Source organism: Theropithecus gelada, chromosome 5 (genome assembly GCF_003255815.1).
Source record: "Theropithecus gelada isolate Dixy chromosome 5, Tgel_1.0, whole genome shotgun sequence".
Taxonomy (NCBI): Eukaryota; Metazoa; Chordata; class Mammalia; order Primates; family Cercopithecidae; genus Theropithecus; species Theropithecus gelada.
The window spans coordinates 175,295,228-175,367,316 of record NC_037672.1 but is presented as its reverse complement, the minus strand read 5'-3'; positions in this window follow the sequence as shown (position 1 = coordinate 175,367,316).

The following is a 72,089-nucleotide window of genomic DNA, read 5'->3' as shown; positions in this document are numbered from 1 at the left end:
TTATGGAGAAAAAGAAACTCTGTTAATTACACAGAAAGATGGATAGAATGTGTTTATATGTTGCATGACTGCCATTCCCTCTGAGAATATCCAGCAGTTTTGGGAAATTTTCAGCTTTGTTATCAACTGTGTGATCATTATCTACTAGAAATTATATTAGGAAGGATATGATCATTATTATAAGGAAGATTTTTATATTAACAACTAAGTTAAAATTTGAAAAATACATAAACTTCCAAAATTTTTTCAGCTAAAATCCACAGAATAACTGATTACAGCATTCTAATATATTTATAAAAATTTTAAACATCATATATATACACAAAATAATTTTAAAACTCAACAATATCTAAGGGTTAGAATAAATTACTATTAAATATAAAGTATATTTTTTATTATTTTTGTCTTTTTTAATAAAAGTATCATATAATTTTCTTCACTAACCAAATAAGACTTATTTAGAATAAGAATTCCATATGAGTGGGGAAACTGCTATTTTCAAAGGTGACTTTAGCTTTTATCCTAAAATAAGATTCAAGATGCATTCAATTCAAGACTACAAAATAGTCACTGAATGACTGACTGTTTTTCCTACATAGAAATATATTCCAAGCCTTTGACATAGGTTAATCTCTTCTATGTAAATCTTGGTTAGTAGTAGTTATTGCACAGCAGTAGTTATTGAATAGTAAGGAATTGGTAATGTAGTCCTTCCCTTAATCATCTTAGAGGTAAATGGAGATTTGCAAATTTAAAGCAAACAAAAGCACACAACAAAATATTATAATTTCAACAACAGAATAACTATTGAATGTTACTCTAAACTAGAGATCTGAAAAATGAACAAACACCTTGGGAAGAAGTTTGATATTTACCAATCAGTATATTTTACTAGCCACATAACTAGCTTGAATTATAAATATTGGCTCATTTTCAAGATTCATGATATTAAAAAGTCATAACATTATCTGTTTCACTTTCTTAATGCAATTGTTTCAAGTATTTCAGTGTTGCTACAGGAAGAGCAAACAAAGAAGAATCCAATGGAAAAAAAACATACAGTTAGACTGAGAATGATTGTAAAATATAGATTGGAAACATCACCCCTAAAAATATCTCAGTATTAACCAATCAGTTATACATAATAAATCAGAAAAATAGTTACTAAATTGAGTTATCCCATTACTTCTGTCATGCCATCCATCTTTCCATGTTAGATGTGTATCTTGGCAAATTAATGCAGAGACAGAAAACCAAATACCACGTGTTCTTATAAGTGGGAGCCAAATACTCAGTACACATGAATATAAAGATGGGAATAACAGACTCTGATGACTCTAAAGGGAAGGAGAGACAGACAGGGTAAGGGGTGAAAAACTACCTAATTGGTACCGTGTTCACTTCTTGAGCAATAGGATCATTAGAAGCGGAAACCTCAGCATCATGCACTATGCCCATGTAATGAACTTACATCTGTACCCCCGAATATAAAATAAGACAAAATAGAAACATATATACATATATTCAATTTCATTTCTGATCTTTCTCTTGCTTTTACTCTCACATACAATTCCTACATTTTGTCTTTAAGGGTATCACCAATTTTTGAATTTTTCTGCTTAAAAGCAGAGAAAGGTCAAATTTATCCTAAGAGGTTGTATCAGCTACATAAGGCTCTGACTATCCATGGATCTACCTCTGGTCCTTCAGATTTTTCAGAGTGGAATATAACAAAACAAACAAAGCTTTTATTTAATCAACAGATCTCACTGAGTTTCCACCAAATCCAAGTATCTGTTCTACATGCTGAAAACAGAGAAGTAAAAGAGCCAAGGCAAATCCCAGTCCTCACAGAATTTACATTTTCGTGGGGTGAAAGAGAAACTTAGCATTAATAAATACAAGAAGCAATTTTAGAAGGTATGAAGGAAATACAATAGAGCTTTAGAGGTAGAGACTGGTAAGAAAAGTCCTCTCTAAGCAGATATTTTTAACTGAGACTCAAATGAAGAAAAGAAGAAAGCCATTAGAAGACCTAGAGAAAGAGAGTTACAGGCAGAAGAAATTGCAAATGCACAGCTGTGATGAGGGAACAAGCTCGATGATGTTCACGTAAAGGAAGAATAATAGTGCAGAAGTTAAATTCATTAAATAGAAATTCCTTGGGAATCTAATAGGAATGGTGATGGATAATTTTACATGTCAACTTTACTGGACCAAGGGGTGCCCAGATTAAAGGCTATTTCTAGATATGTCAGGGAAGGTATTTCCAGATAATGTTGGCATTTGAATCTGTGGACTCCGTAAAATAGTTTGCCCTCCCCAATGTGGATGGGCATCACCCAATCCACTGAAGGTCCAAATAGAAACAAAGGCAGTGGAAGGATGAACTTGTCCTTTTTGCTTACTGACTGCATGCTTGAGCTGAGATATCAGTTTTCTCCTGCCCTTGGGTTGGAATTTACACAATCAGCTTCCCCAGGTCTCAGGCCTTCAGGCTTAAACTGAAATTACAGCACTTTCTTTCCTGGGTCTCCAGCTTGCCATTGGAAGACTGAGGACTTCTTAGTCTCCATAATCACATGGGCTGAGTCTTCAAAATAAGCTTCTTCATACACACACATACACTCACACATGCACATTCAATTTTATTTCTGACCTCCCTCTTGCTTTTACTCTCATATGCAATATCTAATCTATATTTTGTCTTTAAGGGTGTTATCAATTTTTTGAATTCCTTTGCTCTCCTCCTACCTTTCTCTTGTGGAGGTTATGATCAGCTACATAAGGCTCTGACTAGCCATGGTTCTACCTCTGGTCTTCTACAGAATTCGGTTTTTTATATATATATACACATACACATATATATATATATATATATGTTTTCCTGGAGAACCCTGACTAATAATACGGAAATTCAGGAAAATTTAAATTATCAAGCCTTAGGATTTAAAGAAACCAGAGATGACTCAAGAATATTTATAGCATGAATATGTATAAATTGGATGGTCTGTTTAATCTTTATAACATAATTCATAATTTATCCATATTTCATACCTATCTATATCTAAATCCATATGCTGTGAATTTATTAAATATTATATAATAATTTTAAATAGTAAAGGCCAATACATATAATCTGTCAGACTAACTTTTATTGTAAACTTAAAAATAAAACAAGTGTTTGGAAACATATTGATTCATACCATATGAAGACATTGTTTGAATAGTTTACCCAAGTGGTATTTTAGGGAATGTAATGTGTTTGACCCATTGTTTCCTATTGACTAATGATCTAGGTCTAATGAAGTTACAGAATGATTCCCAGTAGAAAAGATAACTCTAAAGATTATAGTTTTTGTTCTGCAGAATATTAAGCAATTTTGTATCTCACATAGCAACCTCATTCTAACATTGCTTTATTAACTGCCCATAAATGCTCAGCTCATCACATGCTATTTGAACAAGTCTTACCATCTTTCGAGTTACTTCACTAATCAGTAGGTTAAATGAAATTGCTGATATACATTTATTTTATATTTTTACAAGAGAAATGTCTTTAACTTTTTGATAAATATATATTAACAGACATCCAAACATTTTCCAATTAACATATAGATGTAATGTAATAGATAAGACACAAAAGGAAAATATCATAATACTTTTTTGTTTGGAATTTTTCTTTCCTATCTTGCCAATAATTACTGCATAAATATATGATTTGGCTAGCCTATACCAAACTTTATTATATTGCTTATAATAACATAAAATGACAAAGATTGTGTTTGTGACACGTTTGTGCATGAGTGTATAGTTTTCAAAGAGAAAAGCCATTTGATTTTAAACTTTTCAGTTCTAGCTTATTTATTATTGCAGTGACAGCTAACTCATGTACCTATCCTTGTTAATATTTTACTACAAATAAAAACATGATTTTCCCTTGTGATTAAAGAAGTCATAACAGAAAACTACCACTCAACAATGTATTCCTCTGTGAAAAATTCTAGCAGATAAAAATTTACTTATGTGTACTTTACAAGAAACAGAATTTTAGGTATGTAAATTGTAAGATAATCCAATGGGTGTGCTTTTTTTTTTAAATGTAGCTCTTATATTTTCCTCAAGATATGCATTCAGGAAAAAATGGGTGAGATTTGTCATCAGTCACAATTCAGTACACACAGATTTCACAGAATTTGTGCAAGTGCCTGAAATTAATCTAAGAATCTCCTCTTCACACACATAACCCACTAGCCCATTTTCAGAATCTATTTTGGGATATAAAGGAAAAAGAAGCATTTGTTAGAAAAAAATCATAATTATGTTTGCAAAAGGATTTATATGCATACTTCATAATGGAAGCAACATACTTGAAACATACGCATTTGAAAAGATTTAAATATAGATTTTCACCATAGGGAAAATCACCATAAGCAATGTGAAGTATAATATATCTGAAAAGTAATTTAGATGTATTTGGAAGATAAGTGAGTCTAAATATTTGTTAAGAAGAACAAATGGAAAAGTGGCCTAGAGAACAGTTGTTTTACAGTTTTGCATATGTGATATAAACTTGAGTTGGTTTGGAAAGGGTTAATTTTCCTCACCAGGGAGTAATTAGAAAAAGAAGAATTTGGTCAGTAATTATAGAAAAAAATATGCAGTAAGAAAATTAAAGATATTGCAATAAAATTTTAGGAAAAATCTAAAGTTAATGGTCAACACAGCACACAGCCCCATATTGAGATGACATATCTGATTAGGTACAGATTGAAAATATATGTAAAATGAAAAGTTCTGGCTATATGTCCTCATGGGTAGAATAGTACTTTAACTATGGGTATTTGGTCTCTATGGGTATTTGATCTGATTAAGGGAAAACAACACTGTTTTTATCACCACCAAAATTACTCAGCATCTTTGAGACCATAACTGAAAGCAGAATTCAGAAGGAGATGCTCAGTAGCTTCCAGCCAGGTAATTTAAATAAACAAAGGCATTAATGATCATTTGAAGAAGTATTAGACACATAAAAGATTGCCTTGTATATGAAACAAACAAATACATTTATCACTATCTCCTTGAGAGTAATTCAGTGTCTCACAAAGTTTTCAGTAAAACCAGGAAAGTGATGGACAAATGGTTGTGGTGACCATTTATATAAATTTAACTTGTATAAAATGCCATCGTATTGTGAGATGACTTCTTGGAGCTACTCTTAATAATAGATAGTCACTACAGTTATTGCTAGACCATCTTCATGATTCAAATAACTTGTGTACTTTTTATCACAGAGACTAAATGCGGGAAAGATGGTAGTTGATGAGTACATGATCACTTTGAAAAGATAAACATGAAACCAGACGGACATCTCTCCATTTTGCTGTTCATCCTCCAGGACAAAAGAATTTTCCCAATCTACTCACGATTCTTATTAAGAGAGAAGTGCTTTGGGCAGATAGAACACTAGTAGCTTTACTGAATCTTGATTCAGAAGCATGAGTTGTTCCCTGCGTTTCCAATCCAGAGAGATGTAGAAGAGAGTATTGGATCCCATAGAATAATCCTAACAGGGTAGAAAGTATTCCAACTAATAAAACTCCATTCTGTGACCAAGAATTACTTAGTTTATAGTGTTATCCCCAATACATGCACACATATAAGTCCACTTTAGCATAGGCAGGAAAAATCCAGTTTCTAAGCCATTGTTCTAACACCAAAGTGGCATTTGAGAAAGCTCTTGTAGAGAAGAATTGATTAATTATAGATCGTAAAAAATCAAAACAAAGGAGAGTAGAGTCTATTACAGGATAAATATCTTAATTAGAGACACAATTTTAACAAATCTTATCATATGATTGGGTCATGTTGCTCCCCCGCCAGTATTATATTTGATTCAGAATGTGTTTTAAGTTAAAATGTACTAATTAATTAAATTCTGAATGTTATTTGGGCCATAGATTGTTCTCTTTTTCAAATAGAAAAAAATAGAAAAAGTCTGTATTGTACATTCTAGGAAAAATTCATTATCTAAGAATTATGTCACATGCATATATCATATGCATAAAAATTCTAAGAAAATATAAGTTGATAAGAAGTTCATATTTATTCTTAATATAATAAAATTATGTATTAGTCAGGGTTCTCTAAAGGGACAGGACTAATAGGACAGATGTATATAGGAAAGAGGGTTTATTAAGGAGTAATAACATGATCATAAAATATAGTCCCACTATAGGCCATCTGCAAGCTGAGGGGCAAGGAAGCCATTTCTGAGTCCCAGAACCTCAAATGCAAGGAAGCCAACAGTGCAGCCTTCAATGTGTGCCTGAAGGCCCAAGAACCTCTGGCAAACCACCGGTCCAAGCCCAAGAATCCAAAAGCTGAAGGACTTGGAGTCTGATGTTTGAGGGCAGGAGGCATCCAGCACAGGAGAAAGATGAAGGCTGGAAGACTCTCCCAATCAAGACTCATTCCACTTTCTTCTGCCTGATTTATGCGAGCCTCACTGGCAGTTGATTAGATGGTGCCCATCCAGATTGAGGATGGGTCTGCCTCTCCTAGTCCACTGACTCAAATGTTAATCTCCTTTGGCAACACCCTCACAGACATACCCAGGAACAATACTTTACATCCTTCAATCCAGTAAAGTTGACACTCAGTATTAACCATCACAAGATATCTACATAATTCTGGTAGAAAAATAATCTCTAAATGATTACATCAAAAATAGCAATGTGTAAATAAATGAGCAGTCCCCCTCAGATAAATGTCTCTGGAAACTTTCTTTAGTGCATGACTAGTGTGTGGCTTTAACGATTAAGAAAGAAATGAGTCTTGTTCTGTTTTCAAACATTCTGTTTTATGCATTCAAATAACAGAACAAATAACAACTGGAAATTGTGTCACCTCTTTTTAATTGTATCCACTGATTCACACTGAAGGAAGTTGCCCCCTGATATCAATAGTAAATTGCACTAAATTTCACTTAGTTCTATGCTGTGGTTACCATACACTGACAACTTTACCGACAGCTTTTTTTTTCTTTTTGTTTTTTTGAGGTGGAGTCTCGCTCTGTCACCCAGGCTGAAGTGCAATGGCACAATCTCAGCTCACTGCAACCTCTGCCTCCTGGCTTCAAGTGATTCTCCTGCCTCAGCCTCCCGAGTAGCTGGGATTACAGGTGTGCACCACCACGCCTAATTTTTTGTATCTTTAGTAGAGATGGTGTTTCACCATGTTGGCCAGGCTGGTCTTGAACTCCTGACCTCGTGATCTGCCCATCTCAGCCTCCCAAAGTGCTAAGATTACAGGCATGAGCCACTGCGCCTGGCCTGTTATCACTGTTTAATATCCTAAGATTTACAGCACTCTCAGTATGCTCAGCATTAATTATCCAAATATCCAACCTGACATTGTATCTGTTAGTGAGGATTCAGAGTTCCCATAAGAGAAATTTGAAAATAAGAAGGTTTTCTAAATTGGCGAATTTTGTTAAAACAAACACACACAACTACATATGAAGAATGGTAGAAAAATCTATAGGCAAAAGTATTTCCATTCAAGAGTGCTCTGTTTTGAGGAGATGTAGATTCTTAGCAGAGAATGAGAGAAGCAGATAGGGGATGACAATTTTGTTTGAATAACAAACTTCTATATAATCAATGTTAATGCCAGTAGCCTATGCAACTAAAATATATAAATACCCCTCGACACCTCCCATGTGGCAAAGTGAAGCCGGATAACTTACTCTTTCTTCTCCGCCTTCTCCTCTTTTCACTCAAACCCAGTCCTATCCATTAATGAGTTTTAATGAGTTTTTCGTAATGTCTCTCCATTTGAAATATTTTCTTTGGAACTGTATCCAGACGCCTTTCATCTAAACCTGACATTGTCGACCCAATAGACGCATGTTTTTCTTGTGATTCCCAGAACACCAGGCTCTACTCACTCATTTCACTTTAGTCGTGCCCACCCTCATACTAGCTATGCTGGATTCCTCCGTTTTATGTTTTCTGTACTTTTATTATTTTATCTTCATTCTTAAAAAGAAGGTTTTGTACTTCATTTTATAGGAATCTTGTAATTTCAAACTTTTTTTTTTTTTTTTTTTTTTGTTAAGTAGCAAGTGGAGTCTATGCCAAGATAGTCTCTCTCAGGTTTTCTATAAACTAAGGAGGTATTTGAAGAGTGAACTTCTAGGAAAGGAAAGAGATGGTTGTTAAGACAGTTGGGTGAGACAAATATTGGGGCAGAGGAGGTTTACTGGAAATGTCTATGTAGCAGTTCCCATTGTCTAGCAAATAAGAGATGCGCAGATATACCCTTTGGCCACCTTGCAGGGGAAATCTTTGCAATTAGAAGTTTATTAGGAAGCCAATAAAAAAGCAATTTATTCCACATAAACTGAATTTCACTTCTGTTGATACACCAAAATACCAAACGTGAGATTTGTTTCAGCCACCATTGATGAAAGCAAGTAAGACCACAGTTAGAGAGAAGTCCACAATCAAACAGATTGCAAATAACCTACTCAAGCAAGATTCTTTTATAAGCTTGCTTTTGTAGTCAGTGTATATGCTCATAGTTTGTATATTTTAATCTAAATGTAACTTCGTGATATCACACATCCTAACAGAGTCACTTTGTTTCTATAATTTCAAATACTTTTAATTTTAATTTTAGTGAGAAAATACTTTTTCAATATTCATCAGGTTTCTGTTTTCATTATTCATTCAATAATAAAATGATCATCTTTATAGATGCAAAGTTGCCTTTATCCAGTGCATGCCGAGGGAGCAAATGGAAAATGAAAGAGTATCAGAAACTGTGCAGATGTTTGTCTTGACCAGAATATTAATATGCTAGTTTTTCCAAATGCTACATTGTCAGAAAGAAAAAAATGGCACTGTATTTCAAGAGGCTGAAACACAATATGGAGTACACAGCCAGCCAAAGGGAGAAAGTGAAGAATTATGATTAGGAGAGTTTACACAGGAGTACAAGTAGCCTGCTATGGAGAGGGATTGCATGGCTTCTGGTACGTGATTTTGGGCTGGGATAGTTTGGGAATGAATACTAAAAGTGTGCTGGATATTTTTCAGAATTTTACCCACCACAGTAACAAAACCATGTAACATTTATCAATTCCCAGTATCTGCTAACAACAGAAAACTATATCTTGTTCATGTGACCAAAATAATAGAAAGTACAGAAAAACTCAGAATTGTTTAATCTACAATGAAAAAAGAAAAAGGCTATGTAAGGTGTTACCACGTCCAAATTGAATTTATTTTTCTCCCAAGGTGTCCTCTGTAGTTCTGATCTTCAGGATTATACTCCAAAATTGGATATGCTGGAAGAAATCTTGAGTTTTTCCACTTATAAAATGATACATATTGAATTGGCAAATTCTACTTTGTCTATCTTCTAAGTCATTGTTGATATGACTTGCCATATTTTCAACGCCATTACTTTGGTTCAAATCCATTTCTTTTTTTCTTTTTGAGATGGAGTCTCACTCTGTCACCCAGGCTGGAGTACAATGGCATGATCTCGGCTCACTGCAACCTCTGCCTCCCGGGTTCAAGCCATTCTGCTGCCTCAACCTCCCAAGTAGCTGGGATTACAGACACCAGCCACCACACCCAGCTAATTTTTGTATTTTTAGTAGAGATGGGATTTCGCCATGTTGTCCAGGCTGGACTCAAGCTCCTGACCTTAGGTGATCCACCGCCTTGCCCTCCCAAGGTGCTGGGATTACAGGCACGAGCCACCGCTCCTGGACTTCAAGTCCATTTCTTGTTATATCCTCCTTGTCTTTTATCAAATTTTTACTCTGGCCTCATATTCATACCATGCCATGCTTATCTCCATTTCCATCTCACGTTGTCTCACAATCTCAAGCTCTCACTCTGTCATTGTCTCTCTCTCTCACACACACACAGGCACACACACACACACTCAAAAATATGAATAAGTAACAATGACTCAGTTTTTTTCTTACAAGATATGAATCACTCCCTCATGCCTTCCAAACATGTTTAACTTTTGTTCCAATCTATTTTTTAAATTCAAACTTACTTTCTACAATAAAAGTCATACTGAAGTTTACAGTCTGTTCAGATTTTAGAGATGCTTGCAGCCCTTTGATTACCAACACCATCAAGATAGAGATTTTTTTACATCATCCTCGTAAGTTCCCTTCTGCTCCTCTATGTTCTCTCCTCCCATCATCCTGACCCTTGGTGACTACTGATTAGATTTCTATCCACATAGGTGTTTTGTTTCTAATTTTCCAGGACGCCAGATAAATTGGATTGTACATGATACAGCATTTGTGTCTTTCTTCTGTCACTTAGCGTGACAATTTTGAGGTTTAGACAATCCTGTGCTTCTATCAGAGCTTCAAGCTTCCTATTGTTCAGTAGCGAGTGTTCCATTGGATGAGTGGACACGAATTGTCTGTCTGTTCACTACTTAATAAGACTAAGGATTGTTTCCATTTTTGGACAATTTTGAATAAAGCTGTTGTAAACATCTGTGTACAGATCTTTGCAAGGACTTATGTTTCACTCCTATTAGATAATTACCTAAAAGCCCATCAGGCTGAGTCATGTGATAAGTAAGTAGTTAGCATTGTGATAAACTGTCATAATGTTCTACACAGTCACTGGGCAATTTGTATTCTCACCAGCAATTCATGAGAGTTCTATGACTGGACAGTGCCATCACAATTTTATGATATCTCCTCCTCATCCTCCTCTTTTTCTTTTATTGCCATTCCAGTAGGTCATAGCAGGATCTCATTATGGTTTTTATTTGCATTTCACTAAAAAGTAATGATGTTAAACATCTTTTCATATGCCTGTTTGCCATTTACATATATTTGGTAATGTATCTTTTAAGGACTTTTTCTCATTTTCAAAGTAGGTTGTCTGTCTGATTATTATTGTGTTTGAAGTGCTATTTATATTGATATGGTTTGACTGTGTCCCCGCTCAAATTTCACCTTGAATTGTAGCTCCCATAATTCCCACATGTTGTGGGAGGAACACGGTGAGAGGTAATTAAATAATGGGGAGAGTCTTTCCTGTGCTATTCTCATGATGGTGAATGAGTCTCATGAGATCTGATAGTTTTATAAAGGGGAGTTCCTCTAAACAAGCTCTCTTGCCTGCCACCATGTAGGATGTGACTTTGCCCCTCATTCGCCTTCCATCATGATGGTGAGGCCTCCCCAGCCATGTGGAGCTATGAGTCCATTAAACCTCTTTTTCTTTATAAATTACCCAGTCTCGGGTATATTTCTGTGAGATACCAGAGACTGGGTAATTTACACAGTGTGAGAACAGACTAATACATATATATTCTTAATAACAGACTTATCAGATACATATTTTGCCCATATTTTTGCCCATATTTTCATCTAATTCGTGGCACATCATTTTGATTTATTTAAAATGTCCTTTGAACAGCAGATATTTTTAATTTTGATGAGAGTAAAACTTATAGATTAAATTTATTATATGCGCTTTTTTGACTGGAAATTTTTCTGCCTAACCCAAGATCATGAATATATTATTTGATATTCTCTATAGTTTTATGTTTTACATTTAAGTCTCAAATTGTTTTTGCATGAATATTCAAAGCTTAAAGTCTCATTTTCTTCCTAAGGTCATTATTTCTCCATTTCATTGCCTTCATCCCTTTGTTGAAATTCAGTTGACCATATCTGTTTCTAGATTCAGTATTTTCTTCAATTGACTTGTCCGTCACATCATGGTAATTCTGTATTGTTTTGATTACAGTAGACTAATAATAATTTTCACAACTAATTAGTGTGAGTCATCCACTTTGAATAATTGAGTACATGAGCTCACCCAGGAAATGGGGATAGAATAGAACAAATCGATAACCCATATGGTTGGGCCCTAAGAAACACTAATACTCACCTGGTAGGTTTCATGTTACCAAAGCACAGGGCTCTCTCTCTGTTGTTTATTACTATTTATTCAGTATTTAGCAAGATGTCCAGTACAAAGGATTCTCTTATGAGATATTTTATGGTTGTCAAAAATACAAAATCAATTGGAATTTGTTTGTTTCTGTTTCTTTGTAACTTCAGAATTTAGAGATGTTTTGAAGAGCTGCTTCTAAGTTAATGATTAAATAAAGTTTGAAACCCAATCACAATAGACACACCTCAGGCCAGGTCAGAACTTTTCTAGCTTGTGACCCTGGATATTTTGCTAACTCTTTTTATTATTAATATTCCTCATTACAAAATGTGATGAAAGTTATACCTACTTAGCTAGTTTGTTTAAAGGATGAAATCTATTAACATATCAAAAAGTTTAGAAAATTAGATGGCCACATAGCTCATATTAAGGAAACAATAGCAATTTTTATCAGTATCATCATTACCATTTTCATACCCTTTAGCATCAGTAAATCCTGATGTAAGAATACCCTCCTCTGTGGAAGAAAAATGAAGAATAATGGTAATGGCAAGTGCTAGTGCTTTAATGCAGAACTGCAGATGGTCCCTGACTTAATGATATCTCAACTAACAAGTTTTCGACTTTATGATGGTATGAACATGATATGCATTCAGTAGAAATTGTACTTGGAATTTTGGTCTTTTCCTGGGCTAGCAACTTGCGATAGGATACCCTTACAAAGCATATTCAACGTTTTCTAATAAAACAGGCTTTGTGTTAAACGATTTTGCCCACCTCTTGGCAAATATAAGTGTTCTGAACATGTGTAAGGTAGTCTAGGCTAAGCAATGATGCTCAGTAGGCTAGATGTATTAAATGTATTTTTGACTTAGAATATTTTCAGCTTAAAATGGGATTATCAGGAAGCAACCCCATTGTAGGTCAAGAAGCATGTGTGTTTTCTTCAGTGGTGCTGAGTGAGCTGCTGCTTGTTTTCTACTCTTTCTCTGAATCAGTACCAATGTGTCAATCTGTTTTGTTTTCTGTTCTCTTCAAGATACCACCACTGAATTTATTATTGGTACTTTCCTGTCCCTGAGACTGTTAAACAGTAGTCTACACCAATTCTCCTTACTCTTTGCAGTCCTCATGACAAGCAAATGAAATGAAAATGGGGGCTAATTGGACAACTCATGAGTGAGTTATAAACGAAGGTAACTTAAAAAGATTATAGAGTTATATGACGCTTGTCTGCAACTTTGACTTTCCTATCAAAATAATAAATAGAAAATAACAGAAATTTCAATAATTCACTTGCATTTCTCATGGTGAGATTCACCACACTCCCTAAAACCACACTCAACCATTTTCACAGACAAACATCACTTTTCTGTGAGATAATTTGTGATTCTAACTTCTTTCTTTCTACAGATCATATTCAGAAAGCTGAATAAAACACATTTTTGGCCTCAGTAGGCCAAGTTACATTTCTAAAGTGTTAACAAATTAGTGATACCCATTTAATGCAAATTGTTTCTCATCATTGACCAATCACTTTTGGTTACACTTCCAGGCATCAATGGGTCACAGAGGTGGAGGACATGTATGTTGAAAATAATGAGAACAGGAGGTACTCTGGGGAGAAGAGGAGGGATTTCTGACTTTGGCATGTAACTAGCTGATACGTTGAATCTGTCTTTGTCAAACTATTAGAGGACAAAATTCATCCAGTCTTATATGGAATATCTTTCTAACAGAATACTCATTTTACAGAATAGGAAATCAATTTAAGTGTTATCCCTTCCTCTCATCTAGATCATTCCACAAACAACTTTGAAATTTTTTATGTTCCCAAAGGCCTTAGGCAGCTTCTGCAGCAACCATTGATGAATTCTCAAATCAGAGGAAAATAAGAGATAACACATCCTTTTTTTTCTTGATATTCTCACAATGTGGTGAGCAAAAAGATGACTATAGAGCAGCAAAGGAATAGGAGCAAGTAAATAAATGTCACAATGGTTAGGAATAAAACAGCTTAAAAGCAACCCATGGAGAAAACTGATAATTATACTTTGAATTTTTAAAGGCATTTTTACATAGAAAATTATATATTATGTTATATAAATATATGCAAGATATTACATAGGTGAAATACAGCTTCTTGGGTCAATATTTTAAAAATATTTTTCTTAACGTACTCAGTGCTAATTTTTATCATTTACATGGTACATTTTCATAACAAAGTTCAGAGCTCATAATGCAGTTTTTGTTTTCTCCTATAACACAAGCAAGAAAGCTTTTAGAATTATTCTTTCCTTTTCTTTCAAGTTCTATAGAAAGTTTTACAGAACAACAACAAAAAGCTCTCTCAGTTACCAGCAAGACTGACTTTCCTCTGCATTTAGTTACTTTTCTTTCTCTGCATGGCAGTAATTTAGAAGTAGAAAAACATTTTTGGCCCAACACTAAGTATTACTTGGAAATGTTTCCCTCATACCCATCAATCCATAAAGTACTTTGAAAAGGGATGCTTTATGTCTTAAAACAGAAGTGCTATATAATAATTTGTGAAATGAAATAAATCACTGGGTGACCAGCCTTCTCTTTTGTATTCAAAGAGAACCTGAATCTCACTTCATCAGTTATGGTAGTGCAGTCACTATTCTACCTCATGCTAAATGAGAGCTAAACCTCAATTTCTTTCCCTCAGCCTCTTATAATGTTATCAGTAATTTGAGTGCTGATTTAAAAACAGGAGATGTTTAAAAAGTTAGTCATAATGGAAAAAAGAATGTAGCTAGTATTTTCAGCATTTTCATAGATGGCCCACACTTGAATTTGACATTAAATTCTCCATTAAGAACCTTATAAAAATCTTCTAGTAATGGCTCTTCTATGTAGGCTTAAAAGTATTTATTCATGAAAAATATTGTAATACAATATAGTAAAAGTACCTGTACCCACCATAATAGGGCACTGAGTGTCTATCCTGACATTGCTGGCTTTCCTGGTTACTCTACTCACCTCCCAGTGCTTTTTAAAAAGTTTTATTCCTAGGATTAAATTGAGATGTTGGAAAGCATATAATGTTCAATACGTTTAGATAGTAGGACTAAAGAGAGCTTTAATTATGGTGGCAAAGCTTCTTGTTTATGTATTTATGTTAATGTGAAACTGATAAAATATATCCACACAAATATTTTAAATGTCAAATTTTTTCTAGAATATGTGAAGTTAAAAGTAAACAGAAATCTATAGATCTTATTCATATTAGCTTCAGGGAATAGATATAAATCTTACTGTCATGAGGAAACTTAAGTAAAACAACTCACATTTCTGTATACCCAGAAAAAAAATCTATGTTTTTAAGTCTAGTAAAAGTAACACTTAGCACAGATTATATCATATAGCAATCTAATACGTAACAATTTATTTCTGATTAGGCATTTTTGAAAACTACCTCCTACTGCTTTCGACAAGTTAGGATAATCTAGTATGTTAAAAATCTTACTCGGAAGCAATTTGTAAATTTACAGATCAAATATCCAATAAATGCATGTAGAATAAAATAAGTGAAAATTATAAAATTATATGATTTTGACTTTCATTGATAATTATATGCCATACTTATTTCCAAAAGAGGCACTTGATATTTTTAAAAATTTTATGGTGAAAAGAAAAATGTGTTCTTGTACCATTTAAGTTCATTTTATAGGAGGAAAATAAAGAACACCATGGGAGTTAATATGTGGTAATCAAATATGTTCATCCCTATTTATAATGTTAATTTACATTTAAAAGATGGATGGGGCCAGGCGCAGTGGCTCACGCCTGTAATCCCAGCACTTTGAGAGGTCGAGGTGGGCAGATCACGAGGTCAGGAGATTGAGACCAGCCTGACAAACATGGTGAAACCCTGTCTCTATTAAAAATACAAAAATTAGCCGAGTGTGGTGGCATGTGCCCATAATCCCAGCTACTCAGGAGACTGAGTCAGGAGAATCACTTGAACCTGGGAGTCGGAGGTTGCAGTGAGCCGAGATCATACCACTGTACTATAGCCTGGGCGACAGAGTGAGACTCCGTCTCAAAAAAAAAAAGGGGATGACTCATTCTCTCTCTCTCTCCTTCCCTGCACCGCTACACACACACACACACACACACACACACACACACACACCCCCCACACGACATGTCTTCTGATTTTACAAAAAAACAGTGACCACTTAGAAAAATTTCATATATCTTGTACAGTTAATTACTGGGAGAGAAAGTACTAGAATCTAGCTCCCCATACCTCTCCTAGGAAAGAAGGTTATAATTTGAACTGAATTTCCACACTCCTCTAGATAACCTTGCAGATGAATACAGCAAGGTCTCAGCCTTGTTTTCCTCTGTTCCGACAATATTTAAGCTCCAAGCTTATGTATCCTCACCAGGATCTTAACTCATAGGATCTCATCCCATCCAACATTTCACCCTTTCCAACTTCCCAAACTTTTCTACTTTCTGAAGTCATGCTCCAACTTCCCAAACTTTTCTACTTTCTGATATGCTATGATATCAGCAAATCACCGTCGTGTTTAGCTTGGAAGGGTCCCTTATGTTTTTCATTTAACTGAACCTTGTTTTCCACAGCTTTCATTCCTGATTTTGTTGCCCCTTGAAAGAAATGTTTTCTAGTCATTTGGTTTGGTTTTCTTTTTCCTTCCAAGGTACCCTAAAAAGCACAGGTTTGCCGGTGGGCTAGGTATTATCTTACTCCCCGACTGCTGCTGCTTCCAAATTTTAGCACTTTTCCTTCAAACACCTTTTGTTGTGATCACTTAAGTATCTTCAGGCTAATTCTACTCTATTGCAAGTTTTCAGAAACAAGCCAAATAGGTTTCCCTGCACTGCTACTAGCATTCATGCTTAATGACGGATGGATGAAAGCAATTCACCTGAAACTCTCGCCTATTATTTGAAATTTGAAATTTTCACTTTAGTAATCTTTGACTTTATCACCCCCATATCTCTTAACATATAGAATCAGATCCTAGATTCTGACACCATTCATTATTTCACCGTCCTCAACCTTTCAATTTTAAATAGACTACTCAACGTATTTTTCCAGTTTATTTACTTTATCTAGTGAGACCATCTCTGGGTTTTGTTTGTTTGTTTGTTTGTTTGGACAGAGGGACAGAGTCTCACTCTGTCACCTAGGCAGCTGGAGGTGCAGTGGCACCATCACCACTCACCACAACCTCTGCCTCTTGGGCTCAAGTGATTTTCCCATCTTAGCTTCCCAAATAGCAAGGGCTACAGGTATGAGCCTTGGCGTGCTGCCCTAATGAGACCATCTTAATCAACATTTGATTCATTTGAGTCCTCCATTGGCCAAAACAATTTTCTCTAACCATCTCAAAATCTTTATCGATTTACGAAGTATTCCCTCTCTACCTTATTTAAAGTAAAGTAGTCATTATCAAAGTCAGTCACTGTCACTACTGAGTACAGTTATCCCTTGAAACTTTATTTACAATATTCTTTATTGGTTGAAAATATGTCATACAATTATTTGTTTATTCAGTGCTGCCTCTGGTTACTTTAATGCAAGATCTCTGAAGACAGAGATTTTTCTCTCATTTCCCATTCCATCCCCAGGGTTTGGCAAACAGTAGGCTATGTATTATTTATTCAATTATATATATAATTAAATAAATGAATGAATGAACCAGTTGTCATTTCCACTCTACTGTATGTATTAAGATTTTGATACTATTCTACATTTGTATTTTAGTTATACTTAAAACCATACACTACTGTTTTAATTATGGCTTAGTATATTATACATACATAATTATTTTAGAACAATGTATAGTTTATTTTGCTCTTAAACTTGATATTTTGTAATAATAATTTCCTTAATTATTATTTATCAACAATACTCATGTAAGTTAAAGATATTAGAAGCATAGAAGCTAATATTGAAATTAAACATTATTCTTTGAAATTGCATTATATTCTCTTTAATAAATTGTGCTAATGCAAATTACATACTCTGAAAAATTAAACACAATCTTGTCAGGCTAAGTAAGAGACTAATAAATGTAGTATGTAGCATTTGTTTTTATGACCTCATTGGTTATCCTGAAGTATATATTTATATATATTTTTTTACATATGCAGTGTTACACAGGGTAAACTTAATGGGTGATTCAAGCGATTTTTAAAGCTTTTCTTTTTTTTAAATCTAAGTGAATTTCACTTACTGCACAAGTTTCCTGTAAATCTAGCCTCCATATACATGCAATTCTATTTTTTCTGAATTGTAACAATTACGAGGTCAAGGATTTGGCAAAGCTTAAAGACAGATTGCTGTTTGCCTTATAAATTCAAATTTCCTTGAAGTAAAATGTGCTTGCTTTAGATGAAAAATAAAGACAGAGCCCAAAATATTTGGATAGGATAATATTGTACGGATACAATAAATTATTAAATAATAACACTTGGAGTTACATTTATAATAATATGGTACATAAATACAACAGTTTAGTGAGGTTATTTATATGGAGAACATTTATTCCATTTCAAATTTTTCTTATATCCTACGACAGTGAATGTAATTGTATAGATGTTATTATCCAGGAAACATTGTTCATAGTTTCTATGCTCTCGTCATATTCTTTGGGTGACTCTGCTTATTTATCATCATAGTGTCTCCTAATCTTTTCTATACTCTTTAATTCCTGCAGATAATCTCAACTGTATCTACTTTCATATTGAGAACTAGTTAATTGTCTTTTCCTGTCCTCCTCTGATTCTAGCCCATGTTCTATGGCACGATACATTTCACAACCAAATGTTTACTTCAGGTATTTAATCTAATCAAGACAAAAGAGTTTAATTTCTAAGTGAAATCTGCCAACCTCCTAGACTTCCTCAGTAATCCTCCTCCATTATTTCAAAACTATCGTAATAGGCTGTAATGACATGTACTAGAAATTGAAATGAAAAAACAGGAACAATAATCATAATAAAATTTATTTGTTTGTACTGCTGAATTTGTTCCAGGTACGCTGTTTCCATTGGTTTATTTAATATTATCAAATATTATTGGCTAAAATATCATTTCAATTCTCTAGAAAGAATGTCCAGTCACAGAGAAATTCTAGCTCCACAGATCTCGTAATGCTTGTGCTATACTGCCCCTTTCCTTGTAGAAGCAGTGAGCTTGATTTACTGGTACGTTGGTACAGTGTTTCAGTGAGAGTTAGGGGATGGTGCAATATTACTGATGCTTTTAATGGGAAGATAAAAATGAAAGAAAAGTAAAACCATGGAGAAATAAGACAAAGAATGTAAATCAGAATTTCATAGACACTATGTGCATATGAAATGATCTAGATTTAATGTTTCTCTTTTAACATGTAACTTAAGCATTTGTTGAGTATTTGTAAAATATTTGCAAAAGTAAATATCCGGAGTAGTAGTTATACCATTTATAATTCCTATAGCAGCTGCTTTTTAAAAACACAGAATACACTATTTTAAATAAAATATACATTAAAGGAATAACATTCTCAATAAATAATGTCCATTATATTCCTGTAGTATGAAATTTTTTTTTTAGCAGAAATAAATTAGCTTCCTCAATAGCTGCCTTTTTCAATCAGGAGCCCAAAATGTAACTTTTTATTCTACCCTGTTATTTTCTTTTTCTTTATTTTTATTTTTACTGTACTTCAAATATACATGGAGACACACACCTGCACACACACACACACACACACACAAAACTCAATTCAGTGAATCGTGTCAATTGTCTTTGTACTACGTAGAACAGCTTTGTAGTTGAAAGAACCCAATCCTGGTGGCATGTCTTCATATTATTAAGTCCCTGTCACATTTTATTGCAATAGATCTATTGACATGTTAATCTCCCACACTTGATTTTTTGAAAACAAGAGGAATAAAAATAAATAAATTTACCAATAGCCAAATTGGTATTATCTGTGGAATGACAACAGATATTTCATTTTATTTTCTTCTGCAATTACTAGCTCATCCAATTTTAACTTTACATGGTTTCCTGGGTTAAGAACTAACCACCCTAGTTTTAGTCAATATACCACATTCTAGTGTTCTACCTAAACATTTCACTGTAATATCCCCTCCCCAAGTTGAGAGCTCACATGTGGTTTCTAAATTTACTGTTTATTTATTATTATTATAATTTATTATTATTATACTTTAAGTTCTATGGTACATGTGCACAGCGTGCAGGTGTGTTACATATGTATCCATGTGCCATGTTGGTGTGCTGCACCCGTTAACTCGTCATTTACATTAGGTATCTCTCCTAATGCTATCCCTCCCCTCTCCCCCCATCCCACAACGGGCCCCTGTGTGTGATGTTCCCCACCCTGTGTCCAAGTGATCTCATTGTTCAATTCCCACCTATGAGTGAGAACATGTGGTGTTTGGTTTTCTATCCTTGCGATAGTTTGGAGAGCTCACATGTGTTTTTTAAATGTACTATTTATTTATTATTATTATAATTTATTATTATTATACTTAAAGTTCTAGGGTACATATGCACAACGTGCAGGTTTCTTACATATGTATCCATGTGCCATGTTGGTGTGCTGCACCCCTTAACTCGTCATTTACATTAGATATCTTTCCTAATGCTATCCCTTCCCCCTCCCCCTCCCACAATAGCACCCGGTGTGTGATGTTCCCCACCCTGTGTCCAAGGACCCGGTGGTGTGTCCCCCACCGTGTGTTCCCCCACCCTGTGTTCTCATTGTTCAATTCCCACCTGTGAGTGAGAACATGAGGTGTTTGGTTTTCTGTCCTGACGATAGTTTGGAGAGCTCACATGTGAAATATACTCATCCCCAAGAAGCCTGTCTATTCCTCTCTTGAGAGGTAATAGCTTCCATGTTGAATTTTCAAGAAATGCTCATAGAGGCACTCTCTAAGTGACTTGACATCTATTCCTTATGGTCACTACAGTTATATAGCAGGTTACCCTAGCAAAAAACAGAGTTGCACAGGTTCTTCTGTCATTTATTTTAACTTGCTATATATATAGTGCTGTACTCACAAAAGGTGCCGATAATTTTCATGATAATGATAAGATGTATTGTTTTTCTAAGCAAAAATCGAGTATTTGGGAGTTGAGTATGATAACTTTTGCCCCTTCCATACTTCCCCATGCAGTGTTACATTTAAACTCAGTGACTTTTTTATAATTCGGGAAGTAAAATTGCTCTGAGCTTTAATTCTCTTGTTCAATATATATTGATTTCATATTTGTTTGTTTTGAGATTAAATACAAGCAGAGGAAAGATGACTTTCCTTAGAAGCCTTTGAACTGAAGTATTATAATTTTAAAATATGTAAATAATTTTCAACTTGTCTTAGTTTGCAAATGTTTATAAAATATTATTTTATACAGCAGTGCACACTTGAGACTTTTCAGCTTCACAAAGGATCAAAAATCCAAATTTGCTTTCATTATCAACTCTCAAAAGAAATATATATCATCAGTGTACTTAATATTAAAAATTACCCAATCCTAACTGTCTTTTAAATGAAATTAGAGCATATGGTAAAACTTACCTCCTATTTTTCTGCTGTATATTTAAAATGTTTGTAAATTAAAAGAATTATCTAAGAAATGTTTTAAGGTTTCTGCATTATATTTTGTTTAAATAATATTTGTTGAGGCAAAAACAGTTAGTATTAAAATGCACTAATAGAATCTAACACTTAAATATATTAATTTCTAAGTACCACAGATGATAAATACTAGTTTGTGCATATGTCAAGAGACATTGAAAGTTAAAGAATTAAAATGTAAATAGGAAGAAAGGATGTAAATTTTAAAATATTTATTTCTATGGTAATAAATTAAAATAAAAGGCAGGAACAGTGAAATTTTATCTCAATATGTCATATTATTTAATTTTCAATATGGTTGTCATCTTTTGAAGTGTTATTGATTATAGATTTGTTAAATTCAGCATTGTTGTGCAGTATGTATATTTCCACAATTCAATGTGTTTTTTAAAATGATTTTTTTCTTCACTTTCTCTTTCAGAACCACAAGAAATATATCTGAAAAGTAATTCAAGGCTAATGTAACAACAAGGTTACAAATCTAAACATATAACTCAGAACAGAAAAGTTACAGTTCTCCTGGTAACATTATATCATCAGCATTATATGGCCTGCACAATAAAATATGTATTTAGAAACCTAACTGGTAATTTAAAATACCACGTTATGTATATTAAATGAGGATAAGTTAACATTCCTAGGAGAGCCTTAGTTTACCAAGTTTTGTATATGCATGCCTTAAATTAATAACATTGTACTATTAGAAGTTTCCGATCTACAGTTATAGTCACCCAATTCTTTTCCCCCTTCCTATCTGTTCATGGATTCACCACTATAAAACTGAGTACAAAGGACTGGAAATGTGTTGAGATGATAGGTTTTATGCATTATAATATTAGCCTCAGCATTTTTTCTAGGATATTGCTCTACTATTTTATGATACTGTGGTAACTCTACATCTGTTAAAACAACAACAACAAATTAGATGGGAAGCCATACCACTAGTGTATCAAGATGCAAAGCTTCCCTTCTTGAATTCTAAGTAAAACATTTATGAACTTATTTAAATAATAATGAGGTGGAATCCTCACAGTGCCATTGTTTAAGAATTATGCCACATACGTAATACTAGAGGGACTCCTCATTTTAGGAGACCTAAGTTTCCAGCTGAGAACCAGATTTCATGTCACACAGACCAATCCGGGTTATTCAACTGCAGGACACACTGACATAGATGCATCTAGCTAGATGCATCTAGCTTTTGATTTATAAAAGTGTTTGTTACACAAAACCTTTTAATGTGCAACCTTACATGCAAGTGGGTATATAAACATATATATATATATATATACTATTCCATTAATATTTCAATGCTTAGGGGATTTTTCCAAATCTGATGATATCAGAATTAATTTATGATATCATTTCTAACATATAGGCAGTATATTTATAGTCTCACTCACATAAATCTGCATATGTAAATGAAATTAAATTTGTAGAGAAATGTTTATTTTTGGAAAACTTTGAATTAGAAATGTTTTCATTTTTAGGTTCTGAAGATGTGTTGAGTGCTCAATGAGGTGCATGGTATTGGAGACAATAATAGTCACAATTTTTATGGGATTAGGATTGAAACTCTTGGCTATTTTATTTTCTGACCAACTTCAGTTATAGCCAACATAAATATGCCTACTGTTTTGTGATCCTTGTTTCCCTTCTCTACAATGAATGATCAGGGCATAAAAGGTTATATGTATTCACTTTTAAAAATATAATGTATGGTAATATGATTGGAGAAGGCCAAAAAATAGGATGCTCTTTTTATAGGTCTCAGTTGCATTTTTTGGAAATATTCAAACATGCAAGAGCTGCCAGGTGCGTTGGCTCACATCTGTAATGTCAACACTTTTGAAGTCTGAGGCAAGAGGATCACTTCAGACCATGAATTCAAGGCTGTTGTGAGCTATGATAGAGCCACTGCACTCCAGCCAGGGTGACCAAGTGAAACCTTGATTCAAGGCTGCTGTGAGCTGTGATAGAGATACTGCACTCCAGCCAGGCTGACATACTGAGACCCTCATTCAAGGCTGCTGTGAGCTATGATAGAGACACTGCACTCCAGTCAGGGTGATAGAGTGAGACCGTGTTTCTAAAAATACATTTGTGTGTATATACATTTGTGTGTATATCCATACACACATGAATGAGCATTTATTAAATACTGTTGCTGTCTCTGCACATTACTCATGATTCTGAGTGAGGGCAGAAATGCAAAAGAAGCAATCCAGTCTTTAGATGACATTTTATTTGGAAATTAAATTGTATAAATTACTGATTGAAATTTAAATTAGCAAAAACCAGACTGGCTTTTTCTTCATCAAAAAAATTTAGAACTGTAAATATCCCAGTATCTGCGAAGCACTGGTGCAGTGTCAGTATGTCGTAAGTTACTGAAAAGCCAAGTACCCCACGTATACTTAGTAAATCCTGCTATGTGAAAATATTTTCTATAAAGATAACGAAGTACTGTTGTAATACTTGACAAACTGCTATATAAATGGATTGATATGTAAAAAGATGCCCTTTAAAATGTTCAAAATTTGGTAAGGATCTTTAAGTATAATCCTCTATACCACTGAACTTCTTAGATATTAAGTTTTAATGCCACCATGAAAACATCAGTGTAAAAGAGGCTTCTATGGCAACTAGGCTCACAGTCATTTTAGATGGAGTATTAGTTTACTGATGCTGTTGTAATAAGTTACCACACATTTAGTGATTTAAAACAATGAAAAGGTATTATAATTTAAAAAATAGTCAGAAATCTCTAATAGGTTGGCAGGGCTGGGTTCCTTCTGAAAGTTCTATAGGACGATCTTCTTCCTTTCCTTTTCCAGCTTCTAGAGGTTTCCTGTATTCCTAAAGGCTGGCAGTTGTGGCATCATCATATCTGACTGTCTCTTTCTATGACCTGTTCCCATCTTCCAGTCTCCTTCTCTCCATCTGCTTCCATCATTGCATTGCCTTTTTTAACTCTCACTCTCTTGCCTCACTCTCAGAAGGACACTTGTGATTACACAGAACTCACCCAGATAATCTAGAATAATCTTCCCTTCTCATAATCCTTAATATACTGGCAAAGCAAAATAGCATATTCATAGGATCCGGGGATTATATTAGGTAATGTATTCACATATTCTGGGAATTAGGATGTGGATATATTTGGGGAACTATTAATTCAGCCTACCACAGATAGAAAATGATGTTCAAAAATAAAGCCCAAAAAGAAGGGCAGAGGAGACGGATTAATGCTGGGTGTCTATTTGTGGAATTCTTCATCTCATTTATGGTATTCTTATTTCTAAGTTGAAAATTCTGAATTACAGAATTAGAAATTAAGTACATTGAAGAAGTTCCTCAATCTTGGCAAAACTATGTAAATCTAAGAGGATTAACTGAGAAGAAATTATGACTTACTGTGAATATCATTAAAACACAGAATTAATGTTTTTGGAAGTCTCATAATTTTGGCTTTCTCCTCATAGAACTAAATGATTATTTTCAAAAGAAAAAAGATAAAATAATGATTCTCATGTGATTATAAAATGAATATGTGTTAAAGATTTGAATTAACTCATTATTAATGAGGAAGCTGGAGGATTGTTGTCCAACTCAATTGCGAATTCAAAAGAACCACAAGTTTACATGAAGTAAAAGAACATTAAATAAATTACATATGAGTGTGGAACTAGTTTTGTAAACTGAATAGGAGGAAGTCAATTGAACATCCACTAGAAAGAGTACATTTGCCTATCTATAAACAATATGTGCATTGCTCTTAGTTACAATTTACAGAACTTAAAATAGCTCAAAGCCAATAAAATCTGAGAATCAGATGACTTGGATGAGTGTACTTTAAGCAATAAATGGTTTTTCATTATAGACAATCTATTATTTTACTTCTTATATTTTCTCTATTCCAAATTTCCTTATCAAACTAAAGTTCGTTTTACTTCTTTTTGTAGATTCATGCATAGTAAAACTCTGTTAGCAGCATCGAATTTAGTCTTTATTCCTAGCATCATCAAAATTGATACAGGGGGCATTATTATTATTTTTAGGTAGACAACTTCATAGTTAAACAGAATTGGTAAACTCATACTTCCGTTAAAAAGAAAATTTGCTTTATACTATAATTAAGAAGTTTGGCAATTGCTTAGCTTGCCTTGTCGTTTTTGGCCATAAAAACAGTTTAGGGAATAAATAATAATAATTTACCTCCCTATTTTTGTATAGGGAAACAAATCATTCTAAAGAAGACGTGTTCTAATAATGCTCATACTTTAATAAATATGATCCTGAGAAGCATACTTCTCCCTCAGTTTCCAGAAGACAGAATATGTCTCTGGGCCTCTTTGGAGAGACAATGAGAGGTGAGACAATGTCTGTACTCTTCGCTGCTAGAACCCACACACTGAGAAAGAGTTGTTGAAGCTGCTCAACATAATTTGTTGAATGGAGAAAATTTCTGGACACTGGTATTTTATTTTAAGAAATCTATATCAATGTCACTTTCGATTGTTCAAAACTAATTTAGGATTTTTTATGATGGACTCATAACGACATATTCCATCGTAGACTGTAATTTGGGTTTTGCACAGTTTTAAGTGGTTTATTAGTTTACTATTGCTATATGTAAAACAAACTATCACAAATTTAGCAGTTTAAAACAACAGCTGCTTATTGGCTCACAGTTTGGGAGCTCGGAAATTTGGAAAGTTGATATGTTTTCTGCTCAGGTACTCACAAGGCTGAAATCAGGTGTTGACCTGCTGCGTTCTCAGCTGCAGCACAAGGTCCTCTTCCGAGCAGATTCAGATTGGTGAAAGAACCCAGTTCCTCTCTGGCTACTGGCTGCAGGTCACTCTCACAGCCTCACATGGCCTCCTACATCCTCAAACCAGCCTTGGAAACTCTCTGGGGCTTGAAGTCCTCTCAGGCTTTGTATCTCTTTCACCAGCAAGAACCAATATGCTTCTTTGTTTGTTTGTTTGTTTGTTTGTTTTTTGAGGCGGAGTCTCTCTCTGTCGCCCGGGCTGGAGTGCGGTGGCGCCATCTCGGCTCACTGCAAGCTCCGCCTCCCGGGTTCCCGCCATTCTCCTGCCTCAGCCTCCCGAGTAGCTGGGACTACAGGCGCCACCTCGCCCGGCTAATGTTTTGTATTTTTAGTAGAGACGGGGTTTCACCCTGTTAGCCAGGATGGTCTTGATCTCCTGACCTCGTGATCCGTCTGCCTCGGCCTTCCAAAGTGCTGGGATTACAGGCATGAGCCACCGCACACGGCGCTTCTTATTTTAAAGGCCTAACTTGATCAGATCAACACACCGGGGTAATCTCTATTTCTTAAAGTTTACTGTGCTGTGTAACAGAACTTAGGTATGTGGTGGGAGCGGCTACCCCATCATACTTACAGTTCCAACCCACAGGCAAGGAGAGTGAATTATGCAGCGCATATACACCAGAGGGAGGGAATCTTGGGGGATATCTTTAAATCTTCCTGTTGCTGGTAGCTTAATACATTTCAAACATCTTAAATAGCTTTTATAATTTTGGTAATTATTATCATCCATTGCTGTTAAAGATATTTTTTGCGTGATCACTTTTTTCCAAACAGTATAGGAAATTTAGTGATCCATCTTGGATGAGATTAGAGAATATTATTCTAAGTGAAGTAACTCAGGAATGGAAAAACCAAACATCATGTTCTCACCGATATGCAGGATCTAAACTATGAGGATGCAAAGGCAGAAAAAATGTACAATGGCCTTTGGGGACTTAGGGGGAAGAGCGGGAGGGGGACGAGTGATAAAAGACTCTAAATAGGGTGCAGTGTATACTGCTTAGGTGATGGGTGCACCAAAATCTCACCAATCACCACTAAACAACTTACTCGTGTAACCAAATACCACCTGCACCCCAATAACCTATGGAAAAATGAAAATAAAAACTTAAAAAAAATTAAAAGAGAAATTGTATTTCTGACTTCAGCAAAAAAGAGACTGTTTTAGGAACAATAGTTGGAAAATAAAATTTCTTCATTTATTTCCAACTTCAATTTTTAAAAATCTCAATTTGAGGGTATTAAAATATTGTTTGACAGAATTTTCTACATTGTTCATAGTACCTTATAACTTAAAATGTTTTCGTAATTACATTTCTGTTTTAAATGTGTGCATCTGATCCAAGCTCACCTCCTTACTTATATTTTTGCCAGCTTCCTCATGTATAAATGAGAATACTAAACTGTATGATATCATAATTATATATACATACTGGTAGCCAAATAGGATAGTGCTCATGCACAAACCATACGAATCTTGCCTTGCTTTTCAAACACTTGTGAATATCTTATTGTGAAATGGCACAATACATAGCTTCTCTGAATACTTAAGCTACTATATTTCTTCATCCCCCCCAATCTATCATCAAGTGTATAATTTTTGGTTCTAATTAAAATGTTAATTTAATTGGTAACAGAGTGAAGAAAATCCACTCTAAAGTAATGCCTCATCAATTGGCAAAATATGTCAAGCAGTATAATTTTCAAACCATGATTGCAAAATTACATTATTGAAGTCTGAGAACAAGTAAAATATAGTTTCTGTAAGATGCATGGGAATTATAATTGTAAATGTTAATTCATCAGCAAACTGACTCGATAATTTGTAAATGAAACACCGGGATGTTTAGGGGATTTGACAGTGCAATATTGTCATTTACATATCTTTGTTGTTAATGTGGGAAATATTGAAATATCTTGACAGGTCGAATATGGTATAATGTAAGATAAAGACACTGATGGAAAACAGGAGGGAATTGTCTGTCTTCTGTACTCTTATTGCAACAGCGTTTAAAATCATATCTATTTTTGCCAACTGCCAGTTCTGTGTCTCAAATGCTTAGAAAAAGTCGCATTATATTATCTTTAAATATCAGCCATCTTAGGTGACTGTTATCTTTAAATACTTCCCTTTTTCTTAGGTCATATAGGCACTTTCGGTTAACATTCTATATTTTGATACAGCTTTAGTTTGGCATTTAGCATGGTTCAAAAATTATACAGGTGTCAAAGCAATGAATTTCTGGAGGCTATTTTTTTCCTTCTCTTTTTGTTAAGAGCCTGGGTATTGTTAACATCAACAGGAAAAAGAATTACAGTGAAGCATAAACTGGAAGTGCAGTTTTTGTTCTTTATAGATAGCTGGCAGTAGTTCTCTTAATTTACTATTGTAATAAAACAAAAATGACAATGCTTTTCCTAAAAAGGGAAAACATATTTTCTAATAGTGGATAGGCCAAAGTGGTAATATTTTTAATCACAAATCCCACTTAAACAGCATGATCCCAGATAAATGTATTGGAGTATTTTACTGTGTGAGTTATTGTCTAAGCTCTCAGTTGCCTACTGTAGTGAGAGCAGATGGTTTGAGTTTATATCTTTTGTGCTTCTCGGTTATTGATGTGGATTATATGAGAAGATAATTGGCAGAGTTTTGCATATAATTGATATAAAATGCTGTTTAGGATCTTCTCTGGTTGGTCAAGCTTCTAGGACATCTAGGAAAACAATCTTCTGGATTACATATTAAAAGATATAACTTTCAATCATCTACATGCAATCAGCAAAGTGCTGTAATGCTTTGTAATTTTTTGTGCATTTAAGAAAAATAGGCTTGGTCTTATGAAAAATGTTGAATCAGAGCTGAAAAATCACTAATGTAAAAAATATGCTTATTTCCTTTGGGTTTTCCTACACTTCTGTGTAGGAAATAGGTAAAAATATAAATCCAACTGAAAGAGATACAAAGAAAGTGGCATATTTTAAAGCTATGTTTGTGGCACCCTGAAATATCTTTCTTTCACACAGGCTATTATACACAGGCTGTTATAATGATTTCACATATGTCATCATCTAGCTTGAGGCTTGGAAAACACTGGTAGAAATTTGAATAATGATAGTCCTCATAACAACAACCAGAATTGACACTGCAACACTTAATTAAATAGGTGAAATGTGTATTTGGTTATCTCCTCTTTTCCAGGATCTCCACTAATTCCCTCAATTATTCAACTCAAGTGTATTCCACACATAACACACTGTGATCATCCTATCTCACAAATTTCAAAATTCTGTATGACACCTGACTGGGAATTTCACCTCCCTTATTTTCCTGCCTATTTTCTAATACCATGTTAGATTTAGAAGCATTGAATAAAAGGGGTGTTGACTCTAGACAGATATTTGACAGATTTTAAACGTGCAGGTTTCAGGAAATTCAAATACACATATACACACACATACACACGCTGGTAAGTAGATAGATACTCTGATCCCAGTGGCACAATTTCTTTAAACGAATATGCTTGATTAATTTTGAAAGGCCAGAAAATTAAATTCAGAACGATTGACAGAAATAAATATGTGTTCACTAAACAAGTCATGACAAGCTGACTTAACATTCAATTACTATGATTACTATACTAGTGTAGGTCAACTTTAGCCAAATTTTTTAAGTGCCTTATAATACCATTATAGCTAATACTGAAAAATTATGCCATATATATGTTCTAGCTAGGAATATTTATACCTTTCATCAATCATACTCAAAATATGATGATTATTAATGTGTCAATTAGTAACAGACCACAGAATTTTACCTTTGAAGCTGCATTACCAAAATGCATCTTAATTACTTGTACTCTTATTGTATATATTTTCTGCTTTCCCAGACATATGTAGTTATTCTGCCTTTTCTTCCATGTTCAGTCTCTAATTTCCCTATATTCTTTCCTGTGGTCAAGCCTTGTTTAAAGTAAATAAGTTAACTGAATTTAAAAAATTATATTATCCATAAGTTACTTTCTATATCTCTTCTTCCTTTAGGTTCCAAAGGTCTCTGAAGAATATAGGCTTCCTTTATTGGCTTTTAAAAGGTATTTATAGCTCTTCAATTCCTTTCCGTGTGCTTCCAACCAGAATCTCTACAGTGTAATCTTCTTAATGTCTAGTATTAAATAAACAAATCCTTGGGCATACAAAGAAGTGGAACATTGGAACACAAAGTCTAAAAACATGTAGCTAGTGGAATTAAAGCAAATGATCCGGATGGTAGTTTAACAGAAAAGAATTTTCTCCATATGCACTGATTTAATAAAATAGTAAGGCAACAGAAAAATATAGTTCTCACTCTTGTGGATGCTCCAGGTTAGACAGCTCCACTGGGAAACTCCCTTCTAGGACGATATCCAGAGATCCAAGGTCCTTTCATTTTTCTTTAGCACCTTTACCAGAAACTAGAAAATGAAGCAGTGAAGATCATGTGTGGAAGTCAGATACTGATTTTTCTCATTTCCTTAAAACTCTCGATTATCCAGAAATCAGTAACACGACCAAGTATAACTACCAGGAAGCTGGAAAATGTCTGCTGGTGGAGTGTTTGGGAAGAATAGAAATAAGCTTTCTGAGCATCCAACTAATTCCTGGGATACTCTTCAGCCTCTCCTATGGATCCTTCTCTTTTGATTAAATACAAGATAAAAATTTTTCCGAATTCATGTCCGCGGACTTCTCTTCTCTTTTTACAGTCTTTCTTAGAAAGCTCATTCCTACTTCTGTCTTCAAATAGCACATCTATACAGATAATGTAGATATGTTTAAAATTTACACTGGATAACTTTGAACATACCTGGAAGAATAGAAAGTAGTATAGTTTGCTTATTTTAACAGGACAAAATTTATCAGTTCACAAAATCTTGTGCAGATAACTTAAAATTCATATGCATTGATGAGCATGATTTCTCTCAAAGCAGAAATCCTGCCATTCTCTTGTGTCTACTTTTGAGCCCTGTCGATCTTTTCTCCATTTTCTGTCTGATCTTTTCTTCAACTGTAGATCTGACCTCTTTGCCTGGAAACCTTGCAGGGAACTCAAGATCAGTGTGTTCAGAATTAAATTCCACTCTTCCACAGACCTGTTCCCTGCACTTTGCTTCATAAACAAACTAATGACAAACTCCTCTAATTCAAACTAAAAATATAAACTTATATCCACTCTTTTCTTCTCTATGGTTCACTAAAATTAAAGTCACTATAATGCCAAATGTAATGTGATATCTTAAGGTTTCCTTATACGTTTTACTTCTCCACCTTTTAGTGTATTGAAACTTGCAACTCATTTTTACAAATTTAGAATTCTGAATTTATTTGTGAAATCCTAAATGCTTACATATATATTGAAAAGAAAATTTGGCCGGGCGCGGTGGCTCAAGCCTGTAATCCCAGCACTTTGGGAGGCCGAGACGGGTGGATCACGAGGTCAGGAGATCGAGACCATCCTGGCTAACATGGTGAAACCCCGTCTCTACTAAAAAAATAACAAAAAACTAGCCGGGCGATGTGGCGGACGCCTGTAGTCCCAGCTACTCGGGAGGCTGAGGCAGGAGAATGGCATGAACCCGGGAGGCGGAGCTTGCAGTGAGCTGAGATCCGGCCACTGCACTCCAGCCTGGGCGACAGAGCAAGACTCCGTCTCAAAAAAAAAAAAAAAAAAGAAAATTAGGTGTTAAAATTAATGTTTTTACGTGAAGTTTTTAATTGATTACAAATCAATTGTAACCGAAGGATATTGCCTGATTGTTATTCAAGATACAGTTCCATTTTCAAATAAAGGAAATAATTGAATTGAACTCTGTACTCTTTACCTATGATGGAAAGGAAGTTGACAGGTTGAAGTAGGGTCAGGAAAGGATCACCAAAAGCCACAAAGCTGGAAAATAAAGTAGTAGCCTAAGGAGTACCAGAAGAAGCCCACATTATTTAACATGGCAAAAGAAGACAGGTATTTGTGATAGTTCTCTTTAAATATCTAAGAGCTGTGTTTTGCCAAAAAGAACATGTTTATTATGTGTACCGGAAAGCATAACTAGAATATACAGTTATAAAATACTAGGAAGTTATAAGTTTAATCGGCTTTAAGAAAGAATTTTCCAACAGAGGCATTTATAAATGAAATGCAGTTTTTACATTCTTCGTCTGCAACGGAAACAATTCCCAGTACAGAACATGAATTAGAATAATGTATAAAGTCTCCTCTAAACTACAGTTCTATGATTATGTACATCTCTACCAATTTAATAATGGATAAAGTGTATAAAGAAATATTTGAAAATAAGTACAGTTACTGTTTCACACTAGTGACTAGAAGGGCCCTAGGAAACCACATTACTAGGTGTTTAGCATGTAACTCTGTCTTCAATGGAGGATGCATAGAGCAAATAGTACATTTCAGAGTTTGAGGACATTGTCCTATGTATTCTAATTTTCAGTAGAAGAACACTAAAGTAATAGTGGACAACTAATATATAGGTTTTTAGGAAGAGAATTTAATGCATTTTAGTTCTAGGACTGATTGAAAGAAACCAGATCTGTAAAAGGACACGTTTGCCCTACTCGAAGATACAGTTAAGTAATCTTTATTCAGGAAGAGTATTTTAATGGTGTGGGACTTTATCTGAGAAACACATGTTATTTTCTACATGTTCTGTGAACAAGGGTTTAAAATGGAGAGTTTTACTACTTCACATTTTACACATGTGTAAGAATATAACATTGATCATTCTTGGCTATTTTCCACAAAACTCATTGTATACGATATCTGCTGATGAAAATATCTATCAATATTAATATGTACATTTCAAGTAACTTCCTCTAGATAACAATCATTAGATTCATTGCATAAAATTATCCTAGGAAATATTCTGTACTGTCTCAATCTGAGAAACTAAAACGTAACATATATTTTGGAAAATTTTAAATTAATGCTCTAAAGACTTGAGGAGTATATCCAGTTTACCTGTAAGTTGATGTTAGATATAGATTAACATTGACTGCTGAAAATTAATTTATTCCTATTATGCATAGTAAATCCATTAAATATTTATATGCACATTTATAACATTTGTATCATTAAATTTTACTCTACAATTTTGAGATTTACTATCCTGTGTATAAGGTAAAATCATAGGTAAGAGTATCTTATATAATGAATTTTCAATACATTAGTTATCTATACTCTTAGATAAGTGCAAGAGGATTTCAACTTATACCAGAGTTTAAATTAATGGTAGTATAATTTATATTTCCAGAATAGTGCTTAAATAGTTCTTGAAAAGCAAACAATATGTTTCCCAAATAACAGATTTGATAAAAAAATTTTAATTTATGAATATCTATTGTAATGTTGCCATATATTGTATATGTGGCAGATATATATATATACATTTTATATTTGCAAGTTTTCTCTATTAATCTATTTTTTCTTACCTTTTATTTTAATGTCAGCATTTATTATTTCAATGTAATTTTCAAAATTATACCCCAAATTGTATATATCCACAGTTCATGTGTGTACATATATGTGTGCATGTTTATGTAACCATATATACATATGAATACACACTAGCATAAAACATAATTTCAAGATAATTATTAAAATGGAAGTGAAAAACATAACTACGTAACTTTAATGTTGATGCTAGCAGGTGCCTCTAAATACTATCATCTCCCTGGGAAGCCAGAGTAACGTAGAGGTTAAGACACATTTGAGTACTTTAGTTCATCTTAGTATTGGATATAACACAGGCCAGCCTGTGTTTTGTGCTCTGTCCTTTATCCTGATAGATTTAATATCAAAAGTTAAGCAAAATGTTGTATACTTTACCTTCCCTCTCTCATAATGTATGAAACTTTCAAGATCTTTATTGATATCATAATAAAATATTTTTCCAACATGGTCATTCTTTCTTATTCAGCTACTCCACATTATAAGCTATAATATTAAATTGAAATCTGAAATCTTTATAACAGTGTCAGACACATACCCAACATCTTTCCTTTCTTCCCGTGTCCATTTCTGAATCCAATGATAAGTTTGTCAAAATATTCTGTGACCATCTCCTGTAACTCTCTCACCTTCTACTTCCAAACTCTTCCCCTTCCCTAGGACCTCACTTGGTGAGTTCCATCTTTCACACTTTTTCTTAAATCTACTTTCAGTTGCTGAGTGTTACGGAGGGTGAGATTCATTACTGGCATTGTTGCAGAGTTTAGGAGGAAGACTTGAGAGAATCTCTCAGAGATAAAACTGAAAGTTCCCCTACACTCAAAGGATTTTATAGAACCAGGAATTCAGGAAGGTGACTGAGTTTGTAAACTAGAGAATGAGATAAAACCTGGTCACTCTCTGGGTCCAATCAGCTCTTTGAGAAAGTGAACATCTTTATTAAGATTCTACTTAAATGTGTATCTGTCTACCAAGAGAACTACTTTGAGTACTTATGCCAGGATCAGTTTCTCTTCTATATGCTATAATATAACATTGACTTTTCCTATAATACGAGACTCTCTTTATAGGATTTGTTGTAATTATTTGTATGATAGATTATGAACTTCATTTGAAGTGGCATGATATTTATCTTATTTACAACTAAATCTCCTGTCCTTAACAAAATGATTAACAAATAATAGATGTTCAGTGAATATTTGTTGAACAAATAAATAAATAAATGCTAAAGAACAAGACTTTTAGCAAATATTAAAAGCTGAATTACAGTGCAAAGAAACAAAAACCCAAGGAGATAAAATCATGAAGCATAAATGGAGTATTTAGAGTAGGGTGGGTTCTGGATGAAGAACTCTAGCTTGCACTGTTACTCCAGATTGGCTTTTGTACAATGCTTATAGTGTGACTTGTAGGAAAGCTATGTTTATAAGCCAGGACATGGCATATTCATTAAAAGAGTGATTGTTGAGTCTATTATGAGGCTGGGCTAACTATATGCAAGGATACTGCTCAGAACATGATACAAGGATCTTGCCAAGGAGACAGTCAATAGTCAGGATAGAAAATAAGCAGCATAATTAGAAATTGTGACAAAATCAAACAAAATCATAGTATCTATGCTTAAAGTGATACCTGGCACAGAATAGGGCCTCAGCCATTATGCATTCAATGACAAGGAAATAACAGAGACAGGAAGACATTGAAGAAAGTGTCAAAAAATGTAGCTTTTGAGTTTAGTTGTAAATGGAAGAGTGAAAAAGAATTTTAAAAAGAGAGAAAATTTAAGTTCAATATGCTGACATCGGAAACAGCTGAGTACAATAAAAGCCCAGAAAAAAGGGCCAATACTTCTACACGGGCCAGGGGAGAACAGAGAGTTAAAAGTCCATGAATACATTCTAAAAAAGAAAAACACTGAGAGAGGTTAAGCAAGTAACAAAAATAAATTACCTTTTAAAAAAGATGTCTATGTCTGTTTTCAATAATTGATAGAGTAGAGAAAACAAAAAGCAGACATTCCAGATTGGAGGCTGCTATGAGTTGAATGTGTGCTCTAAAACGTGTGTAGTGGAAACTTAATCCCCACTGCAATAGTAGTATTGGGAGGTGGGTCTAAGGAGAGGTGATTAGGCAGAGCCCTCATGAATAGTTAATGCTGTTATCACAGAATGGGCTCTTTACTGCTGAAGTGGGATAAGTTCAGCCTCCTTTGGCCTCACTGTCACCATGTGGTACCTTCTGCCACATTATGATGCAGCAAGAAGGTCCTCTCCAGATGCAGGTGGCTTGATCTTGGACTTCCCAGCCTCCAGAACTGAGAGAAAGACATTTCTGTTCTTTATAAATTACGCAGTTGCCGTTATTCTGTGATAGCAGCACAAAATGAATGAAGACAGAGGATGCTGGCTCTTTTGTAAAAATAAAGCCAAGATGATTTGCTTATATATGGATATGGAAGTGAGGAAAAGGAAAACATAAAAGCAATGACTCCTAGAGCACTGGTTGAGCAATTGTGAGGCTTAGGTTAACAGAATAATATACTGTATTGTGTTGTGTGTGTGTGTGTGTGTGTGTGTGTAAGATAAAAATGGCTTGAAAAGCTTATGATAGCTATGAAATATTCAAGTGAGACTAGGGGTATAGAAATTATTTCAATTAATATTTCATGGTTTTCAATGCTGACCATTGTCTTCTCAAAAAAGTTTTTCTGTTCTTAAACTCATAAATGTAAACTTTTGAATTTTATTTTGGGTTACTTGGATTATACTTTCTAGGAAAATATTTCAAGATAATATGTTGGTATATAATTCTGGAAGCCTTGGGTACCTGAACATGTATTTATGTCTACTTTAGATGTGAAAAATAACTTGGATGGAAATAGTATTACTGTAAAATATCATTATGCCTTCAAAACTCAACTTTGTTGTCCTTTTTAAATATTTTTTAAAGCTTTATTTAAATATATGTTTAGATGACAAAAGTAATATTCACTTGTTTTAGCAAATTCAAATTTATAAGAAAATGAAAAGAAAAATGATTCTACTCCTCCTTTCCAGTCTCAATTTCATTGAGTTATAGCTCAAATACATTGCAATTCACACATGTAAAGTGTAGAACTCAACAGTTTTTATCATACTGACAGATGTATACAACCATCATCACATTTAATTTTAGAACATTTTCATTACCTCAAGAAGAAGCCTCATATCTTCTAGATATTACCTCCCTAATTTCCCAATCAACCCTGAGCAACCACTAATCTAATTCCTGTCTCTATGGATTTGCCATTCAGAATATTTAATATAAATGGCAAAACGTTGTAAGGTCTTTCATGACTGGCTTCTTTCCCTGAGCATAATATTTTTAAAGTTCATTCATGTTATAGCATATACTGGTACTTCATTCTTTTATAAGGCTAAATGATATTTTATTGTATATATATGCCTCATTTTGTTCATCCATTATTCAGTTTATGGACATTTGTGTTGTTTCTAACTGTTGGCCGTTATAAATAATGCTGCTATGAGCATTCATACACAAGTTTTGCATGAAGATATATGTATGATTATTCTATTACTCTTGGGTATATAACAAAGAATAGATTGCTGAGTCATATGGTAACTATATCTGTAACCATTTGAGGAACTGCCAGACTGTTTTCTTTTTTTGAGATGGAGTCTCGCTCTGTCACCCAGGCTGGAGTGCGGTGGCGCCATCTTGGCTCACTGCAAGCTCCGCCTTCCGGGTTCACACCATTCTCCTGCCCCAGCCTCCCGAGTAGCTGGGGCTACAGGTGCCCACCACCACACCCGGCTAATTTTTTTTGTGTGTGTATTTTTAGTGGAGACGGGGTTTCACCGTGTTAGCCAGGATGGTCTCAATCTCCTGACCTCGTGATCTGCCCGCCTCAGCCTCCCAAAGTGCTGAGATTACAGGCATGAGCCACCATGCCTGGCCTGCCAGACTGTTTTCTAAAGTGGCTGTATACTTGTATATGCTTAACAAATATTTGTGTATTGTCTTTGAAAAAATGTACACTCAGGTCCTTTGCTAAATTTTCATTTGCAATTTTTGTCTTTTTACTTTTGAATTTTAACAGTTCTTTATATATTCTATATAGAATCCTTCATCAGATATATGATTCACAAATGTTTTCATTCATTTTATGGGTTGTCTTTTTTTTATTGACAGTGTCCTTTGAAACACAGAGATCATTCTTTATTATTTTAATCATGCTGATGTCAAATTTGTGTAATTTGTTTTTGTTGCTGCTAATACTTTTGGTGTCATTTCTAAGAATCCATTACCAAAATCCAAGGTTATAAACATTTACTTCTACATTTCCTTTGAATAGCTTTATAGTTTTGAAGGTTAGCCAATGGTAAAGTTAAGGAAAAGTCTACAGATTGCCCTTAGTTCTGAAACCAATTTTAAGTTTGGGTGGTTCCAAAAATTATGCTCAAGTATGATAATTTGCAGGAAGACTACGCAGGATGCACTGAAAGCTGTTATAATCATAGTTATGGTTCATTATAACTACCTGATACAGATTAAAATCAACCAAGAGGGGACAGAATTAGGGCAAAGTCCAGGAAAGCTTGAAATGTAGAATTTCAAATTGTTCTATCACAGTGGAGTTAGGACAACATCACTGTCCTGTTGTCAACATGTAACAATATATACAGAATACTTCCAAACAGGGAAGCTCACCCAATCTGTGATGTTCAGAGTATTTGGGCCTCTATACCTATATACCTCAAGCACAGTTGTCTGCCTCCATGACCAATCTTAGCTCCATCCCTTTAGGAGGTTGAGCTAATATCATATGACTCACCTAAAGCCCCATCCAGAGTCACGTTGTTACTATGTGTCTACCTCAAGGACTTCAGGTAAGCAAAAGTGCTCCTATCTTGACATTCCAAGAATGTGAAAATTACCTCCTAGTAGCAACAACTGGAGCGCTTTTTGAGCAGGGTTGAATTATTTACTATACAATATTTTCAACTCTTACATTTATATTCTTTTCTCTTTTTTTTTTCTTTTTTATTTCATTTTCTTACTTTTCCTTGCTGGAACTCACAGTGAAGTTTTAAATAGAATTGGTGTGAATGGACGTGTTGTCTTGTTCCTAATCTTGGGGTGAAAAGCATTCAGTATTTTACCTGTAAGTATGATGCTAGCTGTGGGTTTTCCATAGATGTTCTTTATCAGATTGATAAATTTATCTTCTATCCTAATTTGTTGAGTGTTTTTATCATATAAATGTGTTGAATTTTTCAAATGTTTTTAATATGTATAGTAGGATAATCATGTAGTTTGTTTTATTCTATTGATAGAGTAATACTGACATCATAGAATGAATTGAGAAGAGTTCTTTCCTTTATATTTTGGAATATTTTGTGAAGAATTGGTACTAATATTTCTATAAATATTTGGTAGAATTCAGCAGTGAAGCCATCTGGGTCTTAGCATTTTTTGTTTTGTTTCATTTTGTCTTGTTTTTTGTGGATAGTATTTTTACTTCTATTTCCATCTCTTCACTTGCTTTTGTCTATTCGAACTGTCAACTTCTTCCTGAGTTCATTTCACTGGCTTACATATTCATAGGATTTTTTTCATTTTATCTAAGTTATCTAACTTTGTGATGTACAACTATTCATAATATGCTTATATAAAGCTTTATTTGTGTAGGGTCACTCCCCATGTACACTTTTATAAGAAGGTTGTGTAAAGACACACAGACACACAAGGAAAAGGCCTATTTGAAGACAATGGCAGAGATTGGAGTCATTCTGCCATGGGCCAAATAAGGCCAATGATAGTTAACTCCACCAGAAAATAAGAGAAGCAAAGAAGGGTCCTTCTCTCATGCCTTTAAAGGAGGCAGGGCTCTGCCAACACCTTGAGTTCCTACCTCTATCTTCCAGAATTGTGAGAAAATAAATGTCTGTTTTTTTAAGTCATCCAACTTTAGGTTAATTTGTTACAGTAGTACTAGAAAACTAAGATAGACTGTGGTTCTGGAAAATGGGGTGTTCTTTTAATAAATAAATACACATTAAAATAGGCTTTGGAATTGGATGATAAATAGAGGCTAAAATTATTCCGAGGTGCACAAAAGAAAAAAATATCTAGATTTTCTTGAAGAGATTGTTGGTAGAAATATAAATGTTAAAGGCAATTCTGTTGTGGGTTCAGAAAGAAGTGAGGAGAGCATAGAGGAGGCTTCTATCTTCTAAGATGATTCATACATCAACATGAAGAGAATGCTGCTACAATATGAACATTTAAGGTGCTTCTTCTGTGGAGGTCTTAGATGGAAGTGAGGAACATGTTACTGAACACTGAAGGAAAGGCAATCCTTTTTATAAAGGCAAAACACCAGGCTGGATTACATTCTGTTATTAGATGGAAAGTAGAAGTTGTAAGTGAAAAACTTAAATATTTAGCGAGAAGATTTCTAAGCAAAATGCAAAAGGTGTGATCTGGTTTTCCCTGCCGCTTATGATAAAATGTAAAAAAAAAAGAAATAAAAAGATAAATTGGTGAAGGAACTGCTAAGCACAAAGGAAGCTGCACTAAGTTGATTTAGAAAATTATCAGCCTATCCCAGAGGTGTGCTTGTAAACAGGGCCACAAGTATGGTTGGAAAATACTTATGCTGAGGAGATTGTGTAATTTATAAGTCTAATGAATTATCTCAGTAGAAGCCAACAATAGCGATGGTTTATTCAAGAAGGATTTGTGGAAAACCTTCTTTTGTCATGTCATGGATCTCCTTGATTTCCACAGAAGACTGACAAGAATTTTGAGAATATTGTATCAGCAAAAACACTGCCATCTCAGATTGAAGAGGGAAGACAGAATAAAATTAAGAAAAACTATCAGACTTCTAGGATTCTATATGCAGGAAACTGACAGCAGGGACACTACAGCCATAGGTCAAGGCAATGAGATCTTCACGGGCTGAGAGGCTGGCGCTCATGTGGCCTGTGTAGGACCAGAGCGTGCCACCTCCAACCAATGAGTATTATTTGAAGGCATTAAAATCTAACGGAATTTTTACCTTATTGATTTTGGACTTTCTTGATCTGTAACCCCCTTTTTTCCTTCCAATTTCTGCGTTGTGGAATGGGAATGTCTATTCTGCACCTGTCTCACCATTATATTTTGGAATCATATAATTTGGTTTTTAGTTCGGCTTATCCACACATGAAAAGAAATTGTTCTCAGGATAGATTGTACCCAAAGTCTTGCCCCTATTTGATTTAGATAATTTGGATGACGAGATTTGGAAGTTTTTCAGTCTGAATCGAGATAAAATATGGGACTTAGAATTAATGATGCCATGAGTTAAGACTTTGGAGAATGTTGGGATTGCATGAAAACATTCTACACATAGAATAGATATAAATTTGGTAGAGGGTGGGAAGAGAATAAACTCTATTCAGTTGAATAGTGTCCCTTCAAAATTCATGAATGCCCACAACCTCCTAATTTGACCTAACTTATAAACAGCATCCTTGCAGTTGTAATTTAAGATGAGGTCTTATCTTACTGAAATAGAATGAAACCCAACTCCAATGACTACTGACCTATAAGAAAACCATGTGTAGACATATAGGCAGACACAAGGGAGGAAAGACCTTGTGAAGATAGAGAAAGAGATTGGATTTATGCTGCACAAGCCAAGGGATGCCAGGAATTCCCCCAAATCACCAGGAACTAGAGGAGGCAAGGAAGGAGTCCTTCTTAGCACCTTTACAGGGAGATCTGCCAGTATCTTAATTTTGCACTTCTACCCTCAAAGCCTTGTGTTTTAAACCATCAGAGTTTGAGGTAATTTTATGATAGTTCTAAGAAACTAATACAAAAGTTTCTACTTATCACTAATTAATTGTTTATTTCTCCTTGTATTACTATAAGTGTTTGCTCTCTATATATTTGATGCCTGTTTTTGCTCTCTCTATATTTGGCACATGTGTGCTTAAATTATAAATTGTTTTGTTTGCTCTCTCTCTCTCTGCTGTTTTTTTATGTCTATTTCATCTGATATTTGTGTGTTCACTCCAGCTAATATTTCTAGGTCATTATTAGTCCATTTCTCGTTACTATCATTGCCTCTACCCTGACCCTCTGTAGTCTTAACAGTCTATCCTCAACAGTGCATTTACAGAGATCATTATAAATGTAAGTTAAATGTTGTTAGTATTCCACTCAAAACTTTATAATGCTGTGATGGTTAATTTTATGTGTCCGTTTGGGTGGTCTAAGGGATATCTAGGCACCTGGTGAAACATTATTCTGTGTGTGCCTGTGAGAGTATTTGTTTCCAGAAGAGGTTAGCATTTGAACCAGTAGACTAAATAAATAATATCTACTCTCATCAGTGTAGGTGGCCATTATAGAATCCATTCAGGGCCCAAATAGAACAAAAACTGTGGAAGAAAAGAAAACTTTCCCTCTTTTCTTGAGCTAGACATCTTTTCCTGCCCTTGGATATTGGAGCTCCTGGCTTTGGGGGCATTTGGACTTTGGGACTTATACTAGGGACTTATACTAACCACACACCACCTCCAATTCTCAGGCCTTTTGCACTCAGCCTGGTTACACCACAAGCTTTCCTTGTTCCTCACCTTGCAAACAATATATTATGGGACTTCCAACCTCCATAACTGTGTGAGCCAATTCTCATAAGAAATCTCCTCTTATGTGGCAATATATACTCTATTGGTTCTGTTTCTGTGGATAACACCGAGTACTACAAATGCCTTGCTTTTTTTTTTCTTTTTAACCAAAGAAACAATCAATGTCCATAAATAGCCTGTAAGACATCCTTATTTGGTCCGACCTTACTGTTCTGATATCCTTTTCTAACATTTTTCCCTATTTACTCTGCTCTGTCACACTTGCCTCCTTGTTGCTACTGAAACACCGTAGGAACACACATAACATAGAGTATTTGTTGTAGTTGTTCCTTATGTCTAGAATAATACTCTTCTACCATTATTTCCTATGGCTGTATTTCCCAACTGTGACACATTTCATTTATTCAATATTGTCTACTCTGACTTCTACGATTGTAATAGCTCAACTGATTCTCTTTGCTGATTTACTTATTCATTCCCATTAGTGCCTTTTCTAATGCTCTATATAATTTACTTTTTGTAAAGGTGAATTATTTATTGCCTGTCTTCCAAATATGCCCCAAGGAGGTAGAGATCTTTTTTTTTTAATTGATATATTCCAAGGGCCTAGAGTACTACCTGCACATAGTAAATCTCAATTAATAAGCATTAAATGAATGGAATAATTATCTGCTACAGTTTCTTCTTATGTTTCCATGTTTATATACATTGCTCTATTAATCTAACTTTATTAATCTAACTTTTTTTTAGATACAACCTTTCACTACAATCGTCAGTTTTAGACCACTCTTTCCTGGTGGTAGTTTATTTACACTTAGATTTGGATGGAGAAAAATAGCAGAATTAATGGTTGAATACTTTTTGGTGAAGTGCTGTGCCTCATGTCACTCTACACTGTTAAGACCAAAAAGAGGGAAGACAGATACAGAGAGAGAAAGAAGGGGAGAGGAGAGAAAGGGAGAAAGCACTTCAGTACAGAAGTGAAAGGCAGCTATTTCCAAAAGGTACACCACCATTTAGAGTCAGGAGACAAATTCTGAGGAATGCAAGCATCACTGTCTTACCCATTTTGATTTTCTGCTTTAGCAATCCCCTTTCATGAGAGGAAACCTGGGAATTTCATATCAGAAAGCCCAAATAGGTTACTCTTAATCTAATTTTACTAGATAGGAAGTTAGCAAAGATTCCCCTGAGGCCATATAAATTGTTTCCCCAAAGGTGCTAGAGTTTTGTGATTTTTTCGTAGCATTTTATTTATTTTCATTATATAGATATCATAGCTGGAAGTTGGAGCAAGCCATATCACGTATTGCTGGCCACATGGCACAAAAGACCTAAACAAAACATTTTTAGATAACTGCAATCAATGAACATTCACTTTTCCTCTGATTTTATCACACATTTGCAGTTAAAAATTAAAAACCCAGTGAGCCAAAAGTGGACAGTTTCAACCAGACCTGCTGCTATTAGGAGACATTTGAAAGAATCACAAAGAAATAATTGTAGTCTAAAGAGCATTGCAGGATTTGAAGAGACACTGTCTGGAGCACTCTGATCAGGAGTTTTTATTTTTCTTTAAATGTCAGAAAAATTGATAAAATTCCTCCCGATGCAGCAATTCAGATGGAGAAAAGAAACTTTGAGACTTTGAAAGTCGTTGTTTTGCCTATTAAAGAACTTCCTGTCTTCAGGGTCCTACATACACAGGGATCTATACACCAATAATTAAAAACAAAAACAACTAAAACTAGAGCAATTCAATTGATGTACTTGTTTCTTTAAAGTCTTAACTTTAAAAAAGAGCAGACTGAGACAGATGCTTCCCTACAATTAGTATCAATCAGTCCTGACACAGAAAGTGACCCATTCAGTGTGAAAGTGGTTTAGATCGATCAGCAGGGCCTTTTGCTGAGGTGGGACACGGTAAAAGATCAAAAAGTCGGCAAAGGATATGAACAGACATTTCTCAAAAGAAGACATTCATACAGCCAACAGACACATGAAAAAATGCTCATCATCACTTGCCATCAGAGAAATGCAAATCAAAACCACAGTGAGATACCATCTCACACCAGTCAGAATGGCAATCATTAAAAGGTCAGGAAACAACAGGTGCTGGAGAGGATGTGGAGAAATAGGAACATTTTTACACTGTTGGTGGGACTGTAAACTAGTTCAACCATTGTGGAAGACAGTGTGGTGATTCCTCAAGGATCTAGAACTAGAAATACCATTTGACCCAACCATCCCATTAATGGGTATATACACAAAGGATTATAAGTCATGCTGCTATAAAGACACACGCACACGTATGTTCATTGCAGCACTATTCACAATAGCAAAGACTTGGAATCAACCCAAATGTCCATCAGTGACAGACTGGAGTAAGAAAATGTGGCAGATATACACCATGGAATACTATGCAGCCATAAAAAAGGATGAGTTCGTGTCCTTTGTAGGGACATGGATGCAGCTGGAAACCATCATTCTCAGCAAACTATCGCAAGAACAGAAAACCAAACACTGCATGTTCTCACTCATAGGTGGGAATTGAACAATGAGATCACTTGGACACGGGAAGGGGAACATCACACACTGGGGCCTATTGTGGGGAGGGGGGAAGGGGAGGGGATGACATTGGGAGTTATACCTGATGTAAATGACGAGTTGATGGGTGCTGACGAGTTGATTGGTGCAGCACAGCAACATGGCACATGTATACATATGTAACAAACCTGCACGTTGTGCACATGTACCTAGAACTTAAAGTATAAAAAAAAAAAAAAGATTAGGAAGTAGTACAGTAAAATGTTGCGTAAAAAGACTAGAAAAGGCCAGGAAAAAACAAAAAAACAACAAAAAACCAGTTTCCTGCACCTGGGTAAATGTCTTAGTAATTTCTTTCAGCAGAAAAATTGATAATGAACATATAAAATATACTGTAGTTTGTAGTTTGATGTGAGTGCACTAGATGTTAAACCATTTTCATCTGTATATTCTTGGTTCCATAACACGAGTTCAATTCTCATTAAACAACTGGTGAGCCGCTAATGCTGCTCTTGTTGTAGAGTATTAAAATAATCTTTCCTATTACTAATAAAGAAACCCAAACTGAATGATCTTAACTAACAGTAACCTTGAAATTTTAATACCCAGAATAGGTAGCAAAGAAAGCCTTACTGAATGGTGCTTGCACAGGGCTAATTTCCGCTTCAGAATATGTAATATGTCATACTTTAATGGCATCGTTTAACATTACACTTCAAGATATTGCCCTGTGTATTGACTTAACACTGATAAAAAATTTATTTCATTCAGTTATTCACAGAATATATTCTTATTTCTGGTTGTGTTCAAAATGGTGTTGCTTTGAAAAATTACATGCAAACTTCATTTTTCATTGAAAAATCATTATAAATGGATAATCCAGATTATTCTTAAAATGGCCACCAATAGATAGCTACTCATAAGACTGCTGTGTTTTGCCTTCTAATTTTTTTCCTTTATATTTCTTTACAAAATTATAATTATATTACTTATGAATATGTTTTCTCATTAATTCTAATATCACATATTTTGCATATCTTGAAATGCTTATAATACATGACTTTAGACTTCTATGCTACCATATTTAATAGATAGATTAACATTTATGCAACATTTACATATTTTGGGACAATAATGTTCTGTGTTTTAAGCTACAAGTTATTTTTAATTATAACCTCACAGATGGTAATTTTCTTAAGATATATTTTGAGAGTTTAAATATATGAACATTTAAAATAACTGGTTAGTTATATCCTAATTGCCCCAATAAAGGGGTGTTCAATGTTCATATTCAGTTTATTAGAGTAGTTATCTCAGTCCACCTTGAACAATATTTGGTATTATAATAATAAATTATTTTCTAACTCAATAGGAACACACACAGAATCTCATTTCTTCTTTAATTTGAATATCCTATTTCTGGTAAGTTAAATTTGTTCTTAAATCTACTAACTAGTAGCTTTCATATTTGGTGAATAATCTGCAATTATATTTTATTCATTACTTTATTAGATTATTATTAGTATTTATTACGTTATTTATTTGCAGGTGCTTTTTTGAGCTAGGATAATTGAATTTTAGCTTAATATTTTTGCAAGTCAGTCATTATCCTCTCAGATATACAGTCCTTTACTTCTCATATACAAGAGTTTTAGAAGTGTTTATTTCTTTTCTTTTTTGATTTTTACAGTCTTCTGCTTGGAATATTTCTCCCAATTTGATAAAAAGTCATTAATCGCCTGTTTTTATTCTAATTGTTTTATGATTATATTATTTAAATTTAATGTTTAACATGTTTGGTAATTAGTTTGGTTTAGGCTTGGAGGTAAATTACTCATTTTAATTTTTCTGTGAGCTTCTGGTTTTTTATTTAACTTCTTTATATGACACTGATTTGAATTTTTACATTTATACTTTATTTTTTCAAACTTTATATTCTTGTAACTACCACATTTTACTTATGTTTTAGTGTTATATATGTATAGAATATTATGTACATTATAATATATTAGCATATATAATATAATATATACATATAGTATACTTTTTATTATAGAAAATTTCAAACACAAATAAAAGTAAAGAGAATGATGCATTAAACTACAATTACACATTAGACTGCTCTAACAATTGCCAATGTTCTATTGTCTTATTTTATCTATTTCCCTCAATTTTTTTGTTCTCATTTTAGACAGATATCATTATTCTTTTTGGTAGTCCAATTTTCCCAAAAAGGAAGCCATTCAAGCTGACTATAGTGTCTTTTTGATACAATCAATTTTTCTTAATTTCAGTCTGCATAAGATGTTCCAGCCTCATTTTATTTTATTTTTTACAGCCCTAGATTTGAACTAAATCCATTTTTTTAAAAAAATAAGAGCCCTAGTTCCTTTTACTTGGAGATGGTATTTGCATACCAAGATCTGGGCAATATGTATGCTCACTGCTACTTCTGTGCTATTCTTCTAGGTTCCTTCAGTGGACGGCACTCTGAAGACATTTGGTAAAGTATCGTGGCTTTGGACTGATTTCTCCAACTCCAGTTTAATATCATAGGATTCCTCCTTTCCTTCTGACATTACATATGTTTACTTTCCTACTGCCATAGTGAAAATGCTGGTTCCTGGCAATATCACTAAATTTACTTGTTTCTTCTGTCTTATGATGTACACAAAATAGTTCTAGAATCATTATATTAATAATACCACCAAAAAAAACTAAGTAAAAATCACAACTATCTAGCAGGTTATTTGTCTTAGTAAAATTACACATCTGAATTATGTGCTCCAGATTTCCATAAATTAATTCATTTTTGCTTGTGGGTGCTTGTATAACGTCGTTTTTATTTCATCTATAGTTAGGTTAATTTTGTACTTTTTTGTAGTCAGTTGTATGTTTTGCTCTTTTAAAATCCATTTGATTCAAATTTACTTTTAAATTATATATTATATGCATAGCCATGTATCTTCCAAAGATTTATAGAAAGTGAACCTTCAAGTATGCATTTTTTTCTAATTGTTAGAAGTTACAGTGATCCCAGGACAGAATGCAGACTGCAACAAACAAATTTAACTGCATCACAAACACAGGATATAACCTCAGTTGGAGAGTAAGAGAAAAGAAACTGGCTTGAAGTAACTTTGTGAAATCAAGTTTGATTGGATTTTAAAAGTCAAAAACTGGAATAATTGAGTAAAATCATCCGTGGGTAAATTTGTTTCTCACAGGGGTACAAGTTAGCAATTCTGAAACTACTTTATATGTATCTAGGGATGATTTTAAAAAGTAAATATGCTACCGAAAATGGAAGACAGCTTTCTCAATGTCACAGAAAGAAGTTACAAACAAACAAGAGAATACTGGAATGAACCACACAGTGATAGATTAGTCAGAGACATCAGTAGAAACTCACGTTTAACAGAACTAATTATAGCTATGTCTATACATATAGATGAGGATACTTATCTACATTTCTTCAGTCTGTCTGGTGAGAAGCTACTGGAGCAGTGAACATCTAGCAGCCACAAACATACCCGGTGCCCAAATCTTGATTTCTAAATGCCATTCTCCAGTAAAAGGAACCCAGGATTTCTTGGAGAAATGGCTAATTCTAGAATTGAAACCAGGAATATACAGGACACTCCTGGAACACACACTCAAGGAAAAGGTGTATTAGGCTTTACTTCCTGGTGGTGTTAGTGGTGGAGAAGGAAAGTATCCGTATAAATTATTATGATTTGTCCATGCTTTCCTTTTTTATTTATATTAATTCCAAGGCATGGACATTTATTTTATTCTTTGGCTTATATTACAATATAGCATTATTTATTCCAGTGCTCACATTATCCAGCTTTGGACATTGGGAGCTCCTTCAGATTGGCCACCATACCCTTTGGCACACTCTGATCGTGGGCGGCAACATGAGAAGGGTTGGGTCATGGGGCCAGGATGCTTTTCTAATGGAGTCTTCTCCAAAAGAAGCATGAGCCTGAGGAAAAGAACAGTCCCCTCTAGGCCAGGCGCGGTGGATCATGCCTTTAATCCCAGCACTTTGAGAAACCCAGGTGGGCAGATCACCTCACGTCAGGAGTTCGAGACCAAACTGGCCAACATGGCAAAACCTCATCTCTACTAAAAATACAAAAATTAACCGGGCATGGTGGCTCATGCCGGTAAACGCAGCTACTCGGGAGGCTGACGCATGAGAATCGCTTGTACCAGGGTGGCGGAGTCTGCAGTGAGCCGAGAACATGCCACTGCACTCTAGCCTGGGCGACAGAGTGAGACCCCGTCTGAAAAAAAAAAAAAAAAAAAAAGCCCCCTCTCTAGCATAAACTTATTTCAGAAATAACACCAGCGAACAAGTAACCCTTTCCACATTATTTTGAATCTAATCTAAATTAATTCTAATTGTTTTGCTTCTGTAACTGGTAAAAATTAAAGCAAATATAGCTTAACATGTTTCTGAGCCATTTGATGTAGTTTACTGAAGTGTATATAACACACAAAATCTGTCGATAATGAAAACATACTGGAATGAAAATGATGAGCATCTGCTCTGCCAGGAAAAACTTATATTTTAATCAAAATAATTTTACTTCTTAAATAATTCCTAGAAACATACAAGATTGGAATAAGTGCTCATTGGTAAAGCTTCAAATTTTGTTAAAACTAGTTTATTTTATTTTAAACACAGCGGATTAGACATTCTAAATACAGCAATGCTTAGAAAATGGTAATTCTAAATATAGCTGCTGCTGATGATCATAGTACATATGTCCATGAAACAAAATTGACAAAAAAAATTGAATCTATCTTCACACTATTGGAGTTTGCTACATATTTAGGAACAATAAATGCTAATTACATGTGTGATGTTTTTAATAAAGGATAGACTTTAATATCCTTAAATATTATTCTTGGGTAAAATATTTATGTAATTTGCTGTCTAAAAATAGATAATATGTTCCTTAAAATTGTGTTTTAAAGTATACACATGATGATTTGACTTTTACTTTAAATTATAAAATGTAACATATGGTATAATCTTCTTATTGTTGATTAATAGTGTACAAATTATTAAAAATTAAACAGCCATGAAATCATCATTCTGTCCAAGAAACAGAATATTGCCAGTATCCCAGGAGCCCTTATAATAATCCTTTTCAATTACCTATAGGCCTTTAGCCTATAGGTAACAATTTTCACGATGTTTATAAAATCACACCCTATTATATTTGTGTGTTACCACCTAAGTATATGTAAAACGTTATACAATAGAATGTAGATTTGGTGTTGACTTCCAATGTATAAATGAAATCATTGAATATATTTTTTTCATTTTTTTTGGCAGTATTATGTGGTGTTACACTATTCATATTATTGTAGGAAACAATAGAAAATTTCCATTGCTGTGTAATATCAATTATATACAAATGAAGAACAGTATTAATTAGAAAGAATAGAATAGAATAGAATAGAATAGAATAGAATAGAATAGAATAGAATAGAACAGAATAGAAAGAACAGAAGAGTGAATGAAATGGAATAGAATAGGCATTGAGTTATTGAGCTATTTCTAGTTCATGGCTAATATGAACAATGGTGATAAATTTTTTCTCGTAAAATATCTATTCCGATGTTAAGTATCAGGCATTACTTTTTAAAATTTTGTTTTTATTGACACATAATAATCATGAATACTTACAGAATACAGTGTGATGTTTCCATACATGTATACATTGTATAAAAACCAAATCAGTGTATTTAGCATATTTATCATCTCATACAATTATCATTTCTTTGTAATGAGAACATTCAAAATTCTCTCTTCTGGCCATTTTGAAATATACAGGACAATATTTTTAACCATAGTCACTCTAATGTGCAATAGAACAGCAGAACTTATTTCTTCTGTCTACTGTAACTTTGAACCTGTTGACAAATTTCTCCTAATCCCCACTGCACCTCCTCTCCCCAGCCTCTGGTAGCTACTATTCTACTCTTCAATGAGCTCTCCTTTAGATTCCACATATGAGTGAGATAAATACCATCTTTCTGTGCCTGGCCTATCTCACTTAACATAGTGTTTGCCAGGTTCATCCATGTTGCTGCAAATGATAAGATTTTATTCTTTTCATAATTAAATAGTATTCCATTGTGTATATATACCACATTTCTTTTATTTATTCGTCTGTTAATGGGCACTTAGGTTAATTTCATATCTTGGCTATTGTGAATAGTCCTGCAATAAGCATGCAGCACTGATTTTTGTATGCTGATTTCTTTTGCATATACACCCAGTTGGATTGTCGGATCGTATGGTAGATCCACCTGTAGATTTTTGATGAACCTCCGTATTGTTCTCCATAATGGCTGTGCTATTCTACATTCCCACACAGTGTACAAATGTTACCCTTTTTCTGCATCGTCACCAGCATTTTTTTAAATAGCCATCTTAATTGGGGTGACATGATATCTCTTTGTGGTTTTGACTTGAAATTCCCTGATTATTAGTAATGTTGAGTATTTTTTATATACCTGTTGGCTATTTGTATGTTTTCTTTTGAGAAACATCTATTTAGGTTTTTTGTCCCTTTTTAACTGGATTATTATTATTTTTGCTATTGAGTTCTTTGAGTTTCTTCTATATTCTGGTTATTAATCCATTTTTAGATGGAGAGTGTGCAAATCTTTTCTCCCATTATGTATAATGTCTGTTCACTTTGTTAATTGTTTCCTTTGCTGTACAGAAACTTGTAGTTTGATAAAACTCCATTTGTCCAATTTCACTTTTGTTGCCTGTGCTTTTGAGGTCTTACACACACATACACGAATTTTTGCCTAGAACAATGTTCTGTTTCTTCCATGTTTTCTTCTAGTAGTTTCAGGTTGTACCTTTAAGTCTTTGATGAATTTCGACTTGATTTTTGTATATGGTGAGAGATGAGCTCTGGATTTATTCTCCTGTATATTCAACAGTCTTAGCATCATTATTCAAGTGGCTGTATTTTCCCCCAATATGTGTTCTTGGCACCTTTGTTGATGATCGGTTGGCTGCAAGTCTGTGTTCACCACTCTGTTCCATTGGTCTATGTGTCTATTTTTATACAAGTATCATTTTTGGTTGCTACTGCTTTGTAGTGTTTTTTGAATTCAGATAGTGTGATGCCACAGGCTTTGTTGTTTTGTTTGTTTTGTTCTTTTGCTCAAAATTTATTTTGCCATTTAGGGTCTTTTGTGGTTCCATACAAATTTTAGGATTGCTTTCTCTATTGTAGTAAAAAATGTCATTGGTATTTTGTTAGAAATTACATTGAATTTGTAAGTCACTTTTGTTAGTGAGGCCATTTAACAATAATAATTTTTCCAGTTAATTATCATGACATATCTTTTTATTTATTTGTGTCATGTTCAATTTCTTTTATCGATGTTTTATAGTTCTCAGTATACAGATCTTTCACTTCCTTGGTTAAATTTGTTCTTAGATATCTTATTTTTTGTCACTATTATAAATGGTATTGCTTTTGCAATTTCTTTTTCAGATAGTTCAGTATGGGTGTGTAGAAACACTACTGGTTTTTGTATATTGACTTTGTATCCTGTAACTTTAGTTAATTTATTTACTAGTTCTAACAGTTTTTGATGGCGTATACAGGGTTTTCTATATATAAAATTATGTTGTCTACAGAGACACTTTGATTTTCTTCTTTCCAATTTGGATGTCTTTTGCTTGTTTTCTTCTCACCTATTTTCTCAGCTAGGGCTTCCAGTACTACGTTAAATAAAAGTGAAGGAAGTGAGTATTCTTGTCTTGTTCCTATCTGTGAAGAAAAGTTTCAACTTTTCCCTGTTCAGTATGATGCTATCTGGGAGTTAGCTATGTGCTTGTAATATACAACCTTTATTGTATTGAGGTACATTCCTTCTATACCTACTTTGTTGACAGTTTTTGTCATGAAAAGATGTTGAATTTTCTTAAATGCTTTTTCTGTGTCTATTGAAGTGATTATATGGCTTTTGTCCTTGATTCTGTTAATATGATGTATCATGTTTATTGATTTGCATATGTTGAGTCTTCCTTGCATCTCTGGGATGAACCCACTTGATCATGGTAAATGACCTTTTTAATTCACTGTTGAATTCAGTTTGCCAGTACTTTGTGGCATTGAACGATGTTTTTTCATCCACATTCATCTGGAAGATTGGCCTGTGATTTCCATTTTTCTTGGGTTTTCATCTGGTTTTGGTATCAGGTTAAAACTGCCCTCTAAGAATGAGTTTAGAATAATTTCCTCTTCTACAATTTTTTAGAATAAATTGAGAATAATTGTTACTAGTTTTCATTTAAATGTCTGGTAGAATTCAGCATTGAAGCCATAAGGTCTTGGCTTTGATCAGAGATTTTTAAATAACTGATTCAATCTCATTATTCATTATTGGTCAAAATTTCAAATTTTAAATTATTTCATCATTCAGTTTTGATAAGTTTCATATGTCCAGGTATTTTTCCATTTATTGTAGGTTTTCTAATTTGTTGGTATATAGTTGTTCACAATAGTCTTTTATGATCCTTTGCATTTCTGTGATATCTCTTTTTCTTGTCTCTCTTTTTTTTTTTTTTTTTTTTTTAGAGACGAAGTCTCGCTTTGTCGCCCAGGCTGGAGTGCAGTGGTGCGATCTCAGCTCACTGCAAGCTCTGCCTCCCAGGTTCACGCCATTCTCCTGCCTCAGCCTCCCGAGTAGCTGGGACCACAAGCTCCCGCCACCACTCCTGGCTGTTTTTGTATTTTTAGTAGAGACAGGGTTTTACCGTGTTAGCCAGGATGGTCTCGATCTCCTGACCTCTGGATCCGACTGCCTCAGCCTCCCACAGTGCTGGGATTACAGGCGTGAGCCACCACTCCCAGTGATATCTCTTTTTCATTCCTGATTTTATTTGTTTGAGTTCTAAGTTCTAAGAGGGAACTATAGACTTTTCCCCCTGAGTTAGTGTAAATAAAAACTTGTGAATTTTGTTTATCTTGCCAATAAAAAAATAAAATAAATAAACAAAAACTAGCTCTTCATTGTTCTTTTGTATCTTTAAGTCTCTGTTTTATTTTTTCTTCTCTGATCATTATGATTTATTACCTTCTATCAGTTTTAGGTTTAAGTTTGTTCTTGTTTTTCTACTTCTTTGAGGTGCAATGTTAGGTTGTTTATTTAAGACTTTTTTTAGATAAAGTTTACCGCTATAAACTTCCCCCTTAGAACTGCTTTTGCTGTGTCCCATAGGTTTTGGTATGTTATATCTCCATTTTCATTTGCCTCAAGGAATTTTTTAATTTCCCTGTTAATTTATTCATTTACCCATGGATTGTTCAGGAGCATGTGTTTGATCTACGTGTATTTGTAAAGTTTCATGTTTTGTCCAGTTATTTATTTCTAGTTTTATAACATTGTGGTCTGAGAAGATACTTGATATGATTTTGATCTTAAATTTTTTAAGACTTGTTTTGTGGCCTAACATATGATCTATCCTGGAAAATCTATCATGCAGACTTGAGAAGAATGTACATTCTATAACTGTTTGAAAGAATGGTCTGTAAATATTGTTTAGGTCTATTCAATATAGAGTGTAATTTAAATACCATGTTTCTCTATTGATATTCTATCAAGGTGATCTGTCTATTGTTGAAAGCAGGATGTTGAAGTCCCCTGCTCTTTTGCATTACAGCCCATCTCTTTCTTTAGATCTATTAATATTTGCTCAATATATTTAGGTGCTCCAATATTGAGTGCATATATATTTATAAATGTTATATTCTCTTGTTAAGGTGATACCTTTATCATTATATAATATCATTTCTCTCATTTTTACCTGTTTTTTACTTAAGGTATATCTTATCTGATGTAAATATAGCTACTCCTGCTCTTCATGGAATATCTTTTTCCATCTTTTCACTTCCAATCCTTGTGTATCCTTAAGGGGAAGTGTAGGCAGCACATAGCTGAGTTTTCACTTTTTATGCATTTTGTCACTCTGTGTCCTTTATTTGGATAATTTAATTCAATTACATTCAGGTAATTATTGATAGGTAAGGACTTACTGTTTTCATTTTGTTAATTTTGTTGTTATTTTGTAGATTCTTTCTTACTTTACTTCTCTCTTACTGTCTTTCTTTGTGCTTAAGAATTTTTTTAAGTAGTAAGTTTTGATTGCGTTTTTTAGTGTATCTCTTCTATGTTGTTGCTTTGCATTTTGCTATGAGGGTTACAGAAACCATCTCATAGTTTTAGCAGGTTATTTTAAAGAGATAGTAACTTAACTTTGCAAAAGAAATAAAAAAAGAGAAAAAACTTCACTCCTTACTTCCTCTTCCTCCAACATTTTGACTTTTTAATGTCATAATTTGTATCTTTATATATTTCATGTACCTTCCAAATTAATGTAGTTATTATTTGTAATAGTTTTATCTTTTAACTTCATATTAATGTTTACCCAGCACCAATACATTATCAGACTATTTAGAAATTTGTTGTCTACTTACTTTTACACTTGAATTATATACTTTCAGAAGTTTTCATGTTATTAATTAGTACCCTTTTCTTTTACAGAATATCATTTAGCATTTCTTGCAAGAAAGGTTTAGTGCTGAAGAATTTTCTTAGCTTATGTTTGTGCAAAAAACCTTTATCTCTCCTGTCTGAAAGACAGCATTGTCGATACTGTATTCTTGATTGGTAGAGTTTTATTTTTTCTTTCATCGCTTTGAATATATGATCTCATCTCTCCAAACCTATAAGGTTTCTACTGAGAAGACTGCTGTTAGACATGTGGGAACTCTCTAATATCTTATTTGTTTTTATTCTTTTGCTGCTTTCAGGATTATCCCTTTGTCTTTGATCTTTGACAGTTCAATTAAAATATGTCTTGGGGTATTTGTATTTCAGAGAGACCTCTGACCTTCCCATTCCAGGGTAATTGCTGGTTTGGAAAGTTTTATGTAATTAATTATTTAAATAAGCTCTCTATCCATCTTTCTCTACTCTCTCTAGAAGAATAATGACCTGTAAATTTGCTTTTTGATGTTATTTTATTAAATCTGGTAAGTTTTACTCATTTTAATCTTAAATTTGTTAAGGCTTGTTTTGTGACCTAACATGTTATCTATCTTGGAAAATGTTTCATCTGAGTTTGAGAAAAATGTGCTTTCTATAACCATTTGAAAGAATGGTCTGTAAATGTTAGGTTTATTCAGTATAGAGCGTGTAGTTTAAATACCATGTTTCTATATTGATATTCTGTCAAGGTAACCTGTCTATTGTTGAAAGTGGTATGTTGAAGTTGAAAATTTTGAATTTTTTTTTAATTTCTTCTTATTCTTTTTAGTTTTCTCCTCTGAGTGTATAAGAGAGATTCTTATTCTGGCTGGGTCAATCCTGCTGTTGATACTCTCTGTTGTATTTTTTATTTTACTAATTCTATTTTTAAGCTTTAGAGTTTCTAATTTTTTATTATTTCAATCTCTTCGTTACATTTCTCTGATAAATCTCTCAATTGTTTCTCTGTAATTTTTTGTAGTTTGCTGAACATTAAAACAACTTCTTTGAATTATTTGTTGGGTAGTTTTTCTGTCTCTTATCACTTTAGGGTGAGTCACTGGCACCTTATTTTGACCATTTATTGACGTTATGTTTCCTTGAATGATCTTGATTCCTGTAGCCGTACATCAGTTTCTGCCGATTGGCGTAGTCACTTGATACAATATTTGTAGTGTGGCTTTGTTTGGGAGTTTTCTTCAGTTTTGAGCTTATTCGCAGATTCAGGAAAGGTTGACTAGTGAGAACCCTGAGCTTGTGAGTGCTTCAGAAATTACAATGCTGGAAGACACTTAACCATACACTATTGGGGCCTAAATATTTTTGCTGCCAATGCTGACACAACACTGGATCACACCCAAAGCTCATGGTCACCAAAACAAGCACAGTGCTGGCTGTGTCCAAGGCCTGAAGATTATATACCTTGAAGTTTATTTAAGAAAAATGTCAGTGTAGCTAGCTGGCCATAATATGAACTGGAGCGTGAATTTGTCTCACCGGGATTGCAAAATCCCATCTGGTGCTGGGGTGGTCTAGAGGTTCCATCTGTGGTACTGGCCTAGGGTCAGGGTTGGGGAAGTTCTGCCTTATGTTAGATTTTACTGAGGCAGGCCTGGTACTGGGTTGCAAGGTAAAGTCTTGTGCTTACGTCTATCTTATTTCCCCAAGAAAACAGTGTTTCTCTCCAGTTGTGCTGCCTGGGGATCAGCTAAAGGTGGCATTGGCGATCCTGTGGTTGCTGAGGCTAATGCAATCCTGGGTCACAGCAGAAGCGCACTAACTCTGAGACCAGTCCAGCACTGGAGCATTCCTAAGGCCCTTGGTGCCATAGCCTGCCTGGCACTAAGGTTTATTCAGGGCCAAGTCTGCTGTAGTTCGTAAGTGGTGATGCAGGCCGAATCACGTCTGGTTCTGGGGCAGGTCTAGAAGCTCCATCTGGAGGTACCAGCCTGGTGTCAGAGGGAAGGGGTTATGCCCAGTGCTTGATTTTACTGTGTTGGCCCTGTTCCTATGTTCCAAGGCAAAATTCCATGCTAATTTCCTCTCCTTTTCCCAATTATGCCACATTTCTATTTATGCTGTGCTGCCTGAGGTTCAGGAAAGAGTACTGAAAGTAATGTAAAACTGTCCTTCCCACCTTCTTCAATACATCTTTTCTTATTATTATGCTATAACCAGATACTGTGATCTCTTACCTGTTTTTCTGAGCTCTTGTGAAGGGTTTTTCTCGCACAGATAGGTGTTCAAATTGCTGTTCCTCTCGGAGAATAACTTCTGGAAGGACATACTCCACTATCTCACTCAGCCCCCTCTCACTCTTGAGTGTATTTCTAAGAATGGAATTGCTCAGTCATAAGGGAGAGAAATCTTAAACTCTGTAGAAATGCCATACTTTTTTCTAATGTCGTTGTTTTGACATGTATTCCTATTGTCAGGTGAAAGTCCAAATTTTTCTATATTTCTGCTGGTAGTTGATATTGTCAATTACTTTTTACCCTGTGTTTTTTCCTTAAAATAAACTGTAAATCTATGAGTGATTCTAAAGAATTACCAAGCCCGGGAGAATCATTGGAACCCTGAATCTGGGAACACCCATAGTGCAATTGGAGTCTGAGTAAGGGTCGTCTTAGGGACTACGTTCATTAACTTGTGGAGTCTGCATTAACTTCAAGTTGTTAGTAGCAGAATTGAATTGCAGTAACCCTAAGTTAGGTTTTAAAATAGTGAGCCCTAATAATTGTCCAATAGTCTCAAAATCTAAAAGGCCACAACATGTGGTCAATATGAGCTACAAAACTGTGTGTAATATAACAGTAACGGGGGTGGTAATTTAATTTTTTAAAATCAGTTGCACATATGCAAGATAAGAAGAATATCATTTTTAATACTTCTGTCTTAGATCCTTTAGGGCCTTTGCCTAATTCTGTGATCCCTTTCATATAATTTTGGTTTAGAGAGTGTTGTACATGCTCACATATCACTCCTTCCCCAAGATTCTCCTGTGAGGCTTCTGTTCCAACACCTGTCCATGGTGCATAATGCCTTCAACTGGTTTTCCCACATCATGCTTGCTTAGAATCAATCAGATTAATTGTCATGATTAAACATTTTAGTGGTTTCCAGTGACTTTAGACACTGCCAACAACATGATATGACTTAAAGATCTTTCATAATTTGGATTCTGCTTATTTTTCTAGACTAATTTTTCTATAATCCCTCAAACTGTAATGCTGCTACATTGAATTTAAATTCCTCTTTTATTGGGGTACATTGTCTTATCTGCTCAAAATATTTTTACTCAGTTATTTGCCTAGATGCAAATTTACAGCAAAGCTGGTAAATATTCTAATTTTAATTTATAGATAGATAAATAAGTAGGTGATTTAAATACATATGTGACTTCAGTTGGTAACTGCCTGAAGTTCCTTGATTTTTAGTGATGAAACAGTTAGAAAATTAAGCCTGAAGACTTCCTATAAGTTTCATTTTTTGTGTGATTCCTTATTTCAAAAATATATTAAGTGAATAAATACCTAAAATTTTTAAAAAATGAGAAAAAAATCCAATGTTTTTAAAAGCATATTATAATTATAATTTGAAGTATACTGTCAAGAAAAAAAAAATATGTCCACATTGTTACTCAGCCAACACTGTTCACGGGCTCTTATCCAGGTGTGTGTGCATGTGTGACAGTCTAGTAAATGTCCTCCAGATGGTATGGTGGGTAGAGGAATTTGCTGCCTTTTTTCCTTAGCATTAAAGCCCTGGATATCCCCATGGCTATGCATGAGGAAGGTATCCCTGTGGCTATGTGTGAAGTTTAAAAGCTTTATTCTTGTTTTGTGAAAGTTTCTTTTAGCATAGCAACATTCAGAGATGAATCTCAAAGCAAAATAACTTTTAGGCTTGGAGTTCTACTATGAAGATTACTTTCTTTGGTAAAAAGAATCTCAAATAGTGTCTGAAAACAGGTTTCCATGGGCACATTTTATGATTTGAAAGTCATTTTTTTTTTCTTTTTCTTATAAAGGCTGTTTAGAAGCCTAACTAACTAAGTTTAGTGATAGAGAAAAAGAGCTCACCAACTTCGAAAAGTAGGAAAACTATCTCACATTGTCTGCCTCCCATCTACAACTCAGCTGCCAGAGTAGCAGTCACCCCCCCACCCAATATCACATAATTTTCTAAATAATGATTTCTAAGAGTACAAGAACAAACATCTTAACACATCAGTTTGTCATGCTAATTTAATAGTCTTTGAGGCTTCCCCATTCCATACTCATTCTGTGTGTACTTTTCTCCTTTACTGAATTAGATGCCTCTGATGTATCAACGCACATCCTCTTGATCTCCCTCATCTGTCTCTGATTTCAGCCATCGTGAATGTTCAAACCGCCTTAGCACCTTTTCTTGTTTCAGTGCTGCAGCCCTGCTCAGCTACCCAGCTGATGTGGGAAGTTGTAGAAACCCACTCATTGTCCACGCCTGCACAACCCAGAGAAAGGGGCAAGTTAACCATGGATTGGCTAAATAAACATTGAGCAATGGGGAATGTGACCTAATAGAGAAATGATTGTCTCTTTCTCTACCATCTACAAAAGACAATTTTAAGATATATTACATGCTTTTTCTTTTTCTTTTTCTTTTTTTTTTTTGACAGAGTCTTGCTCTGTCGCCAGGCTGGAGTGCAGTGGAGCAATTTCAGCTCACTACAATCTCTGCCTCCTGAGTTCAAACGATTCTCCAGCCACAGCTTCCCGAGTTGCTAGAACTACAGGTGTGCACCACACACCTGGCTATTTTTTGTATTTTTAGTAGAGATGGGGTTTCACCGTGTTGGCCACGATGGTCTCGATCTCCTGACCTAGTCATCTGCCGCCTCAGCCTCCCAAAGTACTGGGATTATAGGCTTGAGCCACCGTGCCCGGCACCTTTTTTAAAGGATTGCAAAGAATCAAGCATCCAGTTGCCCACGGGACAGGCCGACTCAGAGTGTAAACCCTCTCTCCCCATTTTTCTCTTCTCGTCCTTATTCCTTTTTCCCAGGACGACACCCCCTACAGCCCCACTATAACCTCACCAAATACCCTTACATAAGCATTTGTTTCAGGCTATTTGTAGATAACCAAACTAAAATGTTCACCATTGCATCTAATACATTATTAAATATTTTCAGTATTATCTTCTTTCCTATTCCCAGTGACACTACTTGTCTGAGAGCTTTGGTTCAGAACCTCATCATTTTTCACAATAGCTTCCTTTTCTTCCCTTTACTTATTCCTCAAATATTTTACATTATTGCTAATGTTCTCTCTCAAAAATGCAAACCTTTTCCACTAATCTCTTAATTTACTTTAATCTAATTAACATCCTAGACATTTAGTAGGGTATATAAGACCCTTCATAAACCAATCAATGGTTACTTTTCAAACCTAATCCCCTCAAATACATGTCCTGTCTACCAACACATATATATTGTATTTTCAAGCAATAGAAGCTTCTAGAGAGATTTGCAAAGTTTATTTAATAAATGCTCTTTTATGTTACAGTAAGGACCTAAGTGTTAATCAGGAAACATAAATATACGCTTACAATATTTGTTTACATTTCTATACACATGGCTAAAGGAATACCACCCTCTGTCTGGTGCCTTTGTCATCCTCAAAATATATTTAGGTATTATTTGCTCCGAAAAAAACTGCATTGATAACGTCACTTAATAATGAGTTTAATGACTTCCTTTTCTATACTATTCTACACCTGCCGTTTCATCTGTTACATCATAAATCTTTTTTAAGACATTTATTGAATTAGATTATTGTGATCATCAGAAAACCTTTCTTACATGTTTCTATTTTTAGTCCATTGCTATGCCAGGTAATTCTTACAGCTTACTCAAAAGTTTATAAGCTGAGGCTAATTCTTCATTTTTCTGTGTTACTAAGGGAGTCCTTTCTGCATTTATTATTATTTATATTTATATTACTAAGTGATTCCTTTCTGCATTTATTATTATTATTATTATTCCTTTCTGCATTTATCATTTCTGAAATTTGGATAAAATGACTTTTATGAAGTTCCCCATTGCCCATATGTTTTTCTAAACACTGAAAAATAACAATTAAATTATATTCAGGTCAATTATATTCAGCATCTTCCTTTAAATTTTCACTTTTAGATGCCTACACAATAGATGGTCCCACACTTTTCCCATTGATTAACTTCTTCTCTCCAGATGAAAAAAGTGACGAATGTCCTAGCCACCACACTGTTAGGAGTGGCCATGTGAACTAGATCTGTCCAATGAGATGCAAGGAGAAGTAAGATTGGAGGTTTGGGAAAAATATTTCCTCTTAGATTGAAGGTTTACACCATAACCAAGCTGCCTCCTATTTCTCCTTACTTTATTCTCCCTTTTGATGAGATAACTAGCATAGGCACTTGAGGTATAGAATTACAGCCACCATATTGTGCTTATGAAGTGTTAAGTGTCATAATAAAAGTTCAGTGTACTAAATCTAGTGAAATAGATGTAATGCCAGCGTCTTGTATCGCATTGCTGAATGTACAAATCACATTTTTACCTCATGACGTGTGCAGAAAGAATACATTTCCCTGTGTTTTTAGCCCCTGTTAGTTGAGTTCATTTAATTTTGCTTAATTCAACCAATACTGATGGAGTTTCAACTAGTGGTAGAAACATTTTATATGGAACTGAAATAATGGTTTAAAAAGTAGAGAAAAATATTACTACCTTCATGGAATTTAACCTGTTATAGGAAGAAAAATTAAAACTCAAAATCGATGAAGGGTCTGTCTCGAAAATAATATGGGCTAAGGACCCACTTTGAGCCAAGGTAAAATAACTGAAATTGAATTTGGCCTTCCACTTCAAACAATTAAAAACTGAACAAAAATATATGAAACTGTTATTTTCAGACATTGGACAGGGCATGAGAATGACCCATGAAAGACAGAAAAGAAACAAAAGAAATGAAAACATATGTTCACACGAAAGACTTGTGTGTGACTGTTAATAGCAACTTTATTGTAAAAGCCGAATACTGGAAGAAAAAATGGAGTCCATCAAGTAACTGGATATTGCACACAATGGAATGCTAGTTAGCAATAAAAAATAAGCTATTAATATACCAACAACCTAGATGAATCTGAAAATAATTACACTGAGTAAAAGAAACTGGAAGGGCAATCACAGAAAGTATGTACTTACATACTACATGATTTCATGTATATGGATTTCTAGAAAATGCAAATTAAGTGCTTTTCTAAAATGACACAAAGCGTTTTACTCTTAGGACATATTTGTGATCTCAGTTCCAGGATAGTGGCATTATATAATTTATATAGCATTATTATATAAATTATATAAGAATTTGTTGAACATCAATTTCTTGAATTGATGTTTCATCAATTTTTTGAATATCAATTACACCCTAATAAAGTTATAGGAAATAGGAAATACCATCAAGTCCAAAATATATACAAGTTCCCCGGAAAATGATGCCTTTCTTTGTGTGTCATCTGCCTGTCTTTCCTTGGAAACCTTACATTCTATTAAAAACTATAAAAATAAAAATAATGATAGCTAAAAGTTGCTAAGATTTTATAATGTGCTAGTTAGAGTTAAGGGCTCTTTATATGTTATGCTTGCCTCAACATTCCCTGACTTAATACAGAGTCCCTCACTACAATTCAATATATTTATTACAAAATAAATAAAAGTACACAAAATAATCATTAGAAAAGAATTGAGAATCCTGAAAATAATTAAATTCATAAATTTAATAGGTGACAAATGACTTTTCAACCATTAAAAAGAACATCTTATTTAATAAATGGCATTAGTCCAAATGTTATTTAAACTTCATATCATCTATATATGTAATTTTAGATGAACTAAATATGAACATACAGACAAATAATTAAAATGCGAAGGTGACTGACTACATAGGAAAATTAAGTGGAGATGAAAAATACAATGAAGATTTAATGTATTCTTGAAGTCTTTATTTTTAACAAAACAATCATCATTTTCACAATTTATTCAAACCTTTGTTGGCTTCCAAGCATTTAATTTTCTGGTCCAATTATTCTAGTGAAAACATGTAAATCTTGAAACAAAAGCAGCAACAATTACTGGCATTAATGAAGTTTTCTGGAAAATATACATACAGAACAAGTCCTTCTAATCTGAATTGTTTCCAAGGGTGACCTAATTTTGAAGAAAAAATATTTATAACCCATGCAATTAAATTCACTTAAAAATCTTATCACCTTGTGTTTTCAGATTTGATATTTGTGTTTAACTTCATCTTTTATGTTTTAGTACTGTTTTGTTTTAGTTTATTAACAGAATAAATGAAATTCTAAAAGAACATATTTATTTGGGTTTCTCAGAAAAAGCCAAATGCAATCTGCCAATTTGTTTTGTAAATAGGGCACTCACATCCTGCACACATTTCATATTCATGCTCCTTTTAAGTCATTTTACAGATGGTGAACTACCTACAAACAGACTAGTGAGAAAAATTTAAAGTAGTTGTATTTTAAAAAAAGAAAAGAAAAGAAAAAAAAAACAACCAAACAGGATACCCTCACTTACTTCCATATTCATTCTGTGGCTATTTATGAGCCTCTGACAATGTACCTGAGGAAGGTGCATCATATCTTTTCCTGCATTTCCATTTTATTTTTCTGTTCTCTGCAATCCCTGCCAACCTCATTCCCCCAGTTTTTCTTCAAGTCTTTGAAGGCATAAAACCATGTGGTGGCCACATCTTTAAGGCTGACAAAAGCAGTATATTTTCATATGATTCTTTTTCTGAGTCTTTCAAAAGGCAGTTTTATATCATTGTCTTTCATCTTAATGTACATAGAATAAATAACATTTAATCTAATTGAATAATGTGGATAATATTTATGAAGCAACTTACATTAAATATTTTCTTATGCAGCATTTTACTAGAATTTAACAATAGAAAATATAATGAGAAGCCAGGCGTGGCGGCTCATATCTGTAATCCCAACACTTTAGGAGGCCAAGGCAGATGGATCAGCTGAGGTCAGGAGTTCCAGACCAGCCTGGCCAACATGATAAAACCCTATCTCCAACAACAACAACAACAACAACAAAATTAGCTGGGCCTGTTGGCACATGCATGTAATCCCAGCTACTTGGGAGACTGAGGCAGGAGAATTGCTTGAACCTGGGAGGCAGAGGTTGCAGTGAGCTGAGATTGTGCCATTGCACTGCAGCCTAGGCAACAAGAGCAAAACTCCCTCTTGTATAGAAATATAATGTTGCTGTGGGGTTTTAAAAAATCTTCACTGCATTATGGCTGCCATTCAGCTTAAATGAACTACACTACACCATACATACGATTATCATTTCTGAAAACTTCTACCAATTCTGCTTATTTAAAAAACTGAAAGAAGTTACAGAATACCAAATCAATATTTTCTATCTTTGCTATCAGTAGCCACTTAGACCTAATCACATGTATTCATACCATCTATATTTTATAAATAGAATAATTTTTATGGTTCTTTCATTTTTATTGTCAAAATTGAATTTTACAGAAAATGACACGGGAGAAAATATTACTTTATAATGTGTCTCTTCTATCAGATCGAACATAGGTTCCAGTTGATTTCCTGGTCATATTACTTCCACATAAATAGCAAATACATAATGGAAGGAACTGCCTTACCTTGCGCATGCTTCATTCGTAAATCAAAAGCATCAGCAGTTTTACAAATGTCTTTGATATTCTACATGTACAAAGAAAATACATGACTGAAAAATGAAAGGGAAATACATTTTATTTATTATGGAGCTATGGTGAATTCTCAGGATGGCCTAGATATTCTACTGATTTATTATAATCTCTTACCCAGATATTTGATTAGTCTGAATGAATAAGCCTTCTATTATAGTATTCCGAAGAAACAAGTTTTGCACCTATACATATTAGAACGTGGCCTATTTTAATAAAGATATAATGTTATAGAAGTGAAATGGGAAGCATCGTTTATCCTATTTTTAGGTTATCAGTACTATTTTTCACTTAATATAATTAACAATATTCTAAAATTGTAGCAATAGTTGTATTTCACAAAATTCTCAAAGGAAACTAGAGAAAGAAATATATAAGCCACTACAGTAAATATGCAATATTTAAATTTAAATGTTAAAATATTTAAACTGCTCTTACTGCACATCTTGCAGTTATAAATATAAACATAAACATAAATTACAAGAAGTGCAGCAAGCGCAGTTTAAATATTTCAATCACAAATTGTGAAATAAGACTATCAATATGGGCAGGGCGTGGTGGCTCACGCCAGTAATCCCAGCACTTTGGGAGGCCAAGGCAGGTGAATCACCTGAGGTGAGGAGTCCAAGACCAGCCTGATCAATATCACGAAACCCCATCCCTACTAAAAATATGAAAATTAGCCAGGCGTGCTGGCACTTGCCTGTAATCCCTCCTACTTGGGAGGCTGAGGCAGGAGAATCACTTGAACTTGGGAGGTGAAGGTTGCAGTGAGCTGAGATTATGCCACTGCACTCCCACCTGGGCAATAGAGCAAGACCCTGACCCAAAATAAATAAATAATAAATAAGAAGACTATCAAGATGATATTATAGTTTTTGACTGTCCTCACATATTAAAAAACAAACAAACAAAAAAAGACAAAAACAAGCATAAAAGACAGATTAGGCAAAGAAAAACTCCTAAAGACAATATGGGCAGAATCAGAACCCATGAGGGCTGTGTCCTAGACAACCCCCACATGGTTTGAGTGCTGGGTAGAAATAATGCAGAAAAGAGAAAGGGGTGTTTGAAAGTTTCCAAGTAATTAACATATATTTTTTCTCAAAAGGAGAGGATCCCACTATGCATTGCATTTTCAGTAGCAGATCTGAGGAAACACTGATGAGAATGGAGAAGTCTCCACTGTCTTCAAGTTGCGACTTAGTATAAACAAACAAACACCACCTGGGGTCCTCAAAGAGTTTTGTAAAAGGTCAGCATATTCTGTCATCCTCTAAGTTTTCAGGATCTTCAGAAATATCAGAAAAAAAAAAAATCATTCAGAAGGAGAGAGGAAACCACTGGGGGTGGGAATGGGGGCAGATAACTGTTGATAATCTCTAAGCAGCAGAATAGGAAGACAGCACTAGGAGAAGAGACAAAAGCAGCTGTGACAGTGGTAAAAGACATCCAGAGGAAAAAGATCCCAGAATTGTGCAGGTGGCTACACAGAGAGGCCATAATTTCCAATATTCATTATTACAAGGGCAAACGTTGTCGTTAATCCAGGGAGCTAGGGAAGCTACCCTGTTTTCACCCCACTGTGTACACAGAAACTTCCACCTCTGCATACAAGAAAACACATCTATTTAGATATATACAACAGAAAAGGAAAAAAAATTCTTGCAAGAAAAAGAAGTCTAATTATTAACTGAAAGACAACGAGGACACACCAGAGCTTTTGTAATCAATTATTTTAAAACTGCTAAAATACCTAGAGTACTCAGATCTTTATTTCCAAATATCATTCTTCACTTAAAATAACTCAAGTTCCTTGGAGAAATCACTGTTTCTAGGACTGGGGCTAGGTACAAATAAGCTAAAATATTGTGCCAAAACACAAGAAATTTATTAAAGAATGATGAGAGTGCTTGTCAAGGGTTATAGAAAGCAGCTGGAAGGAGCCCTCACTGGCCAAACCTATGACAACTGGGATTATAATGTATTTAAAAATAACTATCCATAAGCTTATAAAATGCAAGTGAATACTTGAGTAAATAAACAAATAGAAAAAAGAGAAATTTTTATCATTATAGTAGAATGCCAACTAACAGATGCAGAAGAAATAATGGAATTAGACAGTCACCATTTGGCAATCATTATAGCAATGTTTGATTCAAGCAAGAATCATAATTTTCTGGGATACTTCATGGGTCAATGTCAGAGGAGAGCATGATGTTTATTTCATCTCAAAGTCTCCCACAGAGTACTTATTGATTGCAAAGGGAATATTAGTAACTGCTCAGTAGATGAAAAAAATAATGGCAGGTTCCACATTAACTAAATGATCAAAGTTAGCATCAAAGTGATCAAAGTTAACCAGCAATGAAACATATCAACATCAAAGGACCTTTTTATACATTGAACAGGTTACTATGCCACTTCTGTAGCATTCCCCCAAAACTGTAAAATATGAATTTAATCATCAGGAAACATCAGACAAACATAAATTTAGGAGCATTCTATAAAGTAAGAGGTCTGTACTCTTAAACAATAACAATGTCATAAAAGACAAAGCAAGACTTTGGAAATATTGCAGATGAAAGAACACTAACAAAGCATGACAATTATATGAAACATGACTAGATTGGGGACCACGAATCAAGTATTGCTCTGATGATTGTGCCAAAATACAAGAAATTTCTCAAAGAATGATGAGAGAACATGTCAAAGGTTATAGAAACCAGCTGGAAAGAGTTTCTCTGGCCAAATCTAGGACAAATGGGATTATAATGCATTTAAAAATAACTATACATGAGTTAATAATACTATAAGTAAATAATTGTGAAAAAATGATGTAAAGCAAATTATTAGGTCAATTGTAAAAAATTGAAAAAGAACAATAAAATCGTGCTATTATATCAATGTTAATTTCTTGCTTCTGATAATTTTACTATTATATAATTATATGAGTGTCCTTACTTTTTAGAATACACTTAGAATTTAATAAAGTGAAAGGTTCTGGGAGTGCATTTGTAACCAGAAATGTTACAGTAGTCATTTTTGGAAAATACAATCTGCCAAGGATGCCAAGTATTAATTCACTTTCAGTTTTGCCATGCTTATTGTCTATTATTCCATCACCATTTATTGAAAAATCCACCATTGCCCCCATCAATCTCCAATGCCGTATCTGTCACATATTGGATTTCCATATATGTATATGTGTGTTTCAGGGTTCTTTTTCATTCCATTAATCTATCCATTCATCCTTGCACCAATACCATGATGTCTTTGTTCACTTTTTAAACTTGTTACACTGAGAGGCAAGTATCCATGCAACCGCGCCTACACGCACACACTCACCTTTTCTCCTCTCTAGAAGGGCCTTGGCTCTTATTGGTCCTTTTCTGTTTTGTAGATAGAAAAATATATAGGTATTGGTATTTTAAAGATATGTAGATATAAACAGGCATTTTAATGAAGCGATCCATTTCCATGATGGGGAATTATTGGGGGTTAAATGGAGTCATGTAATTTATAGATCTATTTGGGGAGAATTACCAACTTTAAATATTAAGTCTTACTCTTCATGTACATAGTATGTCCACTTAGGTTTTAATGTCCTTCCATAAACTTTTAAAATTTTCCCCATGGAGGCCTTACACTATTTGGAGATTTAATCTGAGATAGTTTGTGTTGATGTCATAAAATATGTTGTTAAAGTGACTTCTCAAAAGCAAGGCTCAGAAATAAGGGTAGTAATAGAAATCATATAAAATGCTGCCATGGACTTTTGATGAAATTTCTAGAAAGAAGTTAAGTGGCCATCTTTTGTACATTCCAAACATTTCTAATCCAAACATTTCTAATGAACCTAGATCTATTGACCACCTTAAAAAAGAGGTTTATCTTTGCTCACTAATGCCTCTTTTGCATTGATATGAGTAAAACTGGCCAAAGAGAAAAATAAAAGATCTCAATATAAAAACATTGAAATAGCTGCCACTGAAACAGAGTCACCACAGGACTTTTAAAACAGAGGATACGTGTTTTAGTTTCAGAGTTAGAGTTTGTCAACTTGAAGTTTAAAGTTAGAGTATGAAGGAAGAAAAAGGCATGTCATTATGTGGCTGTGAGAAAGAACATTAGCTTTAAAATAATCTGTATCAACATCTCCAGCAAAATGAACACAGTCGGCTTTTCTTCATTGGTTTTATTCTGTGAGCTGCCCCTGTCTCCAAATGAGCAATCAATTCTTGTTCCTGCAGTCTTGGATCAATAGAGCAGTATGCTTCTCAAACTAATCTATTTCTGGCCTGATCCAGGCCTAGAAATCCTGCTTCTGTGGGGCTGTCATTGTCTGCATTTGATGGTGATTTTGGCGTTTAGTGGGAACACGTACCCATGTGTCTATTCCCTGAAATATCCATGTCAATTCATGGTTCAGAGATACACAGTACAAATTCTGGAGCCAGACTATTGAGATTTGCATCTTACTTGTATCACTTGTTGGCTATGCAACTTTGAATAATTTCTTTCACATTCCTAGTACCAAGGTTTCCTGATATCAGTCATCCTATTGGTTGGATAAATCCTACTGTTTTGCTTTGTTTTGTTTTCCTTTGGAAAACCCTAATACATTAACTGACTGAAATAATCTTAATTGTATTCTGGCTTTGGGTTATAGAAAGAGGTTTTCTGAAAGCAGATATTACTACCCATTCTAAATGTTGCTGACACTGATGACTAAGTAAATATGCAAGCCCTTAAGTAGCTCCTTTGACCACTGCAGAATAAATACATGAGTTGAAGTCTGCAAATGCTCTTACAAGCAGCCCACTTGTGTGTATCTTGAAGTTTTCCGATTCTGTTGCTAGGTACCAAGTTTAAACGCAGGTAACAATAATTATGCCTCTGAAGAGGCCAAGACTTCTTTATCATTCATCTACATGCAAAGATACTAATCTAAAGTCTACCCCTGTCTAAAAACAAAGAAATAGAAAATAAATGTAACGGATGCCTTAATTCTTTAAAGCACATATGCATATAATATTCATACAATTGTAACCTATTCTAGTTTAAATTTGGAGTATGTTCTGCTTCATTCCGCAGATGGAATATTTTCTCTATAGCCCATATCATGTTTTCATCAAGATACAATTTCTCTAAGTATGTTAGACATTTATCACTTCCAATTGGATCTTTTATTTTATAAATACCACGCAAGTGGCATGAAATGTTTCATGACTCATATTTTATGCAGAGATTTCATGAAAAAACTGATACAGTTGATGTTCTATTTTGCCCTAAAAGTGGATATATCAGAAGTGGTCAATTGTAACTGCATGTCTTTTGGTGATTATAATTTTGAAATGATTTCAAGGTCTTTTATAAATGATTTCAAGGTCTTCTCATTCATGAGAAGGTGAGACAGATTATAGTTCTGCACAACTTACTGCTTCAATCAGAGCTGAATCTGTGTCTCAATTTGCATACAACTACTTTTTCATAACAGGCATATCAGTATCCTCATCTCCTTATACCTTTGCTCAAAAGGGGAGTACATTAGTTTTGAGAATTTAACATCTTTGCATTATACAGGTACCCTGACAGGAGATCTAAATACTTATAAGTTGTATAATCTGTTTCTAATTTGAGGAAATATGATGAGAATGTTTCTAAGTGAAAGAGTCAGGAAAATGTCTTCAGTTCTTTGGTCTTAATACATGTATATAACTACAAAATAAAAATGCATTGGAAATAACAAGATTGGAAGTCAGGAAACCTAGTTTCTAGCAGTGGATTTGTTTTAAAACTTTGTATTAGATCTTCCGCAAGTTACTTCAACTTCAGTTTCCTTTCCTATTTCATGAGAGAGTAAGAATATTTTATCTCTCAGGCTCCTCACAAATTGGAAATTTCAAAAATGTATGCTACACAAATAACCCTATTGTGCTGTCATCCCCACATGAAACTTCATTCCAAATATGTGTGTGAAGAGATGTTAATTTGTTTGGCTATAGTAATCATTTCATTTGTATATGTATACTGAAACATGAACATTCCAAATGTTCAGGCGATTTTTCTTGGTAGGTAGAAACAAAAAGGCTGTTTTGTTTTTAATGGATCCAAATAGTTTTGTAAAACCTTGAGTAATTTGCATTTAAAGTTATCTTGTAATTGTCCTATGGCATCTTTTCAGTAGGAGTTTATCAAGTTTGGGGCTTCCTCAGTCACCATATACCTGTTATAAGAGCAATCGCATTATTGTTTTCAACTGAATTAACTTTCTAATTTTCTGTTCTCCTAGTTCTAAAATGTGAGGTTTCTAAACATGACCCATTCTTGTCCACTTTCTCATATCAACAAGCAATCAAGTTTTGCATTAACCTGTGATACAATCTGAGTGTTATGTTGAATTTGAAATTGTGACATACAAGAGATTCAATAAAACTGCTGTTTTAAATAAACCATACACAATGAATATCAGTTATTGTAAGGAATAAGTAATGTCTGAATTTTTATGTGTGCCCTTATTCACTTATTTTTTTTATTTATTCATTTAGCAGA